Genomic DNA, 71878 nt, shown 5'->3' on the forward strand with positions numbered 1-71878 from the left:
TGTTTTACCAGCATATTTATCAATATATACTTTCCTTGCTTCCTACAGGGTTGCATTTGGTTTTGACAAAGGAACCATTGTGGTTAAAATAAATGGCTCTCATACTTGGGATTCTGTTAACCTCCAAGCATAGAAGGAAAGGTTGAAGGAATAAAGACATCGAATGCTGAGCGATTTGTACTGTGTTCTCTGAAGTAGTTAGACTAAAAGAATAATTAATTTCACTTAAAATTTGCTGCTCCTGCTATTACTGTTGTATGATTTGCAAATAAAACTTATATTTGTGTGTTTTGTAGTATATCCCAGGAGGGAACATGTTGTAAGGATTAATCGAAATGGAATTTTATATGTGTTCTTCAGTAAAATACATATATAAACTGCAAATTACCAGTAATAAAACCCTATATGTTCTTCCCAGAAAGTGGTTGGTGACTGCTGTTTACTGGTGCTGAATAAATTTGGTGAAAATAATAGAAATCTTGCCATACAAGCAAAAAGACGGAAAGCTAGACAGGACTAGGAAATTCTCACCTCAAATCCAAAGGGTCTCAACCAGAAGTTTTAAAGACTAAGATTAGAACTCTCAAATGTATTAAAAGCAAGATCTGCATGAAGAACATACAAGAAGGCTCTCTCTTGTCCACAACATATGTCAAGAGAGGAAGCGTATGCTAAAGAGAACCAGAAAATGCCATTAATGAAAGCAGACCCAGTGTATTAAATGTCAATCTGAATCTATGCATGAATTGGATTCATGGTCTAGCTGAGGCCTATAAATCTATTACTCAAGGATCTACAAAATTTAATTTCACCTTTTTTCTTTTCATGGCTAAGACTGAGGCCTATAAATTCAAGGATTGTTTTACCTTCTACATGCACCTCAAAATTTCAAGAAGGAAATAAGGGATATAAAAAGCAATACGGTAGGAAAGGGTTCCAGGAGACTTGTGCAAGCAGTACTCATCGTCATGACTCATGATGATGATCGTGTTTTCGGTGAGTCAAGTGCAGGCTCAGTCGATAACGTGCCTGCTCAAATGCATGCTCTTCTGTCATTGTGTTAAAGCCAGCACAATTTGTACAGGCTTGTGTTTGAAAGCTTGTAAGAAGACGCTCCCAGACCCTCTCTACTACTGCAATCTTGGTTGCACAACTTCCATCTGCACCAACCTCAGCCCTGGTACGTTTCATGCATATCAAATATGAGCACCTCAATATCCAGAATCACAAATGGGACCTGAATTTCCATATCCATCTTTTTTATTTTTGGGTGGAGATTATGTTGTTATTAATCCTGTTGATAAAATTAACGCTGATGTGCAAGCATGAATAGTTTTTTTTTTTTTTTTTTTTCCTACTTGTGTTCAAAGTAGATTCTTACTTAAATTGCGTGATGTGTAACATGCAGAAAAGCTAGAAGGTTGTGCGGATTCATGCTCAGAAAACTGCAGAGAAGTTTATGCTGCCAACTAGTATTTGTAAAAGCATAATGAATAAAAGACTCTCAACTGGTATTTGTAATAGCAGACAATATATTGTTGAATAAGAAAATATTGAGAGGTTTCTAATTTAAATAAGTCTATGATTGAGGTGGTTGTCGGGGATGTCATTGTGGTAAGAAATCTATAATTTTCGTGTCATAAATTTCTTACCTTCATCATCTGAACGTGATATGATCAACTATCTACTTGCCCTCAATTTGAACCCTCTATCAACAATTGAACAAAATCCAAACCCATAAATCATAATTTTGAAGAACGCTAAGCCCAAAAAAAACCCCAAAAGAATTCTTGGCAGACCCCTATAGATGGCAAGATTGGACCAAATTGACCATCCATGTGAGGTGCACATGTTCAATAACTAACGGAAGTGAGAGAGATTTGACAGAAATTAATGGTTGTCCTTGAATTGCTTGGAATTGGAAACTACAGAGACAAAAGTGATTAAATTGAAACAACATGGACAAAAATAGTAAAAGTGGCAAAATATAGAGACCAAAAGTGACTTATTGCCTTACTAATAAGTAAATTATTGACGTATACATTGACGCATTATTTGATGAGAAGAGAGGGTTGACGGAAGAGGAAGAAAGATGGAAGATATGGAGAAGAGAGGTTGACGGCTAGTGATGGTGCACATAGAAGGAATTAGGACTCAATGAGATTTAGGTTATTTGAATTCACGGAATTATTTGAATTCACAGAATTCACTTGTATTTTGAAACTACACGATTATTGGTTCTTGAATTCATTTAGCTTATTCTTTACAGTGGCCATATGTTTTTTAAGTGTCCGATTGAAAACTGTAATCGTGGGTTTGTCATGGTAGCTTTCATTTCTGAATTCGATCTTCTTTTTGTATTCTGCCGAGCAGTGGTGGAGCCAGGATTTCACATTAGAGGGGGCCCTTCAAAAAAAAAATTCAAATAATTCGAATAGGAGCCCTCAAGCGCTATCTGAGTTAATAAGTTAATAATATCGTTTCATACTGATTAATCATTTATCCATTTATTACAATCAAAATTGTCCTGAATTTCATATTTTAACACGGTTGAATATTAATCTCATCATCTACACTATTAAAGACTCAAAATTTAATAATTTATACTTCAACATAGAGAAGAAATATAAAAAATGTTCATAAATCCCAATATTAAGATGCCCTACTTAGACATGTAAAATGGGGGAAAGGGGAATTCACAAAGCTTAAGTTAATCAAAAGAGAAAGAGAAGGTGAAAAAACATGAATTTTTACCGTTTTTACTTCAGGAAGCCAACATATAGTAACACATATAAGTAAAAATATGAGAAAATAAAAATATGAGAAAGGGCCTGGGCCCACACTGGTCCTTAGGTGGCTTCGCCACTGCTGCCGAGTATAGTTTCCTTTTTAAAAAATTAAAAAAATCGGGTAGAACCGCGCGGCTATACTATTTTTAAAAAAATTAGATTTTTTTTTTTAAAAAAGGGGGCAAATCCGAGTATAGCCGCCCAGCTATACGATTTCTTTAAAAAAAAAAGAAAAAAGAGCGGCGTAGAGCCGCGCGGCTATACTATTTTTAAACGAAAAACCAGGCAGAGAAAAATTAAAATCATAGTCGTACGAGATCAGGGAGGATTGGTGATGGGAAATTGAGACCATCAGATTGATCATGCTACAAGTTCTTCCTTCTCCTTGCAAAGTTCTAGGTGCTGTTTCATAATATAGAGTTCTCTTTCAAGTCCCCGAATTTGGGCATTGAGACTTCTGATAATGCCAAGACAACCACGCACAGGATCATTTTTCCTTGCATTCCCTTCCCTTCCGTGAGAATGCTTTCAGCAGCTGCCTGTCTTTGATCAGGTGCAGCCATGGCCATGATCTTTTGGATGTTGCTCACACCAAAGATCTTATGAGCATTTTGGAACTCACTGTACCTGCTGGCTGGAAAGTATGGGGCCATTTCACAGGTCTCATCACATTTTCTCCTCTGCTGCTTTCAGGAATCACAGTCTACGGGTATATCTTCTCTCTTACTCTGGGGCTTGTGGGTTTTGGAGAGGCAAGAAGTTACTATTGAAGAGGTGCCCGGTAATAAATCGGAAAACACAAAGTATAGCCGCGCGGCTGTACTATTTCTCCAAAACAAATCGGAAAAACAGAGTATGGCCGCGCGGCTATACTATTTCTCTATACAAATGGGGAAGACAGCCGCGCGGCAAAGACTAGTATCGCCGCGCGGCTGTACTATTTGTTTAAAGAAATCGGGAAAACCGGGTATAGCCGCACGGCCGTACTATTTCTTTAAATAAATCGGAAAAACAGAGTATGGCCGTGCGGCTATACTATTTCTTTAAACAAATTGGGAAAACCGCGTATAGCAAATTCGGAAAAACAGAGTATGAATGACCGGCTATACTATTTGTTATTTTGGGCAGAGGCTAATGCGAAGGAAGCTGATATATCTTATAGTGGAGTTGGAGCTGCTTCTTCAGGTAATACCGTAAATATGTGTATAGATGTATGTAGCAGTATATGTTTGTATTTCATTACCCCCACTCTCTCTCTCTCTCTCTCTCTCTCTCTCTCTGGGGCTTGTGGGTTTTGGAGAGGCAAGAAGTCTATTGAAGAGGTGACACGTAATAAATTGGAAAAACAAAGTATAGCCGCGCAGCGACACTGTTTCTTCAAACAAATTGGGAAAACCGAGTATAGCCGGACGGCTGTACTATTTCTGTAAACATTTAAAAAATTTAGTATAGCCACGCGGCTATACTATTTCTTTTAAACAAATTAAAAACCAAGTATAGCCGCACTGCTATACGATTTATGAAAAAAAATAAAATAAAAGAGACGAGTAAAGCCGACCGGCTATACGAATTTTTAAAAAAAAATTAGAAACAACCGCGTATAGCTGCGCGGCTATACTATTTCTTTGAAACAAATTAGAAAAACCAAGTATGAAAGACCAGCTATACTATTTCTTGAAAAAATTTATAAAAAAAGAGTATAGCTGGTTGGCGATACTATGTATTAAAAAAGATAAAATAAAATATCCGAGTAAAGCCGCGAGGTGTCATGTGTATGTATATGTGAGTATTATTCTTAGATCATTGAATACCGAGCAATATAAATAGTAATTGGAACAATCTTTAAAGTATAGAAATTTTAAAAGTATTGCCGCGCTTTAAAAGTATAAAATTAGTTTATTTACTTTGAACTTCTTTAATTTAATATATGTAATTAAGTAATATCTTAGTCTTTTTTAATTACTTTAATTAGTAATTATATTTTAATTATTGTTTTTTGTGTGTGAATATTTAAATAATTTACTAATTTCATAAATTACTTAATAAATAGTAATTAATTATTTTATACGAAATTAGTTTGGGTGAATCTAAGTCTCGAACCAAAAACCCTAGCTTCCGAACTTCTTCCAAGATATTAACAAGTGGTAGTGTAGCCAGGCGGCTATACTCTATAAATAGAATATTTCGAACGTACCGCTGCACGGCTATACTCTTTAAATAGAATATTTTAAATGTATAGCCAGGCGGCTATACCCTTTGAATAACATAATCTGGATTTCTCTCTTTAATTACTTTAATTAGTTGTTATGTTTTAATTATTATTTACATAGTGAATAATTAGTATTTAATTATTTTATTAAAGAAAAAAATTTTAAAAAAATTAATTACTATTTATCAAGTAATATAATTTATGAAGTTAATTAAAATATTTAATACTAATTATTCACTAAAGAAATAATAATTAATGAAAATAATTAAATAAGGCTAAGATATTATTTAATTACTAAAAACAAAACTTAAAATAAAAATTTATTGCCTTAAAGATACTAAGTTTAAATTTATTTTTTTTAAAACCTCCAAAAACGAAATTCGTTCGGCAAAAATCTTTCCCGGTGACGGATTAGACCTCTCCCGATGATTATTCATCGGGAGAGGTCTACATGCAAATATTTGTCGGCATAGACCTTTGCTGACAAAATTTCATTGGAATAGGTTTTCTTTTAAAAATCATCGGGAGAGGTCTACATGCAAATATTTGTCGACATAGACCTTTGCTGACAAAATTTCATTGGAATAGGTTTTCTTTTTTTTTAATATTTTAAAAGTATAGCCGAACGGCTATACTCTATAACTAGAAATTTTAAACGTCACAAGTAGAATATTTTAATAGTATAGCCGCACGGCTATACGTTATAAATAGAAATTTTCGAAGTTTCGCCGCGCGGCTTTACTCTATAAATAGCAAAAAGCATCGCTCTTCAACTCTCCATTAATGAACCCACACATCTCTCTCTAACTTTACAACTACTATTGATTTATATATTGTTGGACCATTGATTTATGACTCTGATATCAATCTTCGTCTGAGTTTGTGGTCTCGTGTTTTGCAAGTGCATATTGATTTCTCTTCCATCCAGTTTGGTTGTATTTGGCATGATATGGAAATCAATGCACCCTGGTGTGCTTCATATCTTGTTGATATCTTTTTTGGGGTTCTAATCACTTGGTATTCCGGTGCCCTCCAATGCTTATGTATCCTTCCTAGTGCTTTACTGATGACCTGGGTCTTATAAGTTTCCTGCTGTTTCTGAGATTCATCCCTTGTAATTTTGCAATAATTTCTCTCTTTTAATGCCGTGTCGGTGAATTTTACTTTTAGTCCTGACTTAAGGCTTGAATTTTATGTTCCTCCATTGATTTTATTTTGGCTGATGTCATGTGAGAGTATGCAATAGTTTACTAGGTTCTGTTCTGTGTTGGTTCTCTGAAAGTCAGTCTTAGCTTTTGATCTGCGGGGTGAGTTGGAATCTGGTTTCATGCTTATTTGGTTTGAAATCTTACTCTTTTGTGAAAGTGATGTAGAGATTTGGTAGTGTCAAAACATAGAGAATATTGAGAGAAGAAAGTGGAAAGAGTAGAGAGAATGAGAGTTGTTGAATATTTTCTGATTTTCACTTATGTTCATTACTTACAATCAACACATATATATACAAGTTCCTAAGACATTAGTCAAGCCCCCCAAGTTAGGCAACCAACCAAGTTAGGCAACCAACCAAGTTAGGCAACCAAACTAATTAGGCAACCAAACTAGTCAAGCCCCCCAAATATTGTAGGTGCCAAACATAGTAGGTGCCAAACATTAATTGACTATTACTAGCCACATTAATTGACTACTAGACAACATAATTAACATAGACAAATTCAACATATGACAACTTCTAACATTCCCCCTCAAGTTGGTGCATAGATATCACCGATGCCCAACTTGATCAGTGAGTTGTGGAATACTCTGCTAGAAACTGCTTTTGTCAAAATATCTGCCAGCTGGTCTTCGGACTTGACAAACGGAAGCTGAATTTCTTTATTTTCAACTTTCTCTTTAATGAAGTGTCGATCCACTTCAACATGTTTGGTGCGATCATGTTGAACTGGATTGTGTGCAATGGATATTGCAGCCTTGTTATCACACTGTAGATGCATTCCTAATGTAGGTGCATATCCAATCTCTGTAAGCAATTTTCTCAACCAAAGAAGTTCGCAAATTCCTTTGGTCATTCCTCTGAATTCCGCTTCTGCACTAGACAAAGCAACAACATTCTGTTTCTTGCTCCTCCAAGTAACCAAGTTACCTCCCACAAATGTGAAATACCCTGATGTTGATCGTCTATCAGTGACATTCCCTGCCCAATCTGCATCTGTATAGCCACTGATATTCAGATGACCATTCTTAGAGAACATAAGTCCTTTTCCTGGTGCGGACTTCAAATATTTAAGAATCCGAAGAACCGCATCCATATGATCTTCACTTGGACAATGCATAAACTGACTAGCAACACTTACAGCATACGCGATGTCGGGTCGGGTATGGGATAGGTAGATCAGTCGTCCCACCAATCTTTGATATCTTTCTTTGTTAGTGGGTACTTGATTGGGATATTCCCCAAGGCGGTGATTCTGAACAATTGGAGTGTCCACAGGTTTGCAATCTAACATTCCAGTTTCTGCCAATAAATCTAGAACATACTTCCTTTGTGAGAGGAATATGCCTTGCTTTGATCGAGCAACTTCAATGCCCAAGAAGTACTTGAGTCCACCAAGATTTTTCATTTCAAACTCCTTTGCCAAACATTTTTGTAGTTGAGAAATTTCCTGCTTATCATTCCCAGTAATAATCATATCATCAACATAAATGATGAGAGCAGTTACCTTTCCTCCCTTGTGTTTTAAGAACAGAGTATGGTCAGAATTACTCTGCTTAAAACCATAAGTCTTCATTGCCACGGTAAAACGCCCAAACCATGCTCGGGGAGACTGTTTCAATCCATATAATGCCTTTCGCAATCTGCACACCACATTAGCAGGAGTAGATGTAACGTATCCTGGTGGGATATCCATGTAGACTTCTTCTGTGAGTGCTCCATGGAGAAAGGCATTCTTCACATCAAATTGGTGGAGAGGCCAATCGAGATTTGCTGCAATGGACAATAGCACACGAACGGTGTTAAGTTTTGCAACTGGGGCAAATGTTTCTTCATAGTCAATACCATATGTCTGCGTGTATCCCTTTGCCACAAGTCGTGCTTTGTATCGTTCAATTGACCCATCAGCATTGTATTTCAAAGTGTAAACCCATCTGCATCCGACAGTCCGTTTTCCTTGAGGTAAATTCTCCAGTGTCCATGTGTGATTTTTCTCCAGAGCATGCATCTCCTCCCTCATTGCTTGAACCCATTTTGGATCCTTCAATGCCTCACTCACTTTGGTTGGAATATGAATTGCGGATAACTGGTGTACAAAGCCTTGGAGGGGTGCAGATAATTTTTCCGCAGAAACATAGTTTGCAATTGGATACTTTGATACCTTGCCATTATCCGGTGAATACCGAATTGGCGGTTTTCCACGATTCTGTCTATCAGGTAATTTATAACTAACAGTTTCATCAACTAAAACAGTAGATGTAGTAGAATCACGTACCTCAGGAGTATTCTCAGGAGATTGATCAGCTGGTACTGAGATGTGAGGGGGGTCTTCATCATTATCGTCGGCGAAGTAGGAAAAAATATTGTGCTCTCTGCTGTGGAGCGACCGGTCGCTGGGCTCCTGGCGACCGGTCGTTTTTGTACAGATTCGAATTTCAGCTTCAGCGCTTGGAAGCGACCGGTCGCTGGGCTCCTGGCGACCGGTCGTTTCTGGACAGATTCGAAACTCAGTTTCAGCGCTTGGAAGCGACCGGTCGCTGGGCTCCTGGCGACCGGTCGTTTTTGTACAGGTTCGAATTTCACCTTCAGAACTTCTATGCGACCGGTCGCTAGGCTCCTGGCGACCGGTCGCTTTTGGGCAGGTTACATTTTCTTCTGGACTTTTGGGATCCGTTTTGCTCCAATCTTCAAGTTCTTGAATTTCCAGGGCCTCCTTGCCCAGTGGTTCTCTTTGTATGTCTCTGTGAGGCGGAGAGTTGGACATCGGATCATGAAAAAACATTTCCGATTCCATAAAAGTGACATCCAAAGTGACATATGTACGACGACTGGAGGGGTGATAGCATCGGTATCCCTTCTGATGGGCAGCATAGCCTACAAACACACATCTGAGAGCACATGGATCAAGTTTGCCACGTTGATTCTTATGGAGGTGGACGAATGCTACACAACCAAAAACTCGGGGCGGAAGCATCTGAACGGAGGGCAAGGGCCCATGTTGGGCAAGTGCTTGTAATGGAGTCCGGAAGTCTAAAACTTTGGAAGGCATTCGATTGATGAGGTACACTGCGGTGACTATAGCATCATCCCAATGGTGGCGAGGAACATGAGCGCCAATCAAAAGAGCTCGTGCTGTTTCAAGGAGGTGTCGGTTTTTTCGTTCCGCAACACCATTCTGTTGGGGAGTTTGAGGACAAGTGGTCTCATGGATGATGCCATGTATTTGGAAGTAAGTCTGAAAATCATGGTTGATATATTCACCCCCATTGTCAGAACGAAGGACTTGAATCTTGGTAGAGAATTGAGTTTCAATTTGCTTGTGAAATGACTGGAATATAGGGAACACATCAGTTTTATTTTTCATCATGAAGAGCCAAGTCATGCGGGTACAATCATCTACAAAGGTGATAAACCACCGGAAGCCAGAAGTTGTAGAGATAGGTGAAGGACCCCAAACATCAGAATGTATCAAAGCAAATGGAGCAACACTTTTATTTGTACTTGATGGATAAGAGACTCTGTGACTCTTGGCTAAGATACAAGTATCACATTGGAAATCAGTGGTACAGGAATTCGAAAACAAATCTGGAAATAGATGTCTCATATAGCCAAAAGACGGATGCCCCAAACGCCGGTGCCATAACCAAAGTTGTCGATCCTTCCAAGTCGATGAGTGCTTCACACTATGTGCCCTTCCCATACTGAAATCATCCACATAGTACAACCCCCCTCTCTTAGTACCACGACCAATGATCTCCTTGGTGAGAATATCCTGAAATAAACAAAAATCGGGATACATGAGTACACAACAATTTAGTTGCTCAGTAGCTTGGCCAACAGATATCAATTTATTAGACAACGATGGGACAAGCAAAGTATTTTGAAGAGTAAGGGATGGAGAGAGGCCAATGGTTCCAGCACCAATCACAGGAGAGGTAACACCATTTGCGTTGGCAATACTTGTTCGTTGTGGTGTGGTTGTGCTTAGAAAATCGGTTGGATCAAACGTCATATGATCTGTGGCTCCTGAATCAATAATCCAACCTGTGGAGTCACTTGTATATGATGTATGAAATACATATCCACAGTTACCTGAGTTACTGAAAGATGAAGAGTCCTTTTCTGATGTTGAGGTAGACTCTTCATGAGGAATTAACGTTACCAGAGGATCCGAGGTGACAAGGGCAGCACGACCCGTTCCTCCAGCAGCAAGTTTACGAGCCTTGAGACCATCCCACCAATCTGGATAACCATTTAGTTTAAAACAAGTTTCTCGAGTGTGCTTTGGATTCCCGCAGTGAGTGCAACCACTCCCATCTGTGGGAGCCTTGGGTCGAGAAGGTGGAGTAGTCTTATTGGCAGCTGTCTGTAGCTGGAGATGAGCAGTTGGAATTGGGCGAGAGGGTCGGTATGTTCCTTTTGTTACCAATCCTACTCCGGTTGGTGTTGGAGCTCCTAACATCACAGTTTGTCGGATATCTTCTCGTCGAACATGAGCATAAGCTTGCTCTACTGTAGGAAATGGACTCATTTGGAGCACATCACTTCGGGCTTTGTCTAGTCGATCATCCAAACCATCCAAGAAAATATAAACTCGATCTTCTTGGATGATATCATAGTATTTTTTGATATCCAACTCGCACTTCATCTCATTTGGACGGCGAAAATCGATTTCTCGCCATAAGCCTTGGAGATCATTGTAGTAAGCTTCAATCGAACCTCCCCCTTGTCGCATACGGGAGATTCGTCTTTTAAGATCATACACCTGGGAGGTGTCAGAGCCATCAAAGTAAGTTGTGGCTATTGCGTCCCAAACTCCTTTGGCCGTCGAGAATCTAATGAAGTTGCCAATTAACCTTGGCTCCATGGAGTTGATTAGCCACCCTTTCACGATTGCATTTTCTGTTCGCCATCGGTTGAATGTCGAGTCCGTCTGAGAAGGTGCTGGGAGTTCACCAGTGAGATATCCCAGCTTATCCTTGCCAGCAACATACATCTCAATAACTTGAGACCATAAGGCATAGTTGGAGCCATCCAACTTAATGCCAATTTGTGCAGGAGAGGTTTCGTAGGTAATAGTCGGGGTCGGGGTCGGGGTCGTATTCGATGTTGATGCTTGTATCTTCATCAACTCAGCCATTTGAGCAGCAAATTCGGTGAAAGTAGTAGGATCGGTGGTGCTACTTTCAACATGGGAAAAATCATCTTCTCCCATGATGGAAACAACAATTCAAGACTAGAGTCAGCAAGATCGCTGCTCTGATACCATGTCAAAACATAGAGAATATTGAGAGAAGAAAGTGGAAAGAGTAGAGAGAATGAGAGTTGTTGAATATTTTCTGATTTTCACTTATGTTCATTACTTACAATCAACACATATATATACAAGTTCCTAAGACATTAGTCAAGCCCCCCAAGTTAGGCAACCAACCAAGTTAGGCAACCAACCAAGTTAGGCAACCAAACTAATTAGGCAACCAAACTAGTCAAGCCCCCCAAATATTGTAGGTGCCAAACATAGTAGGTGCCAAACATTAATTGACTATTACTAGCCACATTAATTGACTACTAGACAACATAATTAACATAGACAAATTCAACATATGACAACTTCTAACAGGTAGTACATGGTTTTATTGCTTCTAGTTATTGATACAATTTTAAACGAGGCTTTGTTGTCATTTGCAGGTTCTTGGCAGTATTTAATCTATTAAGATGATTCAAAATGAATTGTTGCTAAAGTTAAGAAGTACTTTCTATTTGCATAATATTTTTGTAAAAGCTCAAGCAGAAGAACCATTTTATGCAATATTTATAGACATAACTGGATAAAGTTAGGTACTAGTATTAAAAAATTTGTAAAGTGATCATCGGAGAAATGGATATCTTTTTCAAACAACAGAAAGTCCTAAATTACGATGTAGGACGAATATCATTATCTAAATTACCCAGGGGAGTGAAATTTTTGTAAGTGTTCATTATATCTTAACATTACCTCAATAATCCTTGTGATGGCACTGGAGTTGGCACAATTTTGTGTATAGTTATACACAACTTCTCTTGCATTTAATCATGCATATGCAAAGGCATATTGGGCTCAACATGCATTTCCTCGCACATCGTAAACCACAAGGAATAAGATGACCATTTGGAACCACAAGATTTGTATTGGAAGGATCAGAGACATCATCAATTTGACCAAGAGTGTTGCCATTTGGAACCGCATTGGTACAAGAGGGATTAATATCAGCTCGAGCTATTGCAAGCACAAGCATGCTCATCAAAACCACAGCCCTGAACACTAGCATCCATTGCTCCTCACTTTTCTTTGTTTTTTTTTTAATTCAACTCTGTTTGATTCTCGAAGTTTGTTGGTGCTGGAAGTGGAAGCTAAAGCCACAATTTATAGGGAGACTACTGTTAATTATTGTGGTTTGCCTTATTGTTTAGTTGTTGTTGGTGATTCATTGTTGTGTTGCAGTGGCGGAGTGGGCAAATGAAGCTCCTCAAGGTCTTGGAAAGGGAAAAATGAAAAGATTCGTTAATATGCTCAAGATTCCTTCCTATAAATTGGCAGAAGAATGTAGTTTCAGGAAATCAATGATGACAAGAGAGCAATTTGGCTTGAAAAATTGTGTCCTTTGTATGACAACATGCATCACAGGGATCAACTTGAAGCTCTCCACCTCTCCATCTGTTCAATAAGGGGAAAATTGCAGATGGTTTAGGATGAAATGAAAGGTAAAAAATGACTTGAAGCTCTCCAGTTTTCTAGTGGTTGGAAGGTTCATCATGCGTTCAGAAGGACTATCAGGAACAACCCTATACCAGTCCTAAAGGTTATTAGTGCGCAGGATAATACAAAAAATTTTAAAAATATATATTTTTTAAACCACGATTAACCATAGATATATAAGGGAACAAAAATCATCAAACAGATCAAACAAAATGTCAATGAAACTTGAATTTTTTCGGACAGGCTTAACCCTGTTTTGACTTAATGCAGATTGCAGACTAGGGTTGGTTGGTTCTCACAAATGTCTACTGTGCTTGTTTCCCTATTTCTACAATTTTTTTCTTTTCCTACATATATATAAGAATAAAAAATAAAAATAAACCCTATAGATATGCTTAATGTCCTACACTGAGGGCAACAGAACCTACATACTTTACCAACCTTGGAAGCAAATATCCCCTCTTGTTGAAACCATTCCTTCCAATCCATACTCTGCATTAAGAAATATCAGCCTAGGCGGCCTGGGCGGGTCTGGGCGGGTCTGGGCGGGGCTAGGCGGGTCTGGACGGCGCTAGGCGGGTGTGGGTGCCAGGGTGGGTCTGGTTCTTTTCTTTTGCTCTTTAAGCCTACTGCCTAGAGATTTTTCAGACTTATGCACTGCAGGGCTGGTCTAGGCGGCGATGGGAGGGCCTGGGCTGCGCTAGGCGGGTCTGGGCGGCGCTAGGCGGCTCTAGGCGGCTCTAGGCGGCTCTAGGAGGCGCTAGGCGGCTCTAGGCGGCGCTAGGCGGGTTTGGGTGGCGGGGTGGGTCTGGTTCTTTAGGGTTTAGGGTTTGGGTGCCAGGGTGGTTCTGATTCATATGGGGAGATGATCCTGACCTGGAACTGACAGAACCGGTAATATGTTGGTTCTCTCCTATAAAGCAGCAACATGTACTATTTCCCAACCTCGTCGTCTCCCTCGTCTGGTTCTTCTTTGTTGATTGTTCGCTGTCTGTCTGTCTTGTCTTCGGAATATTAATTCAGGAAAGACAAGCTTTGCGCAACAAATGCAAATGTCATTGCCTTGCGTAAAACAACCCGATGTCATCACCTGCAAAGGTATGTATGTTATTTCTACAATGCATGCTTGCTGCAATCTTCACATTCACGGTATGAATATGGAATTTGCTTCTAATTATAGTTATTAACATGTATTATTTTTCGATGGAAAAGATCAAAGAATATGAAGCACACACAGACTTTATCAGGAGTGTTGCTGTCCATCCCACTCTACCATATCTGTTGTCATGTTCTGATGACAAGGTTATAAAGCTTTGGGATTGGGAGAAGGATTGGTCATGTACTCAGATCTTCGAGGGGCATTCGCACTATGTGATGCAAGTGGCATTTAATCTGAAAGACCCCAATACTTTTGCTAGTTCGCTTGATGGCACCATTAAGGTACTGAAGGCACTGTTAATTTGTTGCAAATTACTTAACTGCAATATTTCTGGTGTCATGACCTTTGTGACACTTAAATTTTTACAATGTCCTGTTTCATTGTAGATATGGAACATTAGTTCTCCTACCACAGGGTTTACCTTAGATGGCCACTCAAAAGGAGTTAATTGCATCGATTACTTCAGTCACAGGGATAAACCATATCTATTGAGTGGCTCTGATGACTTTACTGCTAAGGTTTGGGACCAAATGCTGGTTATCAGCTTTCTGTTTAGCTCTATATGTACAGCGTACGATTATGATGCGTATGTGTGTCATACTAATTTGAATTTTATTTGTAAATCTTTTTGGCAACAAGTATGGGACATTGAAACCAAAAGTTGTGTGCAAACTCTAGAAGGTCATGAGCACAATGTAACAGCTGTATGTGTTCATGCTGAGCTTCCCATAATAATTACAGTTTCTGAGGATGGGAACGTTCACTTATGGAATGCAACCACTTTTAGGTAACTTCTGATCCAAACTACTTACATTACAAATTAAATTGACTCAGTTTTCTGTTTAATTCCTGCTATTGCATTGCTTTTATCGAAACTCATGTTGTAAATGATTCTTGTTGTATCACAGGCTAGAGGACAAATTGAACTATGCTCTTGGAAGAGTATGGGCCATTGGACACTTGAAAGGATCAAACAAGTAAGTTTCTTTTTTGTTCTTTCTTGTGGGTTAAGATGTGTACCAGAGAGGATGATTTGTTCGAGTAACCGTTTGATATACAAGCATGTAAGATGTGTACCAGAGAGGATGATTTTTCGAGTAACCGTTTGATATACAAGCATGTAAATGTGGCAAAGGACTTTCAATTTGTTGCCCTTACCTTGTTAGGATTTGTTTTATTGCATTGTTTGACCAGCATATTTATCAAATATACTTTCCTTGCCTCCTACAGGGTTGAGGGTTGCATTTGGTTTTGACAAATGAATGGCTCTCATACTTGGGATTCTGTTGACCTCCAAGCTTTGAAGGAAAGGTTGAAGGAATAAAGACTGATGCCTATAAATTCAAGAATTATTTTACCTTCTACATGCACCTCAAAATTTCAAGAAAGAAATAAGGGATATATAGAGCAATATGGAAGGAAAAAGGGTTCCAGGAGACTTGTGCAAGCAGTACTCATCGTCATGACTCATGATGATGATCGTGTTTTCGGTGAGTCAAGTGCAGGCTCAGTCGATAACGTGCCTGCTCAAATGCATGCTCTTCTGTCATTGTGTTAAAGCCAGCACAATTTGTACAGGCTTGTGTTTGAAAGATTGTAAGAAGACGCTCCCAGACCCTCTCTACTACTGTAATCTTGGTTGCACAACTTCCATCTGCACCAACCTCAGCCCTGGTATGTTACATGCATATCAAATATGATCACCTCAATATCCAAAATCACAAATGGGACCTGAATTTCCATATCCATCTTTTTTATTTTTGGGTGGAGATTATGTTGTTATTAATCCTGTTGATAAAATTAACGCTGATGTGCAAACATGAATCGTTTTTTTTTTTTTTTTCCTACTTGTGTTCAAAGTAGATTCTTACTTAAATTGCTTGATGTGAAACATGCAGAAAAGCTAGATGGTTGTGCGGATTCAGGCTCAGAAAACTGCAGAGAAGTTTATGCTGCCAACTAGTATTTGTATAAGCATAATGAATAAAAGACTCTCAACTGGTATTTGTAATAGCAGACAATATATTGTTGAATAAGAAAATATTGAGAGGCTTCTAATTTAAATAAATCTATGATTGAGGTGGTTGTCGGGCCTGTCATTGAGGTAAGAAATCTATCATTTTCGTGTCATAAATTTCTTACATTCATCATCTGAACGTGATATGAACTATCTGCTTGCCCTCAATTTGAACCCTCTATGAACAATTGAACAAAATCCAAACCCATATATCATAATTTTTGAAGAACGCTAAGCCCAAAACAAACCCCAAAAGAATTCTTGGCAGACCCCTATAGATGGCAAGATTGGACCAAATTGACCCTCCATGTGAGGTGCACAGAACATCCCTGCTAATTTCATTTGTTATGCTTAAAGTAGACCACTAAATATCAGGCCAGGAAGGACCCCTTGCTCTTCCAGTTGCCTCAGATTACATCCTAAAATCCCGCCAGTTCTTGGGTCAAGTAGTTTCACCAATTACATTGACATTAAAGTGCACCAGAGCCGTCTAATTTAGGAACATGTCATGTAAATCCATCTCTTTCGGGGTCGAGGAATGCCCATGTTATTTCATCAAGGTCTGGAGGCTCTAGATACCAAAAGCAAACTATTCAAGCAAGCTCCCACTGAGCACTGACAACCTAAATACTGATAGAATAGAAACTAAAATGCCTTAAAGCAAGATGAAAGCTCGTTACAAACCAGTCCACCAGCAACTAGATGATCAAGCATCCCTGGATGTATAAATATAAGTGGGTTTCTGTTGACTTCTCTTCGCTGTCCATAGAAACTTCTTCCCATCCTTCTCAACATAGCCATTTATGTGCACTCCATAAGCCTATTCCAACACATAAAAAATGTTAAAAATGAAAAGTTGCAAGAAAATCAAATGAACAACAATAAAAGAGTTAGCTGGCTTCCTTCCTACGTGACCATTGAAAAAGCGACCAGACTCAATGCTACCGCTGAAATTTCAAACCCTACAAAAAAATCTTATATTCCTCTCTAGCCAACACTATAGCGCACACAGTGTCACCTCCAAAACCTCATTATCCGGCCCCTTCACAGACCTCCATCTCCATGTCGATCTAATAACAAACTACGTACAGTACAGGCATTGCTAGATACATATATAGAACCAATTAATCCATTCATCATACAGATTAATATAGTCAAAATGACTTGCTAGAGATGCATCAAAAATTGATTATAATTCACTGTTTAATCCCCTAGACCAAGGTTAAAAAAAGTTGGCGCAAATCGCAGAAACAAACTGTAGCTCATTCCTTATAGCTGGACTATGTTCTTCCCCTAAGCTTTTGATTACATCTCCCACAGATCTTGTCCTGTGCTCAGCGATGAATCCAACCGCCATTAGAGTTTGAATTTTCTGGTGGGAAAGTAAACACGTCCTTGAATTCACGGATTATTTGAATTCACGGAATTTGAGCTTACCCTTTGTGAACGGTCCTCAATTACAAAGGGAAGGAACTCAGAGTGCGATTCCTGCAAGCAGTTTCAATAAAATGTGGAGTGGAGTGGACTGTGGAGAGATAAACGAACAATTGGTCTGTTTCTGTTTGGCAGCTGAGAAAATGTATTGTATAACTTGTTTGTGCAAATAATCTCGCGGGAGAATATTCGCCTATGGATCCTTCAACCTTCAATCTTCCTTCTCTCTCCTTCTCGATTCCTGTAAAAAAGATTGGAGTAAATAAACCACACTCGGGGGGTGTTGGCCAAAGGCCCTCCGATGCCTAAGTTAGTTCGAGTGTTTATAGGAAAACAATAGTTAAGCAAAGGGTACGGAGTTGTATGTATGGTGTGAACCGGGCGGCCGGAGCTCCGGGTATTTTTCTCGGGTATCAGGAGTAGGTTTAGATGTGTGGTTTTTGAAGTACCTTGAATGATGAATGAAGTCATCTATTTATAGGAGCCTCGGGGCTAGGGTTTCGTAGAGATTACGTCGGACTTGATTACATCCTTTTATTATGATAATATCTGAATTAATGATATTATCTCATTAATTATGAGATAATATCCTGTAATTCAGATATTATCCTCTTATTATGATAATATCCCAATTAATGATATTATCTTATTAAATAAAGATAATTATCTTATAATTAAGATATTATCCCTATTAATTAATTAACCAAATAAATTGGTTTAATTAATTTAAGGGATAATCTTCTTTTCCACGTGGCGTGCTGTGATTGGAGACGAAAATATTTGCTCCCACATAACTTACCAAGGAAAGCGTGATTGCAGATTTTGATCTTTTCCGAGTAGCCCTTGAGATCTGAATCGGTTTGGATATCGTAACGACGTTGTCCCAAATGAAGACATTATCGGAGGTTGAGACTGATGTAGTACGAAAAGTGACAACTTTGTGAAAAGCTTTCTAGTTGGAACGAACTGGGAACGACGTCGTAAGCGCCTTGGGGAAAGCGCGAAAAGCTTTGGCGGTAAAATGGAAGGTCAGAGAGTCGACGAGTCTGTGAGAGCTGAGGAATGCCGCTGCTACAGCCCATGAGAGCGGGTTCGAAAATACTTTGACTTTAAAGAAAACTTGAGTTTAGCATTGATGCCACAACTCCAAATATACTTTGACATTTGTATTAAAATATATATATATATATATATATATAATTAGTTCAGTTGAGTGCAAATCGCTAATATGACGTAAAAACCATGAATCGAATTGATCAAGCCGAGTTTGGTTTGGTGTTTGAGCCAAGGTTGACATTTTTTTCTTCTTCAGTTTTTCTCGTTTCAGTCCACCAGTACAACTGTTTTTTGTCCACCCTTACGTAGGGTATGTATATGTGCATCTCTTGGTTTCATACTGTGTCACGACTCAATTCGAAAACAAGGAATATTCACGAATCATGGTGTGAGTCATACCATAGTCATAAGAATAAAATCCTACAACCATGATATGATGAGAAATAGAGCCACAAAATAATACAAATTTACTTAACATCACAAAATCAGAGTCGCAGTAGCTTGTAGTTAACTAAGATCTTTAACAAATGGTTGATTACTTACAAATATTAATTACACAAATCAACAATAAAAGCCCAGCAGCTTAGTTGAACCTGCTTCCTCAAACTTCTTCTTTAATCCTGCACAATCTATTAGGGTATGAGCATTCTAATGCTCAGTAGAGTACCGTCAAACCCTTCAAGGTCAGCTATCACAATTAATCAAAGTGTCATGCATCAAACAACACAAGATATATAAATTATACAATCATACCAGATAAATAAATTTGCATATGCGGTGATGCCATGAACTCACTCCCTTCTAATCCCACTAATTCATATCTTAGGGCAACAAGTCTGCATGTCCCATACCATGCGTTTTACCATTGTGGCTCCGAATACCCTAAAATATGAACTAACGCCCATCCGTCCCTTAACCCATTTTTTTTTGTTTACGAACTTCTCAACTTTCACTTATCATTAGAGGCCCTGCTCCCATCACCTCAATATATTCAAGCTCTGCTCCCGTCACCTGAATATACTACACATTTTATTTACTTCGATATATCTAAGGCCTTCTCCCACCCCTTAGATATACCTCAAACGACACACACACACACACCCCAAACACTACTGTCTTTATGATGCATATGTAATGCAACGCAAACATCATTTATCTCTGCAGAATAATAATATAGATAATAACAATAATATTCCAGGCTTAATCACATGCATAATAATATTCACTCAACTTCAAATAATATCCACGGAGAAACATCAACAATAATGTTCACATAATATCAAATAGTATTCACCGAGCAACGCAATAATAATATTCATATTTATAGTACTATATATAAGCACCAAGATTAAAAGTGACATAGCCCAATCATTGGGAAATCAGGAAACCCTACCTCATGTCCAGCTAGCTTAACCTTGTGCGGTTTCGTCCTCGAAAGTACGCAGAGTAGAACACCTAGTTAAGATAATTTTCTTATTAAAATTCATTGGAAATAAGGAAACAAATTTGAGTGTCCTACTAGCGCATGTAGACCTAAAACCCCATAAAACACTTGACAAGTTGTTTGACCTGATTGTTACTCCCTTAACCTCACATCCAAGCAAGCATAGAACCAAGCGTTAAGGAAAAACTAATCTATTTCCCTCCTATAATAGTTATACTCTTTGGGATGTTTAAAATCAGGTGGTTCGGCTCTAGACTCATAAAGAAAATTTAAAACATCAATTTAAAACTAAAATTTCAGTTTTGCTAAACATTTGGGTTGGAACACGTTAATTTTGAAAATTCACTAAATATTGAGTTCAAATCAAAATAATGTAAAACTTTCAAGATCACAACTAGATATAGAAACATTAAATATGTCAAAATTTGATAAAAATTAGGGTTAAGGAAGCATGTCAAAATAGAAACCAAAACAGCCTAGGCTACATAACGTTCTTTTTCTTTTTTTCAGGTTTGTACACTTTATTTTGAAAAATCACCAAAATTACAATTTACAACCAAACTGGATAAAAATTTCCAGATCTGAAGAAAATACGAGAAAGTAAAACATACTAAAATTTCATGAAAATCCAAGTTTAGGAAGTTTTCAAACACTTATTCAAAACAGGGTATGCAACAGAATCAAAACAATTCCAGCAGGATAGTCTCTACTTTGAAATTTCAAAAAATCATTTTAAATTCAAATGGCACAAAACCAACTTTGAAATAACCCTTGAGATATTCATTTTGATGTAACAAAATCCCATAATGAAATTGAAACAAAAATCACATTGAAATAATCTAGAACTTCACAAAAACACACTTTGAAAGATATATATATATCCTTAAGAACCAACACTTGGTTTATAACTAGTACTCAAAGAGACAATAAAAAGATGAGCTTCATGCCTTCAAAGAATCATTTACTTGAGATGCTAGTGGCTAATTTGAGCACTTGAATGATAAGGAACAAGCCATTTGAGAGAAAGTACACATCTATAACAAGAGATTCAACAAAATCAATTGAACAAGTTTTGTTCATACCAATTTTCAGAGAGTTATAATGGTTGCGTTTGGATGATCTTTGGATATGTTATAAAGAGGATAATTTGGAGTAACTATCATGAAGAAACCTAGTGTTTTGAGCTTTTGAAATGAGTGTTTTGGACTGAAAACGAGGGAAGGAACTAGGGTTGAAGACTATAAACAAGTTCCACTCTAAACGTTCCCAAGGTGGCTATAGAAGTCCGATCAATCTGAAATTTTGATATCTTATAATAGACAGCATTTCAAACAACTTTGATGAAGGAACCAAAGTCATTTGAGTACAGGAAATCACAGAAACAAACTGAAACCGAGCATACTGCTGTGAAATCAGGAAATGGTAAACTTATTGTGATCATAGCAACGTTTCAGAGCCTATACTAGTCGGATTGAGCTGAAATTTGAGTATGTTATAGGAATCACGTAAATGAACAACTTTTATGAAGAAAGTTTTCTCATTTGAGCTTCCGAAATTTGAGTTCTTGGCTGCTCCAAGGAAGTGACGAATTTTGGATTTTGAAGAGGAACAAAAGAAGAATAAGGATGAAACTAAGGTGAATGAGGAAGAAATGGATGATACAATGAATGATGAGGATAAGAGTAAATTCATGATTGAAGAGCCTTAATTAGACTAGGTGAGTCATCCATTTAGAAGAGGGTGATAATACAATGAATGGGAAGAAGAGAATAAGAAAGAATCTTAGGCTAGACTAGGTGACTCATCTACCATAGGTTTACAACTCATCCCAAAATCAGATTTTTGAAGAGAATGTAAGTGGGAAGGGGGGGAAGAATGAAGGAGGGAAGAAATGCTTGGCTTACACGTTGCTTCCTTCCCTTTTTTTTTTTTTTTTTCCCTACAAGGGTATTTTGGTAATCTTTCACACATAGAGGTATTTTTTGGTCATTTTGTCCAACTTCAAATTAAACACACTTAATTTAATATTCTAAATCCAAAATCACTTGATAAAATACCCCTAATCATTCTCCACCATTATATTATTTTTCACTAAAATATGAAAATCCACCTTGAATTTTTCGGGGTGTTACACATACGCCTCCTAGGGTTAAGGAGAAAGAGGTGTTTTGGGATACCATAGCCAGAGTATTGGCAGTTGATGGGCATTTTTTTTTTGCGCCAAAGTTAAAAAAGAGGAGGAGAATTTTCTCACACACACTATCAATATGCCACAAAGGTTCAAATCTGAGACCACTAATTTGCAATTCAATATTCATTTTTACTGAACTAGACTTGGTGATGGGCGCTCGTAGTTGGGATGGGTGATTTCAATGAAGTCTGGTGGCCAAAAGTCCAGCAACTAAGAGCGGTTCCAACCATCAGCTCGTGCCAGGGCGGCCTAAGCCCCAAAAGGCGCTTCCAGTGGGCCAAAGCTGCCCGGGCAGCTTGTGGGTCCTATGAAACCGGGCTGGCCCGAAGGCAGAACGAGCCCATGCTCCAGTCCGAGGTCGAGCTGACGCCAGCCTGACGTCAGTGCACGAGTTTAAATTTTTTTTACCGTTGGCCCGTGCATTTCACACGGCAACGGTAAAAAAAATTTAAATTCCGTGCGTTGACGCCAGGCTGGCATCAGCCCTTCTTTTCCGCCAACTACTGGAAGCCACGTGGAGGCCTCTGGGCTCTCCGATCCAGTTTTCTCCTCCAATACAATGGCTGCCCTATTTTTTGCATTAAAAATATGAAGAAAAAAAAAATCAAAACATTATTTAAAAATTACCAAAAAATTCTATAATTTTTTTTTCTATAAATATCTACCAATATTCTTCACTTTCAACACCAAATCCTCATACATTTTCTTCTCCTTCTACTATTATTCACTTTCTACACAACATTTTATTCACTTTCAAATTTCATTTTTTTTCATCATCTTATGGCATATTCCATCAAAGCCGAAAAGGCGTGAATAACCATGGAAGATGTTTTGTTGTGTGAGTGTTGGTCCAAGTTGGTCATTGTCCGGTCACAGGCCATGAGATGAACTCTCATATGTGGAGAAAAATTCATGCCGAATTTTGTGAAAGATTGGGTTCGACTCGCAGGTGGAAATTTTTGAATAAAAAGTTGGGGAAATAGAGAGATGCGTTGGCAAAAGCAAGGGACAACCATTGAAGCGGGGAAAATCTTGGCAATGAGTTAAATTATTTGTAATTTCCATTTTATTAATTTTAATGTCCTAATTTTTTTTTTAATGTTTCTTGCATTTCCAATATTTTTTGAATGTTTCTTGCATGTCCATTTTTAAAAAAAAAAAAGATTATGCAAGCACAAATGTGGTTCAGTGCCATTGGGCAAGGCAGAAAATCTTTCAACCATGACCAATGTTGGGAGGTGGTGAAAAATTGTTCGAGATTCAGAATTATTCCCACGGGTCCGACCGTTGTGTTGAACGAGACGCCACTCCATGATTCAACGACATCATATTCGCCTTTGGATTCCCTGATGAGTTAAGACTCACCAATCCAAAATGAGCCGAGGCCTATTGGGAGAAAAGTGGCGAAGGCCAAGAGAGGGAGTACATCCACCAATGATACTGCAAAATTTTTGGAGCAAATTGCAAGGAATGACACCATGAGAATTGAGTTAGACATGAAAAAAGATGCGGATGAGAAGGCACTGAATGAAGAATATGCAAGAGAAATGGAGTATATACGCAAACAAGACATTGAGAAGAAGGATCGGGAAACCATGGCCATGGATACAAGCCATATGTCCCCTGAAACAAAACAATTTTGGAGGCTAGAACGAAGGGATGTTATGAGAAGAAATTTTTTTCGTGACAATGGACCTAGCAACACCGATTGGTTAAATGATCAAAACCATTAATTTCTTTTGCTTGCCTTTTATTTAATTGTATTGCTTCTTCTTTTTTTATTAAAGTAGTTGTAATTCTTGTCTTTTATTTAATTAGTAATTAGTTGTATTGCTTTTCTTTGAGTGAATAAAGAAATCATTCAATAAAATACATTTTTATTCAACACATTGCATACATCAAACAAAACATAATTATAAAAATAAAATAAAAACCACACCACAACCAAAGCATAATTAAAAATAAACCACAATCAAAGCATAATTAAAAATAAAACATCAACACAAAGCAAAATTAAAAACAAAGCATCTTCACTTCACTTCACTTCATTCTCCATCATTGCCTCTAACCGCCCATAAATGCTCCATCAAGTCAACTTGATGTTGTTCATGAATATAAGACGATTGCATTTCCGTATATCGATCAATCATACGGTTCATGAAATGACCGTCCCTAACCAACGGTTCATGCTCCAATGGTTGTCCATTAGCTCATATGGACCTTTCATAAATTCTTGTCAAAGCCGTGTTCATGGGATCCAGTTCAAACACATCTAGAGCATCATAATCATACTCATCCTCCACAATCATATTATGGAGGATGATGCCCGTCATCATAATGCTCCTCAGCACCTCCTCATCAAACATACGCGCAACGCCCCTAATAATTGCCTACCAAGCTTGGAGGATACCAAAACACCTTTCAACATCTTTCCTGAAACCCTCTTGATAGGCAGAAAATAATTTTTCCTTCTCGGATTGGGGATGCGGAATTGATTTGACAAATGTAGTCCATCTCGGGTAGATGCCGTTTGCTAGATAATACCCATTCCAGTAGACGGTTTTGTTGATTTCATAGGTGATATTCATGGCTTCACCTCTCAAGACATCGTTGAATACCGGGGATTGACCCAGCACGTTCAGGTTGTTTTGAGATCCGGCAACTCCGAAGAAGGCATGCTAAACCCATGTATCGAATCCAGCAATGGCTTCGAGAATGATACGTTTTTGCCCTTTCCTATTTCCATAATCTCCTTGCCAGACAATTGGGCAATTCTTCTATTGCCAGTGCATACAGTTGATGCTTCCAATCATGCTTGGAAAACCTCGAGCTTCTGCCTTTTGTAGAAGCCTTTGAAGGTCTCTAGGCGTAGGTTTGCGGAGGTAGTCCCTGGTGTAGAGAGTTTCGATTGCATCACAGAATCTGACCAAGCTCTCTATAGTAGTGGACTTCCCCATCCTAGCAATCTCATCCACCTGATCAGCAGATGCACCATACACCAGCATTCGTATAACAGCTGTAAGCTTTTGCTCCGGAAGAAGCCCCAAAGCCCCAAAACCCCAACAACATCACACTTCTAAACGAAGTATGCATCGTAATTGCAAATATCATGCATGACTTTATTGAACAAATTGGGTTGCATTCTATATCCCTTGAAAATCAACATTAGAGTGCACATAATTTGGGATAAAGTAATCTTCCAACAAATTCTTATCTCGAGAATGGCTATGTCTGTCCACGTTCGGGCCACGACCGACTTGTAAACCACGACGGCGGCCTTGGCTTGATAGATCGAGCATACCCACTGCCATGGCAACTTGTTCATCATCTTCTTGCTGCACCTTTTTTTCTTCAGCTCGTCTACGTATTCTTTCTTTAATTTCTCACTCTTGCCTCTCCAAGCATCTCCTCATGTCTGACATTGAGAGTGGAGTATGAAATCTAAAATCTGATAAATGAAAGGATAGAGAAGATCTGGTGCGAGAGGTATGAGCTGAGCCTCTGGTTTTATAGAGTGATTTAGAAGATAGAGATGACACGTTGCGCTATTTTAGAGGGTCAAAATCTTATTTGAAATATGATATTTGTATTTTATAATAAATATCGACACGTGGTACAGGAGAATCTTAACCTAAAATCTCATCTGAAATTTGAGCTTTGTATCTATATATATAAAGCAAAAGGCAGAGAATGGTAAAACATTCAAAATACCAAAAAATGCCCTTGGTTAATGCAAACATTAAGAATTGAAATTATTAATTAAATGAGGATATTATGGTAAATTCACACTTTTCATATTAAAAAAATTAAAATGAAAAGAAAATTAAGATAATGGATTCTATTTTTACAGAACACAACTACTAATTATCTTTTTTAATTCTGAAATAAATTTAAAATTTTCTTATCAAAAAATATTATCAGAAAAATTAATTCGAATTATGCGATATGAATTTTATAATAAATATTGACACGTGGGAATCGAAAATCTTCTCCAAATTAATTGTTTTAGTTAAAAAATAAAAAAAAACTAAAAGTGAATAATATTTGCCCGTTGCCATGACAATGGATGAAAACACACCTTGCATTTTGCAAGGGCTGCCACTATTCACGTGAATAATAATAACCATTGCCTTGCCCTTCGCCATGATAAATGCGCGGAAGTGCTCTAATGGGCTGTATGCGTAATGAATTTTAATCATTTTCCTATTTTCTAAACGGGATCTCAACTCAACCCAGACGGTGAGCCCATATGTGCTACCATGGAATCCACGTCAACGCCACAGATCACATCACATTGTTCACATTTCACACCAAAAGAGCTACCAATCGACAAATCTCCACCGTTCATCAATCCACGTCCCAAGATCACAGAAACTGTACGATCTGACACCAAGAACCGGCTTTGCCCCACCAGTGGCACTATCGTAAAATTACTCACTTAACCGCAAAGCTTTGCTTGATCTCGTCGTATTTACAGAAAGAGAGCTCTCTCCGTATGCAAAAGACCAAAATCTCTCTCCCTCCCCTCCCACTCTTCTTCTTCTTCTTCTTCTCTCTCTGTGCTCGGATCACCTGGATCGCTAGGGTTTCTCTGACTGTGATCTCGGCCGGAGCTCTGCGAAAATGGTGAGTCTCTGATCTCTTCCGGCTTCCCTGAACGTTGTCACATTAGGCTGCATCTTAGATCTGATTCAAATCCGTTTTCATTTGGTGCCAATCCCTCATTGTTTGACTAAATGCATCAATTTCAGTGAGGGTGTTGCAATGTCTTAGGCTTTGTTTGGTTGCTTGGAATTCGATGTTTTCTTAATTTCCATCTTATTTTTATTTCCTTTCTTCGCAACCAAACTGAGCATAACGTGAATTTCGTCGAGATCTTCTGTTCAATATGATCAAATTTCGATTCTCAGTTATTTACTTTCTCTATCCAAAAAGAAATCCTAGTAAATAAATTAATTTAAGATTTGGTGTTTCAATTTGACACTGATTGGTTTTCTTTGCTTTTTCAATGTATTAACAGCCTCTCAGACTGGAAATCAAGGTGCGTTTTATTGAATTCCTTTAATCTATCTTCTCTATGTGGATCAGATCTCGATCTTAATAGTTATATCCTGAATTGTGTGATGAGTAGTCTAATTCTACTCTTCTGGTTCAGAGAAAACTTGCTCAAAGATCAGAGAGAGTAAAATCTGTGGATCTACATCCAACAGAGCCATGGTAAATGCATTACCTTCATTTCACTAGTCTTGCTTATTAGTATTCTGTTAAAATTGTTCATAAAAATGTAATTTGAGCAATGCCATGCGTCCCAGCTCCTCTTTCTGATGTCTGTCATATTTCTTTTTTCTTTGTAAACCTTTTAATTTGGGAATGCGCTTCCTACTCAAATTAGGATAGCATCCTAGAGAATTTGGTGAAATGATAAGCTATGCAATTGATGGTTGGTTATTGAGGTAGCAGTGTCAGACAAAGGATATGGCTACATTTTGCAGGAGGCTGCACCCATTGGATGGGGTGACCTGGCTGCAATAGGGATTCTTATTCTTTTTTTTTTTGGTTTTTTTCAAATTTCAAGCTTTGTCTTATTAGGTAATTGTATAAAAGGACTAATTATAGTAAAAAATTCCATTGGAAGTGGGGGAAGCACTTTGGTTCTCTTGCCACTTAGTTAGGATAGGATCCAAGTTGTTTTGGTGCAACTGTATTTTTTGTGGTTTACCACATATTATTAGTAACAATGAGATTGTATCTCTGAAAATGATGGAGAAAACTTGATGGATTACTAATTTGTTGAATGACACTTTTACTGCAGGATTTTGGCGAGTTTATATTCAGGAACTGTGTGTATTTGGAACTACCAGACACAGGTATGATCTATATAATACTACAAGTAGCATTTCCACAACCAAGTAGAACTGAAATCATTTCTGAAAATGGAGGGAAATATATGGTGCCTTTTGATAAAAGCCATCTTTGCTGTTTGGATATCAAGTAATTGAATGATGATCATGATGACTCTTTTTATATTGTTATAACTATGATCCATTGCTAACTACATGCAAAATTTGATCTTAACATTTGCTGGTATGTGCAACTATCTGAAGAGGCATTGTTGCACTATGACAATTGAACTCCGTGGACTGTATGGCTAGCTTCATTTGTTAAGACATGATAAAAACAAGTCTTTTGGTCCAAAGTGAAAGAGCTAGAAGTGAAGTGATGGAACTTGTACAACCAGAAGATAATGTATGAGGTTTTATGATAAATTTAAGCCACTGTACTGAAGCCTTGATCACTTTAGATACGAAGAGGACCTCACTTGTACCAAATTTATTAACTGATTAGATGAACCAAACCGTAACTAAAGGCGAGGAAGCAATTAGTGATTTACTGATTGACTGTCCAAAGACAGGATTTGTGTACAATGGAATTCTTTTTTTCCCTTTCTGATCAGATGTACTCTTAGACGTTGAGCATAGATGGCTACTGTCAATTTATGCTTATGTTGATCATTTGACAAATCTTCTCTCTAAAGCTATACATAACTTATATTTTAATTTTATTCGAAAAATTCTTTTTGACACCCAGTAGGGTGGATGCTCAACTTATAGAATGCTTTGATTGGCATAAATAATACAAATATACAAAATAATAACATTTTCTAATATAGCTTTTTAACCCTGAGTGATGATAAGACTGGGTTTGTCATTGTTCTTCTCTTTGGCTGGGTGTCTTTTGGTCTGCTGAATCCTTACAGCTAACTCTGTGATGCATCTCATAACAAGTATGGTTTTGTACAGTATATTTTGTACCATCATGCTATCAAAGAAAAACAAATATTTGGTGTTCCTTCCTCTAAGAGTTGTCTTAAACTTATAGCTAGCTTTGAAATTTTAGGTTCTTTAAATGGTTAGAGTAAGCATATGCTAACTTGAATCTTCTGGTTACTGTTTCAGACCATGGCTAAGTCTTTTGAGGTCACAGAGTTACCAGGTATTTTATGAGATGCTACTTTACCTATTTGCATTTCTTTTATGCGTGATATACATTTCTTTCTGGCATTTTCCCCAATAGGATAATTATCATGCTTTAATGTCTAAGTCATTGGTCTGCAGTTAGGTCAGCCAAATTTATCTCACGCAAGCAATGGGTTGTTGCTGGAGCTGATGACATGTTCATTCGTGTATACAATTACAATACAATGGATAAAGTTAAAGTATTTGAGGCACATACAGACTACATTAGGTGTGTTGCTGTCCATCCAACACTCCCATATGTGCTATCATCATCTGATGATATGCTTATCAAGCTCTGGGATTGGGACAAGGGTTGGGTTTGCACGCAGATATTTGAAGGACATTCCCATTATGTCATGCAAGTGACATTTAATCCAAAAGATACCAACACATTCGCAAGTGCATCTCTTGATCGCACCATAAAGGTATACATGGCATGTTCTGGGAGATTTCTTGCATACAACACTTTTTGTGTAATGGTGCTAACTATGCTACTGGTTTTTTGTTTTTCCCCAGATTTGGAATCTAGGTTCCCCAGACCCAAATTTTACATTGGATGCCCATCAGAAAGGAGTAAATTGTGTTGATTACTTTACGGGTGGTGATAAGCCTTATCTAATTACTGGTTCTGATGATCACACTGCTAAGGTCTCCCTTAAGTTATCCTTTTTCTTCAATTTTTTTTTGATTATATATCTGTGGTGATTTCGAAAAATTCACGCATAATCCTGTGCAAGCAGGTGTGGGACTATCAAACCAAAAGTTGTGTCCAGACACTTGACGGCCATACACACAATGTTTCTGCTGTATGTTTTCATCCTGAACTTCCTATAATAATAACAGGGTCTGAGGATGGAACAGTTCGAATATGGCATTCAACTACTTACAGGTAATTACTGTGCTGTTTTCCGCATCTTCGTCCTAGGATGTTAAATCTTTTGGGTAGTCGTTCATTTTTTTGGTTCCTTACAATTTTGTTTTTGAAATTTATTTTACTTTTAAATGTTATATTTTAGAATTATTTTCTCTATTTTCAAATCATCGAATATTGAGGCCTTGGATAATTGTGTGGGCATCTACAGGCTTGAGAACACATTGAATTATGGGCTTGAAAGAGTTTGGGCTATTGGATACATGAAGAGTTCAAGGCGGTGAGTTTTATAGTTCTCTTTGCACCTTAAACATTCTTTGCATTTCTCTATTCAGTGCAATTTACCGATAGATATTAGAACTGTGTCAAGCTGTTCTAAATTCATAAATACGTAACCTTCTTCTTGAACTCTGTCAATTTACTGTGAAGTTTACAGAAAAAAAGAAAACAATTCATATATATATATAGATTTGCTTGCATTCATGAAAAAAGTGCATCTTTTGTCTCCTTACAATTAAGTCATAGGTTGTTAATTTCCTTGAGAATCAGACATCATGACAAGTTTGTGGGAAAATGGACTCCGTTAAGTTGTGGAGTATGTTTCAAAGCTGCATTTGTGATGTCCTATAAAAAAATCTGTACCTAAGATGTTTTTCTTCTTCTCATCAACATCTGCAGGGTTGTAATTGGTTATGATGAAGGAACCATTATGGTAAAACTTGGGCGTGAAGTACCTGTTGCAAGTATGGACAATAGTGGAAAGATCATTTGGGCTAAGCATAATGAAATTCAAACGGTGAACATTAAGAGCGTGGGAGCTGATTTTGAGGTATGAGCTCATTCAGATTGACTCGGTTCCTTTGCCCAACTCCCCTTCCTCTTTGTTTGTTTACATCACTCGTTTTATGTTCGCTTTGCTACATAGGTTACTGATGGAGAGAGATTGCCTTTGGCTGTTAAGGAGTTGGGTACATGTGATCTTTACCCTCAGGTATGGCTCTTTGATTATTCTTTTTAATTATCCTCCAATTTGCTTCAGATAAAGTGATTTCTTATTCTTGTTATAAGAGAAGTAAAGGTTTCTAGTAGTCAACGAGAAAGATTTGTGTTTAGCTGTGGATGGACACTTTGTAATTAAATTATTTGAGGAGTCCAAAGAATTTTATAGAGAAATGGGTCCTGTATCCACTAATATTTGCCTCTGGGATTATTCATTTGCAGATTAAAAAAGCATTGAGGTGTAAAATATGTCTATAGGATGTAGACTTCTCTTTAATAAATTGTGTGGGTCTGCTATACATACATTGGCTGATTTCTTCCTGATCAATTTTTATTTACAGAGCTTAAAGCATAATCCCAATGGGAGGTTTGTTGTTGTTTGTGGAGATGGAGAGTACATTATATATACTGCTTTGGCCTGGAGAAATCGGTCATTTGGTTCTGCTTTGGAATTTGCTTGGTCATCTGATGGAGAATATGCTGTTAGAGAGAGCACATCTAAGATTAAGATTTTCACCAAAAACTTCCAGGTTTGTTTATTGACCCCTACAGTATTGTAGTCTTCATGGTAAAAGTCCAATACAGAACAAAAGTAGTTTCCTGCTGGATATCAAAATGTTCTGCTCGAATATATTAATGCTAGCTGTCAATTCTGTGCCACTTCCAATTTCTTTGTACTGTTAACGTTACATTAATTTCAGCATCTTAGATATAGTTCTTCCGGGGTTTTAGATCCATTACTAGATTCTAGATGTTAAAAACTTCCTGTTAGAGGACATGAGTTTATTTTAATGGAAGTGTCATATTTCAGGAGAAGAGGAGTATTCGACCTACATTTTCGGCTGAACATATTTATGGGGGAACTTTATTGGCGATGTGCTCAAATGATTTCATATGCTTTTATGATTGGGCTGAATGCAGGTTGATTCGGCGAATTGATGTAAATGTGAAAGTGAGTCCCTACCTCCATCAAATAGCCTTATAATTGCTATTTTCATTTTTCTTTAATTCAACTTTCCTTTGAAAATGTCAGAATCTCTATTGGGCTGATAGTGGTGATTTAGTGGCTATTGCCAGTGACACATCGTTCTATATTCTGAAGTACAATGTAAGCATCTTCACTAGTTGGATTCTTCTTTCCCCCATTGTTTCTTAAGCTCTCATCAGTCATCTTTATGTGATTGCATATGATAATGGTGCAGCGGGACATAGTCTCTTCTTATTTAGATAGTGGAAGACCTGTAGATGAACAAGGTGTTGAAGATGCATTTGAGCTTCTCCATGAAATGAATGAACGTGTCAGGACTGGTTTATGGGTTGGGGATTGTTTCATTTATAACAACTCCGCCTGGAGGCTTAATTACTGTGTTGGTGGCGAGGTATTGTGTACTGTTCATTGTGGGTCTGCAAATGTCATTTATATCCTTGTGGAGTCGCAAAGATTTAATATTTGCATCAAGGTGAATAAATTTTGACTCTTATTTTAGGTAACCACAATGTTCCATTTAGACCGACCAATGTACTTGTTGGGTTATCTTGCCAATCAAAGTCGGGTGTATCTGATAGACAAAGAGTTCAAGTAAGTGTACTTTTGGCTTGTGTTATTGGAAGTCATGATGGTTATCTTCATCATTTAGCAACTTATATGTGTCTTTGTTTTAATTTTACATTTGCAGTGTAATAGGGTACACACTACTTCTGGGTTTGATAGAATATAAGACTCTTGTGATGCGTGGAGACCTTGAAAGGGCGAATGAAGTTTTACCTTCAATTCCTAAAGAGCATCATAACAGGTACCTATTAGTTTCTGAATTTGGCATAATGAGATCAAATTGCCCTTTATTTCTGGTGTAATATAGTATATCTGGCTATTTCCACCCCGGTGTCCTATTTCCCCACCCTCCTTATCTTCCCACCCGCCATGTAAATTTGAAAAAACACAATCCTATCTTTCTACCCACCATTATTCCTAAAATACCCCTTAATTATTAATTTAAGCAAATTCTCTATATATTTTTTAGTGGAAACGATGTATTTATTTCAATAAAACTGAAACCGATTACAGCATATCCTCCTCAACCAACAAGTTCTCGATGAAAGCAGGAGGGTCCCTATCCCATGAGAACATGTCAATTGATGAAATAGCGAAATATGCAAGACTATTTGCCACTGTATTGGCATCTCTAGAAAAAAAAAAAAAAAAAAACTGAAGAATTATATATTTGCTGAAACAAAAAATCGACAGTCTTCGATTGATACTCCTATTGATGAGTTGTCTGCAATGTTAGATCATTATTAAAATACACTTTAACCCCAGATATCATCCTCGCCCATCTCCACCACCAACACCAAACTCCTCCTTACCCCTTCAAAAAGCGAACATCTTATCACTACAAAAATGAAAATCAACGAACCCAGCCTAAAGAGACAGAGACAGAGAGACAAAGAGATAGAGAGGAAAGGAGGATTTGTCGGTGGCACGGAGGGAGAGGGTTGCCGCTGGCGGGTGCCGGGTGGGATGGCTGACAAGTCGGGTTGGGGGGGGGAGGATGTGGATGAGCTTTGGTGGCTCTTGGGTTTTTGGTTTTGTTTTTAAGAATTAATTTTAGTTTTGTTTTAGTTATTAAAAGTTAACATTGTATGTATAGGTTAAGTTAATGGACATGTGTCAAAAAATTAGATAGTCCTTAGAAGTCATTTTATGAATGGGTAAATTAATCTTTAAAATTTTGAAAATAAGGTGGGTGGGAAAATAGGATAAGTGGGTAGAAATAGCAGCACTCGAATAAAATGGTATTCAGTCCATTGGAAAATATCTGGTTTAATACAATTTACTATTGAAGTTTTACAAAACGGGTCACCTAGAAGCATATGGAAATAATTTCTTTATTAAATTCTTTATAGTCGTATCATTTAGTTTCTAAATTGTCACTTGGTGCTTCTGATACCACAAATTTGCCATCCACCTGCTGCTAATGAATTTAATAGTAATAGGCTTTGCAGATCTTTGGAAAAGTTCTTTATAGACAAATTTACCATATCTGTACTGTTTATTTCCCTATGCTGATTATATTGGACTTCAATATACTTCTGTTGAATTTTTATTTATTTAGTTTCGAATTTCAATGCAAAAGTCTCATTTCAAATTGGAGATCTTAACATATTATAGGAGTTTTAGGTCTAATGGTCCCTGAACTTTGACCCGACTCGCATTTTGGTCCCTCAATTTCCAAAATCGTTCCCGTGGTCCTTCAACCTCACTTTCGTTAGGACAAATGGTCCTGCCGTCAATTTTGTTATCTTTTATGTTACATGCAGGGGAAAAATGGTATTTTTGTATTATTTTTAATTTCTGCACCCATTTTCTTCCTCTTCTCTTTCCAGCATCCATCCCTCTCCTCCATTCTTGTTTTTCAGTTCGTAAAGATTATGCAACTCCGTTACTCTCTCTCTCTTCAGTCACTCCTTCATCACCTATTGATTTCTCCCCTTTTTTTTCCCTAATATATTTAAATTGAAGATGAAAAAGAGATAATGGAGAGAGATTCCTCAGATCTTTAGGAGAGAGAGTGACGCCGGAAAGTTTTCTCCTCCAAACCGCACTCCTCGACAGAACCTGAAACCAACAGTGTCTCTCTCAGCCACACTATTTCAAAATTTTCCAAAATTCCCCAATACATAATAAAATTTGAAGAAAAACAAACGAAACAGATTCCTCAGATCTGATGTGGGATGCTGACTGTGGAACCCCTGTGACAGGGAAGTTTTTCTCCTAGGAGTGAAGCAATTTCCGATTTTGACCCTCAACAGCACACCATGTGCCATGCACATGCTCAAATTTAACAGAAAAAGTTAACAAAACTGACGGCAGGACCATTTGTCCTAACGAAACTAAAGTTGAAGGACCACGGGAACAATTTTGGAAATTGAGGGACCAAAATGCTAGTCGGGTCAAAGTTCACGGACCATTGAACCTTAAAACCCCATATTATATGACATTTCTCTTTTAAGTTGAATATTGTATTCCATTCTGTTTTTCATTGGTCATAAATTGAAAAGTAATGTTTGATAAGTGAATGATTGCTTATTTCCTAATGGATAATTTTCTGTACTTGTAGCGTGGCTCGTTTCTTGGAATCACGGGGTATGATAGAGGAAGCACTTGAAGTGGCCACAGATCCTGATTACAGATTTGAGCTAGCCATACAGCTTGGTAGATTAGAAATTGCAAAGGTAAGTCCAAGGAGACAACTAGCTTGGGAGGTTCTGTTTACTTGAGGATTTATATATTTTGTAGTCTTATAATAAATGATGTGGTTATTTCCCAAGTGTTCATTCACGTTGTTTCTTGCAGGAAATTGCCACAGAGGTGCAAAGTGAGTCTAAATGGAAGCAGTTAGGTGAATTAGCAATGTCTACTGGAAAGGTATGTTGGTTATTTATTCTCACTCACTTGATACACATATTGAATCCTTACCCACAACCACATTTATCGTCCTGTTGATATTTCCCCTGGTATCTTTCACCATTGAATTGATTTCATCTCTTCGTCTATATTACATTGTTGCAGTTAGACATGGCTGAGGAATGTTTAAAGCATGCCATGGACCTGAGTGGTTTATTACTGCTCTATTCTTCTCTTGGGGATGCTGAAGGAATAGCAAAACTCGCAACCCTTGCTAAAGAACAAGGGAAGAACAATGTTGCATTCCTTTGTTTGTTCATGTTGGGTCGATTGGAAGAGTGCCTTGAGTTACTGGTTGAAAGGTAATTCCCTATTTGTTTCATTGAAGTATGACTACATGAATCATGCTTTTTAAAATTAATGATTAATGGAGCATCCTCTTTGCAGCAACCGGATACCTGAAGCTGCTTTGATGGCTCGATCTTATCTTCCAGGCAAGGTCTCAGAGATAGTAGCTATTTGGAGAAAAGACCTGAGCAAGGTGACATTTTAGGACATTTCTGTGCATGTCTTATTTTAGACACTCCGATCTCATGCCTGAATTTCTTATTTGGCTTCATTGATGTAAGAAATTTAGAAATGACAACTTTGTATAGAAAACTCATAGCATTGTTTTGTTAGGTACAATAATTATAATGGGCTGGTTGTCCATGTGGCAGTCTCATATTATCTGTTAGAGATATCACATATCATAGTCACAGTGGCATACCACTGAGGTTTTATTTATTTATTTATTTAGAATTTTGAACATTTCTATTGAAAATATATAGGCAACAATCTCTTTTATGTGTATATTCTTTGTAGGAAATTTCAGGTGGCAATTCTACTTTTCAAAGTTAAAGAAAAGTTCTCTTGACTCATTTCAAAACTCCCATCTCTAGAAACTTTCACCAGAATCGGTTTTATTGTTTCCACTTTTCGAAATTCATTTCCACTAATATCCATGTTGATTAACTTCCTCCATAGTGGATTTGTTGCATCTTTTGGCTTTGACTGATTTGTTATTCCTCGTTGTTCTGTATGTGTCTTTCACAGTATTCAGTTTTTCTACTGTGATTTCTTTACGATCCTTTCTGTTTTTGATATGGTGTGCCATGTTAAATAATGGAGTCACACGAATAGGCAATAACTTCATATAGTTATGCTGTTATACTCAAGTATAATACATTGCATTGCTGCCCACCTCGGCTTGTGAAAGTCTTATCACAAACCTTTGAGAAAACTAACACTTCTTTGAAAATAGACTTTTGCTACTCTTCTTAGAAGATACAACACACACGGAGAGGAAAACATGCATGCACAGATGCATAATGCAATTATTTACATGTGCAAAAGCATTGGGTGCATACATGCATGCACTTATTTATCCTTTCCTAATAATGCAGGAGCTTTTATTGTGATTCAATGTTTACCTGCAGGTTAATCCAAAAGCTGCTGAGTCTTTGGCTGATCCTGAAGAGTATCCTAATTTGTTTGACGATTGGCAAGTTGCTCTTTCTGTTGAATCTAGAGCTGCAGAGACAAGGTACCTCTGCACATTGTGTGTGTGTGCGTGTGTGTTGAATGTGTTCTTGCAAGCTGTAAACTACTATCATTTGACTTGGCACAAGTTTCTCGAGATCTTCCTATCAAATGTTCTCTTTTGGCTTAACAACTTTTCCCTCAGGATGTTAGTTGCTCTTAGTCATGGTGTATTATATTGACTTTGTATGGCTTTGTATTAACTGTTCTCTTTTGATTGTTTTTTAGGGGTGTTTATCCTCCTGCAGAGGAGTATGTAAACCATGTTGATAAAGCACACATCACCCTTGTGGAGGCTTTCCGGAACCTGCAAGTGGATGAGGAGGAACCTCTTGAAAATGGGGAAGCAAATCATGAGGTATACAATGGATGCCACTTTATTTTATTTAGAAGTTTTCTTTCCCATAAACAATTTGTTTTGGCTGGTTGATTTTTGCATGATAAGATATGCAGATATCCTGCCTGTCTTCTAATGGATATTGTTTCTCTTTTATGCGGTCAACACGTTAGACTACTTTTTGTTAACCTCGTTTAATGTTTGTTCTGTATGATTGATACAAAGTCAGGTCTTCTAATTCTAGATGTATTTGTGAAGCTGATGTTTTTATTGACGTAAAGTGAAACCATATTTATTGTAACACTCACTTTGCTTTTATTTTATGAATTGGGTTTTAAACACTTGTGCTTCATTTGCCCTTTTGATCTGTTCCATCTATAGGTTTCTGAACAGAACGGTGAACAGAACGGGGAACAAACTGCCGAGGAACAGACTGCTGAGGAACAGTATGCAGAAGAAGGGAGCCAGGAGGAGGCTGTTGTGGTGGATGCTGATTCTACGGATGGTGCTGTACTCATTAATGGTAACGAGGCTGACGAAGAGTGGGGTACGAATAATGAAGGAACCTCGTCAGCCTAAAAAGCTATTGGTTGGGCCAGTGTGAAAATCCAATTTTGTCTCTGGTGATTAATTGATTCTAATGTGCCATCTCTGACTCCCATTCTGACAACTTTCTGATTTCACTACTTATAACACTTTCTCTACTAACTTATATTGGAGATTTTAAATAATTTTAATCAACATTGTTTATACAATATCTACTGCTAATGCTGACGAATGGGTGTTCCATCTAATGGGAAATGCCTCAGCATTATATCAGTGAGCTGTGTTTATTTTTCTAGTTATGGTTATTGTTGCAATTAGTTATTCCCTGTGGAATAACCACAACCAAGTTTTGAACATTTGATTGCAAATGGTGCCATTAAAGTTTTTTTTTTTGTTCTTAAGTAAGAAAAACTTAGCGAAAAAGAAGTGTCTGTCCTTTGTGTTTGGGGAAATACAAAGAGAAAGACTAGGAAAAGAATCTAACATCTGAGTTGTATAGAGACCAAAAACTCCCCAATAAGCAGTAGGCACAACTGTGATCTACTACTTAAACCAAGAGACAAATTGGATTTTGTGAGCCTTTTTTCTTTGTCATAAGCTTTTGTGTAGCTTAGTTGTTTTCTATTGCTGTTTTGGCTTTCTGCTTGTTTGATTGCAGTATTGGCTTTCTTTGAAACTTTCTTTTCTCATCCTTTCTGATAATTAACTTGTATATGCTGAAACTTGGTGTTTTTGCTTTTTGCAATCTGGTTGAACCATGTGAGGATTTTTGGTCTCTCTATTAGCTGTTGTATGTTCTGAGGAGTTTAATAGTGGGAACAAAGGCATTTTTTTCTTTGCTTGTGTTTGCTTAGTTCAGTAGTCAGATTGTTTTTGTGAATCCTAATCCTTTCATCTTTTACTGCTTGCAGTGCTTACACCACGTCACTAGGTCCGACGAAGATTGCTGGTCCAGCTGTATGGATCCTTTACAGAGGTGAGAAAAGATTCATTACTGGGACATGCAATCAGATGGTGTATAATCGTAGTTTTCAATTCTCTGCTAGATGAACTCGCTCTATGAATAGGCTAGGTCGGGCATATTACACAGAGACTGAATCTCACATTTTTGCACTTTAGAAGCCAGACGCCCTGCTCTTTTCTGTTCCAAAGTGAACATAGAAGTGCTATTTTGTAGTGGGGGGGATTGATTCATTACTGTCATTAATCAAGAAAAAAGTGTCTGAAAGATTGTTTTAAATTGTAAATGGCAAATACGTGTTACAAAAATTGACACTAAAATAACTTCAGATCTGGTACTACAAATAATTCATCTAAAATTATGGTCTTATGTCCTGTGTGCCCTACCCGTTTTTATTTCTGATGGGTAAGCATAAAACAGGTCCATTTGGTATATAAATATTATCATCTGTCATGATATAATTGCTTTTAGCAAACAGTTCCTTAAGGCTGACCAAATTCCAAGCAACTCTGTATTCATATGACAAAGCTGTTATGTTCAGCAATAATTGTACTGGTGCTAGTCAATACCCAGTCATTTTGATGGTCTCTTTTTCTGTTTCCCATTGGCTTTTTCGTTTTTTTTTTTTACCGCTGACAGGTCTCCTGCAAGAGGCTGACAAAGAGGTGATGTAACGGATCGGTTGTCTCTGATACCCGGTGGTGTGGCTTGTAAACCAAGTTATAGTTTGTCATGGGGCACAACATATAGTTTGGTAGCTTTAGTTAGTTTGCTCTATCAATTGCAGCTTTTAACATATTCTTTGAGGCCATCTTCCCATCATACAATTTTCTTGTGCCATTGTGAATGTAGAAAGAATTGAGCTAGGGATAAGGTCCACCCCCTTTTCCATTCATCAAATTTTAGATATTTGGTTCCCCTCGACGTTTTTTGTGTGTTTTGGGAATTCTTTTATGTGACTGATTGTAAACGTGTATTATTCATAAAGAGTATATACATTTTTAGCATTACACCAACTTTGGCGCAACGTTGGTTAGCTTACCTAATTTTTTGTTGCCATATTAATCCCATGAGGAAGAAGGAAAAAAAGAAAAAGAAAGGACATAAAGATATTTGATTTTTTTTTCCTTAATCGTGTTTAAATTTCATGCGCGTGGAGCCCTTTAATTTGAAAGGTGCAACTAAACTTTTTACCAGCATTTTAAGCATCTAATCTTTATAGCTCACTTTCTTTGAAAATTGTCGGCGATTGTAGCATCTTGTTCCCCAAAGGTTCCCTTTAAAAATAAATATATCAAAGATCTTCCCAAAAAAAAAAAAAAAAATTTATATGCATGAATGATTCTAAATTAGGGAAATTTGATATAACAATTTGGTTCTTCATCTCGGACGATTATTAATAGAAATTTAAAATAACTTTTTCATCTCCCTCATAATAGACTGATCATTGCGATGTAGCTACCAAATTAAGATTACTCCTAAGATTTTTAAAAATAACTTAGGTCCGACCTATATGTGTGAGGAAAAAGAAATTTGGCGTTTGAAAGTTTTCGTATAGGGTCATGCTAGAGACGTCACATTATTAGACCACTTCTCGTATAGGGTCATGCTAGAGACTTCACATTATTAGACCACTTCGTAAACAGAATTTGATAGTTTGAAGATTTTGGGAATTTTCGATTTAAGGAAGAAAAAAAAAGAAAAAAAAAAGAAAGAAAAAGGTTAGGAGAACAAATTGTAGAGCTTCATTGACTTTCCGGGCCAGAATTTTCCGGAAGCCCAATTTAAATGGGTTTTCCGACCCTAAACGCCACGTGTCACAAAATGACCTAAATTACATGTAAATCCTATAAATCCGTATGTGAGAAATGGAATCGTCGTTTTAATATCTGTACGCACACCATTAAAACCCCTTCATAGCTCAATCAAAAAGGGGAAGAAACCCTTAAACTCTTCCATATCCAAATCTTTCCCAATCAATCTCTCAATTACATTCTACATAAGCAACCCAAAACCCAAAAGATCACAATTTCAAAAAACCAGCCATTAATTTCTGGATCTCTCTCTAGGTTCTGCTTCTGCTGCCGCGTCTGCGCTTCTTTGCTTGTCGGTAAGTCCAAGCCCATTCTCCATTTCTCGTCTCTTTATTTTTTTTGAAACTCAGTCACTGAATAATATCTTGGGCTTCTGGTATAGTTTCATATTTTCATGATATTTGGCTAACTTTTATTTTTTTTGGTGGGTAATGCAACTTGTTTATCTTTTTCTGGGTTATGTTTTTTCAGGTTGCTTGTGTTTTTCTTGATTTGGTTGAATAGTTTTTTCTTTGAATCATGATGACCCAGTTCATTAGATTTTTCGGATTTTGCTGGGAAAGTAGGGTTTTAGCTGTTAACCCTCCTTTGGTGTCTGAGGAAATTAGTGAAAGATTAAAAATCTGATGGAAAATAAAGGAGAAGTTTCAATCGTTGTTCACGGTATTCTGAAACACACTCAGCTGGTGCTATTGAACTTAGGGTTTTCAACAAACTCTTTTTTTTTAATATATATATATTTAAAAAATTTAGAACGACCCCAATAATTATTCATTTAAGCACTGTAGATTCTTGTTATTAGTTCTACTCTTGACTTGTCCTAGCAGTTAAGTCCAGTACTGTATATTCTTTTATTAGCATTCTCTCACTCCTATTATATATTAATTTATTGATTTATTCATGGTATTGGTTTTACAAAGTTTATGCTCTTTAGGTCTCCATAGTCATTTTTGGCTTAATGGTTCTTTTTCTTTCTATTTTGAGAGGTGGGTGAGGGGGTTTGTCTGTTCAATTGCCTTGATTTCTGTTATATAAAAAATTAGAGTCAAACATATTCGTATCTGACTTATGTTTTCTGGTGTACTTATAAACTTTCAATTTGCTTTTTCTGTTCTGTGTCTATGCATGTGATGAACAATAGTGGAGAAGAAAAATGCATTGTTTTGTACTTACGTAATTGTAATATTTTTAGTTAAATTTATGGAAAAACTTATCACATTTTGTACAGTCCATTCTGGGTGGAAATCAAGGTGCTGATGTTTTGTGAGACAAATTTGGTCGACTTTTTAGGTGATATGGAATGTAACTTTACTTACCTTCGTCGCACGTAAGTTGGTGTCCTTTTTTTTCCCTGTATTTTCTGGTCTGTTGTATGTTTTGAAGATCTCTTCTGACTGACAGAGATAGTAGTGGACTTTTTCATTAATAGTTCATATTTAAGATTCTTTATTATGCGAAGGGTTCTTTGATTAGACCTGGTGTATTGCAATTCGTGGTTTTGTTAATCAGTGCTGTTTGTCCCTCACATGGATTTGCCTATTAAGTTTTCTTTGCATTTGGTAATAATAATAATCTATGAGTTTAACACCCTTGTTTGTCTGATTATCTTGGCTCTGCAAAAAAGTATAATTTCTGAATGATTTGCAGATATTGGCTTTCCAAACAGTTGAGGGACTGATTCTTTAATTTAACTCTCTCGGTTCATTTGTCAATGGCGGATTCGGAAAATGCCGTTCCACCTTCTAAGAAGCGAGCTGCTGGAAGAGAACTCTCCCGAGATAACCCAGGCCTTGATGACGAAGAAGATGCTCTTGAACAAGAGAGCGGAACTTTCAAGAGGGCCAGTGAGGAGGTGCTGGCAACCCGAAGAATTGTTAAGGTTCGCCGCCAGCAGCCAGCATCTGCTCCTACTTCCAATCCTTTTGCTGGTATACGTTTGGTACCTCCAACAGAAGCAAGCGCAGTCCCTGCTGAAGTTACAGCTGCTGCACAACCTGCCAGCGAGATAAGGGTTTCAGATGAGGAGAATAAGCCGTCAGAAAGCATGGTTGAGCAGGTTGGTGCTGAATCAGCTGCTGATAAGGAGAATGTTGTGAAGGAGAACACTGAAGTTTCAAGTGAAGCAACGGAACCTGAGGTTGTGCATGAACCAGCTGTGGGAGAAAATAAGACAAATGAGGGTGAGACAAAAAATGAGGAGAAGACTGAAAATGAAGATAACAAAAACGAAAATGTAGATCCAAGTCCGGAAGGTACTTCTTTAAACTCGTTTCAACAGCTTTCGAGTAGTCAAAATGCCTTCACAAATCTTTCTGGAACTGGGTTTTCCACTTCCACCTTTTCTTTTGGGCTTATTTCAAAGGATGGTTCCACATTGGGTACTGGCTCTGGTTCACTCTTTGGATCAAATAACGATCAGCCTTCTGGTCTTGGTCTCTCGAATAATGGAAATTCTTCAAAATTTGGCACATCAGGTGCTCCAATTGTACCTAAGAGTGATGGTGGTGGTTTCCCGCCAATGCAAGAGGTTGCGGTTGAGACTGGAGAAGAAAATGAGAAAGCGGTTTTCAATGCTGATGCTGCGTTATTTGAATTTATTGATGGAGGCTGGAAAGAACGTGGTAAGGGAGATCTGAAGGTTAATGTATCTGAATCTGGGACTGAAAAGGCGAGACTTGTTATGAGACTCAAGGGAATACGAAAGGTGATTCTGAATGCAAGTCTGTACCCAGACATGAAGCTGACAAATATGGAGAAGAAAGGTGTAACATTTGCCTGCATGAACAGTATCGATGAAAAGAAGGATGGGCTTTCCACCTTTGCTTTGAAATTCAAGGATGGTTCTATAGTTGAGGAATTTCGCACCGCTGTTACAGCACATAAAGATAAAGGTAAGGCATCTACGGCTATGAAGACTCCTGAAAATTCTCCCAAGGCTTCTGATGATTGAAATGGTGGCTCATGCCGATGCTTAGCAAGTTCTATTTCCTGTCGTAAGTTTGTTCCAGTTGCTGTCCTTTACCCTTTTGAGAAGAAAACAAAGTCGTTTCAGAGTCCGGCAGTCCCTAAGCCCTTTTGTAGCAGAGTTATAGAGTCCTGTCCATTTTGTTGTAGTTTAATTTCAGCGTAGTCTTTGAAAACTCATTCTGGATCAAATCTTAGGTTCAGTCAAACTGCGTTAAGCTGTCTGGGATGTTGAATGCTTGACACAGTTTTATAGTTGGTCCCGTGATATGCGATATGTGTTAAACTGCTGGGTCAGTCAGATATTAAAAAATTTCATGGTTAGATTAATCATTAATATGAACTACGCCTCTCTAGGAAGCTAGCCCAGTTAATTTTGTTTATCTAATTTTTTATTTTTCTGGGTCAGGGCCAGCATAGCTCACTTTTTCCTCCTTACAGGCAAATGAAAGAGGTTGTTTTCTTGAATATGGCCAAAATATTAGCTGAAAAGCACCCTATTTTGTTGAATTTTCTTTTTGGTCTGAAGACTATTTTCATAGGTCATATGTTTAATTTTCTTTTAACAACGAGGAATTATGAATTTTTATTAGAGACGTCTTCTAAGACCTTGGAGAAAAATGTTACTATCTAACTAAGATGAGTTGGTTCTAATTTCTTTTTGGGTGGATGGATTTTAACATTTGAAAATGGCATGTGTGCGTGTGTTTTTTATGTTTTTCGAGAAATGGAATTTATTCATAGAATCAAAGAATGACATGAAACAGTGGCATTGTTAAAATCTTCCTGAGGACAAACCCTAGGTTAGGAATGAGTATCACACATGTTATGGACTAACAAGAGAGCTTGAAACAATCACGCATGACCAATGCTAGAGCAAGATAAAATAAAACAACAAACTAACACCTAGACCTCTGACGAGAACACTACAACACAATCCAACTGTTAAAAGAGTCCTGCTATGAAATCATAATTCTTTGCACAATCACAAGACATTGAGAGCATCCAACAAAGAACACAATATGCCAAGAAGAAAGAAAACATACACTAAGCACACTGTCTCGGGCAACCTCCAATAGAAATTGGCGATGATAGAAGAGAAATTTGCAAGGAACAACATCAAGAATAGACTAACCCCACAAACAGGCCAAGAAAGAAAATAAAATAAAAAAGCCCCCAAGCACATCGTCTCATCTCAACACTAACAAAGAAACCTCCTATGAAAACATAGTCCTTGAGATAGGCGGAGAATCAAAGATCAACTAAGGGGAGAACAAAGAAAACACCACGCAACAATAAAAAAGCTGGCCTAGCCACTTAATATGAACACGAGGATCAGACACAAAAGCATTCGCCGGATGCCATGGCCACGAATGCTCCAAGAACACATTAAGGAAGGCGCCTAGGAGACTCAACTAGGCCAGTCTCCATAGGTTTGTCAGGAGGGACACCAACATCACCTAGATTCGTAGTCCTCATCGCAGAGTAACCAACCAAACCCGTAAAGATGGGTAAAAAGATGGTACCTAACAACCCTAGTTGTCAAAAACTTGGCCCAACACCATGAAAAGGAGAATCAAAGCTATAGACTCTAGGTGAAGAGACACCAACGCCAAATCTTTGGACAACGGTCGTCTTCTCCTGAAGGTAAGCCACCTCCACCGTGACCGCCGACCCCAATGAAGCAGCTTGCACCATAGCCTCCGCTGACTTGGAGATTTTATGCATAATAACAGGAGCAGACCTGTTGAAACCACCATACCAAGGCAACCACCAGACTTATCAAGTTGATTTGTGGTGTAAGATCCCACATCGACCAACGGAGAGGGGGTGATGTGCCTTATATGTACATGCCTACCTCCATCTAGCACAAGGCCTTTTGGGAGCTCACTGGCTTCAGAGTCATGGGAACTCCGAAGTTAAGCGAGTTGGGGCTAGAGCAATCCCATGATGGAAGACCCACTGGGAAGTTGCTCGTGAGTTCCCAAAAAACAAAACCGTGAGGGCAGAGAAGGGGCCCAAAGTAGACAATATCGTGCTACGGCGAAGCCGATCCCAAGATGTGACATGTGGTGTTTAAGCATAGCAACAAATAAAAAACTTGGAAAAAAAACAAGAGAAACAAGAGAACTATTGATGACGTTTTTATGTACTTAATATGTGATTATTTTTGTCAAATTGGTTGCATTTAATGTTTTTGTTTGTTTCTTTTACAATTCATTTGTCTTCTTTTGGTGTGGGATTTTTCCTTTTTTTCCAATATATTCAATTTCATTCCATCAATTCTTACGAATTCTCTTTAATTTAATTTTCATTTATAGATTAATGTAACCATTCTTTTAAATTCAAAATTACTATGTGCCTATCTATTTAGTCATGTGTTAGATATGTAGACGTTTTTTTTTGGAATATATCACCATAATTTTCCGATGGACAATTACCTAATCAATATTTTTAGGCAAAAAGATTAATTTCTATGTGGCATATTTTCATTGTTTGTTTAGCTATAATATTATTGTGGGTTATTCGCAACAATGGTCCCTCAACTATACCTGTAGTTGCATTTGGACTGAACTCAATTATTAGTTGCAGAGGTCACTCAACTTTGTGTTTCGTTGCACTAGTAGTCCTTCCGTCAAGTCTGGCTAACGTGGTGTCAATTTCATGGGCAAATTTGTCTTTCCAAGTCTACAATGTCCAACCTCCCAAATTTTTCTCTCCCTCAATCGTCTCATCATTTTTTGAACTGTGCAACGGCGTCGTTTAGCTCCAGAAGCAGCAACTACCACATGAAGCTGAAGCAGCTGGCTATAATCACTTCCGGCATGGTACACCCACTCCCTGGAGAGGGCCTGGCCTTCCTCATAGCACCGAATCTCACCCTCCCTCAAGGCAGTGACGGTCAATACCTCGGTTTAACCAACGCCGCCTCCGATGGGAACCCCAGCAACCATTTGGGCCTCAACATCAACTCGATCCGATCCAACAAGACTGTTTCACTCTAGGATCTAGATATCCAGATCGCCCCAAACACTACCAAATTTTACATGGTCTGACGGTGGAGAATTTGTCAATGCATCAACCGGCAGTGCAACCCAGCTCAATTGCTTGTTGAGATGGAATCTGACGGTGGAGAATTTGTCAAGTGTTGGGAGTGAAGATAGCAAAAGTCAGGGGCTGAAGATAGGACTTGGAGTGGGTGTACCCATGTTGGTGCTGCTCTTGTTGGGCTTGGGAGGGCTGGTATATTACGTGCACAAGAGGTGGAGGGCCGCCGCATCCGAGCCGAATATCTTAGGGGCACTCAAGAGCCTTCCGGGCACTCCAAGGGAGTTTGAGTTCAAGGAGCTGAAGAAGGCTAACTGAAAAGTCAGATTTGCCCCTCACGAATCTATGAGATTCTCACAGATGCTTGCCACGTCATCATTTTAAATGGAAAAAACTAACAGACTTGACGGAAGGACTACTGGTGCAACGAAACACAGAGTTGAATGACCTCTGCAACTAATAATTGAGTTCAGTGACCCAAATGCAATTACGGGTATAGTTGAGGGACCATTGCTGCGAATAACCCTATTATTGTTATTGTACATATGTATTATATGTATAGGAAAATAATAGGGACACCAAATTTATGTACCAAATTTGAGTCCCAAAAAATGACGTGGCATGTGCCACATCATCATATGTTAATTAAAATTTACACATGTACTTAATAGTAATTAACATTTTATTTTAACACAAATTAGGAAAAATACTTTTTTAACTTAAAAGTCCACCGCACAATACCATGGCTTTACCACCAACAACCCTCCCCCAGTTGTGCTGCCTGCCGCACAACCTCATTGCCCCTCGCTACTAGCAGAAAAACTTACTTGTAACGGATATAGCACTATTTTGCTATTTCTAACCAATAACACAATGACATATGGAAAAATTATCTCACTTGTCATTGCGTTATTGGCCTCATATTGCAAAAACTGTTATTCCCATTACATGAAAAATTTTCTCCACTACAAGACCACCACTGTGGCTGGCTCTCCAACCCAGCCGCACTGCCCTCACCACTAGACTATAAGATATCCTATTACTCATATAATGCATCACCAAAACTAGTTCCTTTTTTTTTTTTGGGCGAACAGTTGGTTAGTATCAAAGCTAGGAGCCCAAAACCAAGAGTTGGGATGGAATAATCCCGAAATGAGAGAATTCCTTTCTACTATTCATATTGGTATTAAATATATAAAACTCTTTGTTATTCACATGATATTGGATGCAGTGACAGCGAGGTGCGTCTGGGTTGGAGAGCCACATAGGTGGTTTTATGGTTGGGGGCGGTGAGGTTCTGTGTCGGAGGGAGGATTGGTGGTGGTAAAACATGGATGTTGTGCAGTGGTGACTTTCAGGTGAACCTAATTTTTCTAATTTGTGTTAAAATAAATTATTAATAACTGTTAAATACATGTTTCAATTTTAATTAACATATGATGATGTGGCACATGCCACATCATTTGGGACTCAAATTTGGTGTATAAATTTGATGCCATAGTATGTAAATATTTTATAACACTAGGACAATTATTAACCTACATTCAAATTTGGGTTTTTCATAAAAGTTAATAAATAGGTGAGTTTATGTCTACAATATAAGAGGGGATATGCCATCTCAATAATAGTAAACCAAGCTTAGTTCTTTGCTGACGCGTAAGACTTGGAGCAAGAATCCACGCAAGCATTTACTTTGTATTCATCTGGAAAAATAATAAATAAATAAATAAAAGATGAGTCAAATGAGTAAAGTCCCACAATTTGTATCATATTATGCACCACATCTCTAATACGAATGTGACCGAATCGAGCTATAAATTTGGATATCACCGTTATTAAAATAGATTATTATAAATAAACCCAATCCTAAACATGTATTTATAAAAAAACCCACGCACTATTTAAACATAGAAACACACCCAAAATCAACCCCAAAATAAACAATTGTATATTTTTTGGGTGTGTTTATAAATGGGTTTTGAGTGTGTGTAATGATGGGTTTTGGGTGTGTTTATAAAGTGTTTTGGGTGTTGGGTTTTTTTATAATTTCAGCCCCCATTTTGGGTGTTTTAGTGAAACTCCCTTATTAAAATTGTAGGATCAAAATGTGGTGCAAAGAAAGTGTGATCCAAGGTTAATGAACAGAGACAGAGAGAGAGAGAGAGAGAGAGAGAGAGATTAATTACGTACTAATATTATCTTCTGTGCTAATATTGGAACACAAAGATGTAGCAGAACTAAGCTTGCAGTAGTGTTCAGGTTTTGCTTGGATGTCAGTAGGAATTACGAAGCAGGATTTCAGACATTTTGCAAAGCAACCAATCCTGTGTTGCTTGGGACTGGCCTATGAGCAACCCCAACAAGAAACAAACGACCACAGCAGACCTAAGCATTTAGCTCTCCATTTCTCTTATATCAAGCACTTAGTTATTAATCTATAATTGACTCAGTTCTGAATGGTAAATCTCCCATGTTCCTAGAAGGGTTTATATAGTGTTAGTGGGCACATAAAATAGAAAATATGGCATGAATAAGTACATAGAAAATACCATTTATGAAACTCGGTATATGCCACACACATTAGAATATGCTTAAATTTCAATTTAATATTGATGATAAGATTGTATTCCATAATGACTGTCTTTCAATACATCTTCCTTATATAATTGTTGTAATTAAGAACGAATTCTAGAAATATGAGTGATATTAGACATTTACAAGAAATAAGCCTAAGAGACTATCATGCCCCGGACTCGTGTATAGTGAAAAGCCTGTCTCTGGTGGGTGATAATCAAAGTATTTCATTCCCATGTTTGAAAACGTTGGGAAATAATGATCAAGAAATGTAATTTTATCTCATTCTCATGTTTGGTTTGTGCAATATTAGGAATGAAAAACTATTCAGTTTTTTTATTTATTATTATAAAGGAAAAAATACGAAGAGTTTTTTTAATGTTAAAATTTGTTATTTGAAAAATAGAATAGGGATAAGTTAGTTATAAATATTTGCATTAATAAATGCTTTCCCCATACATGGGAAGTCCATACCTATGAGTCCATATAATTGCTGGCCAGTGAGCAATCCCAGCACCAAACAAGTCACCATTGCAAACCTAACGATTTTGGTCTCCATTTCTCTTATCAAAGACCTAACTAGCTACCACTGAATGCTGAATGGCAAACCTCCCTTGCTCCTAGATGATCTTATGTAGGGTGAAGGGTGCATGCACCACATTTTTACCTAATATAAAAGAAATCTGGAGCCATGTACCACATTGTTGCCTAATCATCTAATAGGTGATATTAACTTTCAAAGGAGATTCTAGACTTGCAATCAATCCCTTTTCTTATTAGGCTGAAACCGAAAGCAAAAGACCTCTTGGTGTGGGGGCACCAGATCTCCACTTTAAATACTAGGAACTCTTAAACGGACTAGCAAATGTAGGGCTTCCCAGGGGTCTAGGAAGGGAAGCTACGAAGTCTTGGAGGTGGTATCCATGTTCATGAATATCTTATCGAATTTGCAGGTTTTCGTTCAAGAGCCGGTAACTGAGAGTGGCAGCCTATTAGTCATTTCTTAAATATGACATATGGATTTCCTACAAATGATTGCTAATGGATTGGGTTTAAAATTGAAATTAAATTGGGTTCAATTCGTTTCGATAATTAAAGAAAGTAATTGTTACTGTATATATCTCCTTATCCTTGGAGTACGGATGTTTAGGCATCAAATTTATTGTGGTATGACTAGGATTCAAATTACTGGATAGCTGCATCATTATTGTGGTGTGTGATTAGAATTCATTCTGATGACCAATAATAAGAACTTGCATGACATCTTAAGTATTTTAATACGGGCCAGGGATCCGAACTATGTAGGTAATTGATCGAGGTTTTTGAAGATATAAACGGCTGGTCTGCAAATCAATGCTCTTTCTACTGGTTTAGACCCCATTGACATGATCCAGCTTTTCTTAAGTTATTTATCAAATCTTTTATTCAATTACAATAATGTTCTCTTCTTTGTTGAGGCGTAATCGTGTTGGTGCAAGTCCCGGATAGAGAGAGAATAGAGATGTAATTAATTAATTAATTAGATGATCTTTGGGAGCTAAGGTTGGTGGCACACAAAGAGGAAGCACAACCAAGCTTTCCAGAAGCAGCTATGCTGATCTAGGCTAATTTGCATGCTCCCAAACGTGGAGTGCCGAAACTACATTTGAGAGGACTGCCACATACTTTAATGTAACCGAACAAAAAATTATCATACTCTGAACGCAAAATACCTTAACTCTATTGGAACATTTTAATTAAAAAAATATGTGATGTTTAATAACAAAATTCTCATAACAATTATAACAAACAAAGAGTTATTTACACCAACACTTTTTGTGGTTTTCGGTGTTTTTACAAAACCCTCTAAGATTTCAAAAATTATATGAAAATCCTCTGAGATTTCATATTTTCACAAAACCCTTTTCGTTGATTGTTTGTCTAAAAATTGATGATTTCATTAAAACATACTTATGCAAATGACAAAATTAACCTTAATGAATATGTGCTATCTAATCTCAAAAACTAACTTTGTCATTTGGAGAAGTTTTTTATATATAAAATCATCAATCTTTGGATGAAAAATTCTTGGAAATGAGTTTTATGAAAACAATTTAAAATTTCAGGAGGTGTTCGTTTAATTTTTGAAACCTCATGGGGTTTTGTGAAAACAACAAAAATTTCAGGAGGTGTTAGCGTAAATAACTTACAAACAAATACATAATACATGAACTTTTAACAAAGTCAAATTCATATATAAGTCAAGACCTATAAATCTTAGCTCAAGCAACATGAAATGAGTGATGGAAGATATCTTAAATTCAAAACTCCATCTAATAACTGAAAATTTTATAGCTTCTCAATGTAGTGAAATTTTTTGAGTAATGCACCAATTATAGGTTTTATCATCAAAATGTAATTTTCATTTGGTTGAGGGGCCCTTACCCCTCAAGTAATGCTACACTTATTATCACATTTTTATCCCACATTTCTATACCATAATGTGATATATTCATATCATATGCGACATCAATTAAATCATTGAAGTGTATTTTAATAAATAAAAAATTAGAAAACCAAAAACTGTAATAAAGAAAAAGAAAAAGAAAGGTACCACCCCACACAACCACAAGCCGCCACAGAAAAGCATCCACCACTAGCAGCCCCCACTATTCTCCTCATCATCATCCTCTCTCTCTCTCCATTATTTTAAATTAATAAAAACAAATCCAACTTCAAAATTCTAAAAGAGATGACATCTATTGGTCCCTACTTGACCTTCTCCGAAATGCCAGAGAGTGCAGAGAGTGAGTGGGTGGGAGAGGGAGGGTGGGGAGAGGGAGAGAGAGTCGGTGGTGTGAGAAGGGGGTGAGTACGTGGGTTTGCCATCAGGTAGGGTGTGTGGGTGTGGTGGGTTCTGATGGGTGGCTGTGGTTCTAATTTCCACTTTCTTTTTTGTCAAATTTTCTTAATTCTGTCGGTATGTACACATCAGCTGTCACATCATGTATTATAAAATTGTGGTATAAAAATGTGGTAAGATTAGTATTATTTTTACCCCTCTTCATATCAATAAAATTTTAATGTTAATTTATGGTTTTAAAACTTTTCACTTTCCGCTTAGACTGATAAAATGAAAGTCGAAATAATGAGAAATGAAATTTGTCACTATAATTAGTCTCGAGATTTTAAGGGTTTTATGCAAAAATAAAAAATAAAAATTGAATCTTATATGCTCACAATTCTACACTCACACAATTTTATTTTATTTATTTATTTTTTGGTCTGAACCACGAGGTGGTCCTGGATGGGCCCCAACTACGGGTGGCACCTTTAAGCCTTAACCACAACCTAGACTAATCCCCGCTCACACCGGGTCGGCCCGTAAGCAAGGGCGGACGTACAGCTAGGTTGGAGTGGGCTCCAGCCTAGGGGAAATTTTTTAAATTTTAAATATGGAAAGGGAAATTTTTTAAATATGAAATATAGTTAAGTTTATTCCTACTCCAATAAATATTAGCCCACTACACCAAATAAATATAATAAACTAATAATAGCCCAATTTAAGTAAAGTAAATAATAGCTTTATTTAAAATAAGCCCACTCCTGAAGCATATAGGAAATAATAAACAACAATCCAAACCTATATAAATTTGATTAGAAGTAGAACTCACGCTAAGGCTCTACCAACTTGACCTATTCTAATCGTATTGATATTGGGCTACACCCACAGAGAGCAAACATAAAAAAAATTCTTCTAGCCACCCAAAACGCCATATTTTAATCTTGAGAGCCTAGAGGAAATAGTTCTCCTCCTCTAAAAAATTGTACCAACCTATCTTCAGTGAGTTCTTCAATCTCGGTAAGTTTTTCTCTTTTTTTTTAAATTTTATTTTATATATTCAATTTCCAATTTTAATTGTTGTTGTTAAGTTTTTATGATTTAGGGTTTGGGTGAAATTTTTTGGAGATTGTTGATATATGTTTTATTTTTGTAACTTGAATGATTAATTAGCATATATGAATTTTGGTGTTTGATATTTCTTGTTAGGATATCATGTCACATGATGATAATAGACCGGCAAAGAGAGGAAAAACTATTTATTCATTCTTCAAAAAAAGTGGTAACGATAATAAGGATACACCTTCTGCATCTACTGTTGATACTTCAATTCCTGAGGAACTTTCTGAACTAGAATCTCACGTAGTTCAACCTAAAGAGTTTGATATTGCTTCTTCAGAACGGGATCCTAGGAAACGCATTCCAATTTGTGAGCACCCAATCAATCAACGTGATGAGATTCGAAGGGCTTATATCAAGTTGGGGCCTTATCAACCGAAACTTTTTGAGTATCCGAGGACTTTGTTCAGCCAACAAAGACGTCGTTTTCAACATTCTTGGTTTTCACAATTTCCATGGTTAGAGTATTCTCCTTCAACAGATAAAGCATATTGTTTACCATGCTTTGTCTTTGAAAAAAATCCAGCAAGTGGGTCTGCACTAATTACTGATGGGTTCAATAATTGGAAAAGAGTTAATGATGGAAAGAATTGTGCATTTTTGGTTCATGTTGGAGGTCCATCTTCACCACATAACAATTGTGTCAGAGGTGCTCAAGACTTAATGAAATCATCTGAGCATATTGAGAAAGTTATTCATAAACAACCAAAAGATCAAATTTTGAAGAACCGATTACAACTCAAGGCAACAATTGAGAGTGTTCGGTGGCTTACATTTCAAGCATGTGCTTTTAGAGGTCATGATGAATCCATAGACTCAATGAATCGTGGAAATTTCATTGAATTGATAAAATATATAGCACAATGGAATGATAAAGTTGCTGAAGTAGTTGTTTTAGAGAATGCCCCGAGAAATGCTAAATATACCGCACTATCAATTCAAAAGCAAGTTTTACATATTCTTGCTGACAAAGTGAGAAACAAAATTTGTGATGAAGTTGGGGAATCAACTTATTATATTCTTGTTGATGAAGCAAAAGATGCATCTAATAGAGAGCAAATGGCCATTGTTTTAAGATTTGTTGATAAGGATGGTTTTGTACGAGAACGTTTTTTTGAGATTGTGAGGGTTGAAGATACTAGTTCGTTGACACTTAAAAAAGAGATATCTCGGGTTCTTATGAATTTTGGTCTCCAAATTGATAAAATGCGAGGTCAAGGATATGATGGTGCTAGCAACATGCGAGGTGCATGGAATGGACTACAAGCATTATTTCTTAGAGATTGCCCATATGCATATTATGTGCATTGTTTTGCTCACAGGCTACAATTAGCATTAGTTGCAGCATCAAAAGATGTGGCTCCTATTTGGATATTCTTTTCAACACTGAATTCCATTATCAATCTTATTACTGCTTCTCCCAAGCGCCATGGTGAGTTACAATCTACCCAAGAAATTGATATTGCACATATGATTGACACTGGTGAACGTGAGACAAGTAGAGGGCTTAATCAAATTGGAACCTTGCATCGGCTTGGTGCTACTCATTGGGGCTCTCATTATGATTCTTGTTCGGATTTATTAAATATGTTTAATGCATCTTGTACAGTTGTTGAGACCTTGATTAAGGATGGAGCCTCTAATTCTATACGTGGGGAAGCAACTGGTACGTTCAAAGCGATGACATCTTACGAGTTCATATTTATCTTGAATTTGCTAGAAAAAATTATGGGACTTACTGATAGCCTTTGTCGAGCATTGCAAAATAAATCTCAAGATATTCTTACTGCCATGAATTTAGTTCGTAGTACAAAAGATGCTCTTCAGAAATTAAGATTGGAGGGTTGGGATACTTTCTTTGAGGAAGTGGAATCATTTTGCAAAAAGCATGACATCGATATGCCGGATATGAATGCTCCTTATAAAGCTGGCACACGTCGTTCTTGTCAACAACGTGATGATATTACAATTGAACATCATTACCGGGTTGATTTATTCAATGATACAATAGATTATCAATGGGAAGAGTTAAATAGTAGATTTAGCGAAGGAACAATGGAACTTCTTATTCTCAGCTCTGCTTTGGACCCTAGCAATGGTTTTAAATCATTTAAGATTGATGATATTTGCAAGCTTGCAGAGAAATTTTATCCTCAAGATTTCACTGTTAAAGAATTACGTTTATTGAGGTGCCAGCTCGAACTTTTTGAGTTTGAAGTACACCAACATGATCTTGATATCTTTCAAAATATGTCTACTCTTTCAGAACTATGTCAAGTATTAATTAAAACAGACAGATCAAAGGCATATTATTTGATTGATAGGTTGATTCGTTTAGTGTTAACTCTTCCGGTTTCTACGGCGACTACAGAACGAGCATTTTCAGCTATGAAACATGTTAAGATTGTACTTCGCAACAAAATGGAGGATGAGTATCTCACAGATTCCCTCATCGTCTACATTGAGAAAGAGCTTTCTGTGGATATTGATTTAGATTCAATAATCAAAGATTTTGATACACTCAAAGAGAGAAGGGTTCCACTTCACTAGGTAAGCTCTTTAAATTTTTTAGCAATCAAACAAATTTTTTTGAAGTTGGACAATGTGTTTGATTTGATATTTATTTATATTTTGTACTTTTTGGTGTTATATTTGCTTGTAATGTGATTTTGTTTGATTTATAAAATTTTATTTACATTTTTGTTTCAAGAGAAAAAAGGCTTATAATATATCTCCTCACAAAAAAAAAATATTTAGCCTACCCCTATAAAAATTCATGGGTCCGCCATTGCCCGTAAGGGATAAAGTGCTGGCCAAAGTGGTAACTCCATACGAGAGCAGGGATCGAATCCCTGACCTCTCTTAAGGACATTACATAAATAAAGAACTTCTAATTATTGGAATAACTCAAAATAATCTCTTCATATTTTTAAGCATAAAAAACACATTTAGTTAAGAGTGCTACTATTTCCACCTGCTGTTGCATTCCTAAAAGGACACAAATTAATGTGCAAACAACCAATTAAAAATACCCGCAAGTGCACGAATCTATCGAAGTATAGATTATGTAAGTACGGGGTCGATTCCACGAAGAACTTGTCGGCTTCCTATAAGTTCTAGTTCGAGTACAAAGAGAACACTTAATTAACACACCACAAATGCACAAATAAAAGAGGGAAACTAAAAATGAGTAAAGAAATGTAAAAGAAATGAAACAACACAAGAAAACTAAAGAAAAACACAAACAGCACTTTCTATCACCCTTTTATAACCTATTTATCACCTGTGAACAGTACTGTGAACAGTGAAAATGAACAGTGGTTTAGTGACCTATTTCTATTGCATGAAAGTAAATGGACCTTGAAATTAAATGAGAATGGCAGAGATGAATTATCAAATTGTGAAATTAAAATGTAACAAACACTAGGGTTTCGGAATCCACCCTAAACAATTCTACCCAAGTTCATGAATACTCAAGTGATGAACTCTAAACGTGTTGTTGAAGATGTTCGCAATCAAGACCAGTACGAGTGGCTCAAGACGCATTGATTCTCTCTAATGTACGTAAAGTGCAGTACGAGTGCTACAATACTTGTGCCTTCCCTATAATCGAATCTAGGTGTCCTTAGTACTTTGATTTAATTACAAGGAAAACCTATTAAGTTCAAAGAGAATATGAACATCACAAGAATCCTAATAGCATGATGTTTACATTAGGTATTCAAGAAACCAATTCACATGGATGGTTCTTACTCCATCCATTTATTGCTTAGGAAAACATGAAGATACACATAATCCCAACAACCTCAAGAAGCATGCTTTCAAAGGTAATCAATCAAGGAAAACACACATCAAGGATAGATTAATTTGGTGAATTGGAATTCATCAATTGTTGTCAAGAAACCAATTCACATGATGCTCACTTAAACAAGTTCAATCATTTGTTGCTAATTAGAAATTATGTTCTTGGTTATCTTACACAACTTCTCAACTTTAGCTACATGCATACAACCTAAGGTGATTAAGCAAAGGAAGCAAACACATATCATAAGATTCAATTAGTGAATGGGGTTCATCAACAACATCTAGAAATTCATACACTCAAAGCATCAAAACAATAAGGTATTCATGTTTAGGGCTTCAACCTAAGCCCTAGCTATGGAGTTTAGTTCCTCATACTTATTTCAAATACAAACTCAAAACAAAACTAGAAAGAAGTTACAGATTTTGTGAACATGGGAGCTCAAGGTCTTCAATGGTGGAAATCTCTTCCACTTCTTGCTTTGTTGCCCTTGTCTTCCTCCTTGAGCTCCCTAGCTCCAAGCTTCATCTCCAGCTCTAAAATCTCTGCAACTTGTGGAATGATTCTGATTGCAATGGCTGATGCTCTTTGCACTCCTCTCTCCTCCTTTCCAGCTTTTCCAAAATATCTTTTAATATAAAACAATTACTTTTGTTAAAGCCTTAAGCCTTGTCTCCTTGCCATGATGGGCTCTTTTGTTATTGTCTTCACCAAGATGCTCTTTGTTTCAGATAATATCTCTCATTTACAAAGGTAATTCCTTGTTACCAAGAGTTATGGTAACAAGAAGAATCAAGATGACACAAAGGAGGTAAAAGCTGGACTACTTCGGATTTCCAGAGCTGTGGTAACATGCTGGATTGGTTGGATAGGCAATACTTGTCCAATGGAGCTCAAATTTGGATATGTTGTAGTTAACATCCATTGGAACAAGTTTCATGAAGATCTTCACCTCATCCGAGCACCAGAGCATGTTGATCCCAGGCCAAGAAGTTGACCTACGAAAATGAACAAAAACAGAATTTATAACCAATAATGCATTTTTAGCTCATTTTCATTCTAACCAAGGTAAAATCTAAGAAAACACAAAAAGGAAGTAAAAAGCTATAAAATGTCAAGAACTAACTCAAAATAATAGGTGAATAACATGAAAAATCATGTGTAAAAATGAACCGAACACCTGCGTGTCCTATTTTTCCACCCACCATGTAATTTGAAAAAAAATACAATCCTATCTTTTTACCCACCATTATTCTTAAAGTGGGTGGGGAAATAGGACATGTAGGTGGAAATAACAGCACTCTTAATAAAAGAAGTATATTAAGTAAGATAATCATTGGATTATATTAATTGATGGGTATAACTTTCAATAATTTTAAGATTTGCAAAAAGAAAAATAAAAGGAAAATTTTGCATGTTAGAAATGACTGGACCCGTCCTGAATTCCTCGGAATCCGGGACGAATCCTGTAGATTATCCGACATCATACTGATATCGGGCCCACTTACTAGAAAGGAACGAGACTTACTACCGAAATTTCGGCAGAGTCTCCCCTAAAAAATGGATATTCCCAAAATTTTCAACATGTTCAAACACATTAAAAAATCTCATCCGGCAACATGCACAAGATAATAACAGACAATTTACATAATAGGCCTCTGGCCTTACAATCAACCCTAACATGGGCGATAAAAGAGCATATCTAACATAATTCAATTTACAACGAAACGAAGTTTGACATAAATGAAAATAGATGAAAGTTTGCCTACACAAGCTCGGGCTCGGAGTTCACAACTCGATATGGCCGCTCGATTCAAGACTATCTACTGCCTAGGGGGCGTAAAACAGAAAACATGTGAGTGGACAAAAACAAAGTTGGTTATCTTTGAAAACAACATATAATAACCCCACCGTTTAGAAAACGATGCTGAAACTGACATGCATTCAAAATCAAAGTACATATATATATATATATATAGTCAAGCCAAAACCCAGATGAAATCCATATCTCATGCTAATATACAAGTACCCTTCTCATTCAAAAACCTTTCCCATTTTCCCCAAACTACTCCCTCGAATCGTGTGCCCATTGGCAAGGCAAGCGAAGAAGTATCCTCACCAACAAATAATATATATACATATAAGTATGACCACTACCAAACTTGTATCGGGGAAACAATCCAACCAGGGGATTGTTTGACTATTCCACATGAAAGAATCCTCAATTGACTATGTGGCTAGGGAACGAGCTGTCCAACCGGGGAACTGGCCCTACCAGCACGTACATCAGAATCCTCAATACTCATACGCATGTGACAAATCCTACACGCACAGACTAACCCCGCTAAAAGTCTATGAAACACCCCGTCAAGGGTCCCGGATTACAACATATCCAAGTATCCCAAACTTTTCCAAGTATCCAATCCATAACTTCCAAATATGGGGAGGTACATAGGATAGTGTTAATAGCACTCAAAACTGACTTAAACCACAACCCAATCCACATTTCACAAACTCTTTCTAACAACCCCATATACCTAACACATATCCAAGAATAAATATTCATTCTCAAAAATAGCACATGTCCATTCCAAAATAATCACAATCCACAATTATTCGAATATACTTCATTTACTTTCATAAAAATATTATATTCGACAATTAAATATATTCTAACTCAATAATCCAAGAAATCATTATGCATATTTTTCTCATCCTTGAAATTTTATAGTTTAAAAACAAAGTCCACTTATAGATAGTCAAACACTGCTTGACCCTGCAAGGGTCCCGCTGGGTACAAATAGCTGGAGTACCTATTTAAGAACTTGAGAACTAGATTAAAATAAAATACTTTGAACGAGACTTTAAAATAAAACCCTAGTTTTCCGGGATTCAAGTGTGTGTATGATGGACGAGACGTTCATAAGGTACAACTACATGTTCTGAATGGTGGAATAGCAACCGAGTGGTCAAACGTCCCAAATTTGGTCAACCAGGCATGCAGGGCCCATGACCTCCGATTTCTAATCCGAAAGTTTTTATGGGTTCAACAAGGTTTATTATACATGTCCTGCAAGTTTGGTCCGAATCGAAAGGTCTAATCGATCGCGATTGCACGATCGGACAGTTATTGTTTTACGCAAACTTTAAGTCATTGAATTAGAGCATCCGGGACTTCGATTCATGATCCGTGAATTCCTACATGATCCTAGAGGTATCTAAATCAACATAATTGAAATTGGAGTCGATCCAACAGTCTGAACATATCAAACAGGGATAACGTCCAATATGCGTAATCCAATCGACAGTCAAACGATAACCAAATTCAAATCAGAGCATACCGTCGTGCTCGGGATGGCATGTGGATCATTTTAGGACCCAATGGGCGGCCAAAAAGTGGCCCACGCGCCGCCACACACGCGGGCAGCGCATGGGTGGCCAAAGTAAATTCCAGTGATCGGAAAATTCTCGAAACACCCAACAATACCTATACCTACGTGACCAGGACAACAAGTGGAACAACTTTTGTTCTTGGACCATGGCTAACAAGTGACCGGAACTTGCCAGAATCACGAGCCGAAAACCGGCCAAACTTTAAGCGATAAATCGAGTTCCAAAACTTAAAAATCGATCCTAATCAACCCTACCATAAGCTAGAACACGTTGAGATGATGAAAAAACATACCTAGATCGACGAAAATGATGGTTGGAATCGCCGGAAACTTTGGGTCAAAACCGTTCGGTTTTCTCATTTTTCCGGCGACGGTGGTTGTCTGTTGGGGTGGCAGAGGGGTGGGATGGAGAGAGGAGGTGGAGGTGGTTCTTTTGGTACTAGCATTGTGGCCTGAGGTGGACGGTGGTGGCCACAAGGGCCAAAAATCCGATCGGTTGAATTGTTGGGAAGGGGGCCTATTGCGCGAATGAGGGGGCTTGGAGAGAGAGAGAGAGAGAGAGAGAGAGAGAGAGAGAGAAGAAAATCAGAATTTTTTTTATAAAAAAAAACTGGAGTTCAAAATATTTACAATTATGCCACTGGGTTTCCGTAGCTCGTAACTTCTTCGTTACAACTCCTATTTGAGCCCACTACGTGTCTACGAACTCATATCACCGCGATCTACATCATAGTATCATTCAATTTCCTAAAATCTTTCTAGATTAAAAAGTGACCAAAATAACCCTATCTCCGAGAGCAAAATTGTAATTTCATAATTAAATAAATTAAATCATTTAAATAGGCAATAAAAATAGGGTCAGGGTGTCACAAGAAACCAAAAGCTCAATATCATATTCATAAATTTGTAAGAGAAACCCAAACGCTAGCACGCCATTAAAGAGAAGGGGTTTTACCATATAAGGATAAATAGGAGGGCATGCATCAAGATAAAATGGTCAAGCTCTTTAAGAATTAGACAAACCGGTCAAATCATTGTCCGACAGTGAGATGAAATAAACTTAAGTCACTCACGGAAAGTGACATTGAACAACTCTCGAGTCACTGTCCGACAGTGACATAATGAGTCGAGGTCAGACTTCATGTTTCCCTACTCCGATTTTGAAGTTCATATCCTCGCTCTTTGAGGTCTTTCGGGAAACAAATGATTGTTCTGATTGGAAAAACATGTAAAATTGTTTAAGCAGTTCAAGGAATGTTGGCTTGCATGGGGATTGACTGATCTGATGACTTTCTGTCTTAATAAAAAAATAAAAGTAAAAAGTAAAGATTGATCTTATGATTGTCATAACTTAAGGGCAAATTTATTTCAGATTCTCATCCTTACAACCAATAATATAGGACTCTAGAACATGCATATTTTCTATTGCATTGCCAGCCACACAATTCTTTTTGGCTGAAATCACTACATGAAAGCAATCAAATTCCAACCACATGTTGCATAATTCTATTCACGTCACGTGATCACTCTTAGTTCTTTGTTGAAGCCTGAGCATTGGTGCATGTTCCCGAGCAAGAATCCACATAATTCTTCACCTTTTCTTCATCTGAGAGAAATAATAATAATAATAAGAGAAGACAAAGCGTCAGTCCAATACATATGTGACAAAACAAAAACACAAACGAGTAAAATTTTAGACGTATAATATCATCTACGAACGTGGTGTTATTAGTTCACTTATGTTTTAAAATATGTATATTTATTGATATTATGCCATAAAATAATATAAACTTGTTACAACCGTAGATTTTAATTGGGCAAATTGACAACACTGCAGGGTGATGTTACGGTCACAAAATAGAGAGAGAAATGAAATTACTTGGATAATCTTTGGTGCTGATATTAGTGCACAAAGAGGTGGCACAACCAAGCTTGCAGAAATGGAGAGAATTTGTTTGGTGGCCGTCCAAAGGTTCAGGGGATAGGATGCACTTTTTCAAGCAGCGAATCCCACATTTGAGAAGATTGTGTTCTTTGACAATGCAGATGCCAAAGCAAGCACCATAGCACTGTTGGAATAGTTGAGCTGTGGACTGCCCCATGACCAATATATCCCAGCACTAAACAAACCAGAACTTGTTTGGCTTCCATTCTCTCTCTTCTATCAAACACCTAGCTAAGCTCTTAATTTGCTGAATGACAAGCTTTGTATTGTCTTAAAAGGGTTTATGTAGGCTAGGTGGATATATATATATATATATATTCATAGCTAGATTGATCAATACCATATATATGTGACTTCAAATACGAGCCACGAGAGTGAAGGAATTGAATTTCGACTTGATTTCTATATATTAATAAAAATTGAATTTCGATTTTTTCCTTTCCTTTTGGAGGGTTCAATCCCATGTTAGAATTTTTGGACTAGTGAAAAATTTAGCAGTGTCCCCTAAACTATTGCCGTGTTCCAGTTTTCCCATTATATTTTCTATATTTGACTTTTAGATTTTCAATTTGGCTTTGAGCTCTATGAACTTTCCATCTAAGAGGGTAATTTTAATCAATAATCCATATAACATGAATTGCCGTAGTGTTCGTCACATCAGTTGATATTAAAAGATTGGTAAATAAGTTGGTACCATGAATTAGCTGTGTCCCCTAAACTATTCCCATTTTAATATAGCCATATATGAAATGCATGTGAGTGAGCCATTTCTAAGGGTAATTTTGTTATTTAATTATATATTTTATTTTCCCAACCCATCACTTCCTGTATGAGGTTCCTTTCAAGCAGCAAAGTGATAAAAATACTCTGAAAAAGAAAAGGAAAATGCTAAGCTTATCACATTTTTCATATCACATTGTATACCACCTCTCTAATAGAGGTGGGCCCCATTGTATTGGTGGGCTCCACCTCTATTAGAGATGTGGTACACAATGTGGTATAAAAAACGTGATAAGCCTAGCATTACCTAAAAGAAAAGCATTATGTGTGCGGTACATGCCTACATGATCGATATATACAATAGTATTGTAGTACCACATGACACCTAGACCATTGATTGCCAGCTGGTGGTTCGGACAAATGATGTGACGACACCTAGACAAAGCTACTAAATGGAAACGAGGAACTAACTAACGTTCGTTTTTCAGACCAAAAAAAAACACTTTCGTTTGATATTGCCGTTAAAGTCACCCATCAAACCCTCGTGGAAAATTGTACGGCCAAAACTGCACCTTCTCACCGCCCAAAGCTTTGCAAGTTTTTTTTGTTTCTTTCTCTTTTGGGTTGTTAATATTACAATAAATCCCACCAAAAATCTGTTAAGAGTTTGTATAGTAAGGGAGTGGTTTCCTTTTATGGTTTATAAGCGCCAACATCTTTTAAACATTATATAGAATATGGCCTAATTGAAGCAAAGTTGGGCATCATCTTGGTTCGGGGTCCAAATTATAAGGAAAACTCTACATAAAATGAACTTCAGAAACACACCCAAAGCCCATTTACAACATAACAAAGAGGCTTTTAACTCCTAAATAATAATATTGTCATCGATTTCTTAAAACAAGCCTAACCCCAAAACCTCATAAAAAAACTCAAAAGGCATCAAAGTAATTTAATAATTAAAATTAAATTCAATAGGGCCAACTGTCATTTTTTAGATTTTTTTTGGTTTTTTTTATAAAAATTAAATAGTGTAGAATTTATCTATATCATTAGTGCTAAAAATAAATATATGACTAAATATCTCAAATTAAATATCATTATGAGGATTTAAGAATGTAATAAAAGCCCAAGGACGGGGATTAATCAAATATTCAATCTGAGCACTATTTGTGCTTAACTATTTATCAACACAATATGATTATAAAATTACTAATGCTTTTGGAAGCTCTGCATCTTCACATGCTATCATTTTGTAATATTCCACACTGTCACTATTTTGGGGTTGTTTTGTTTTTCTCAGAATGCAGGTGAATTCAGTATTTTGGGGCCAAAAGAAAACAATAGTTCAAAGGTCTATATCATGATTTTGGCCACCAAAGCCCCACACTCACGAGAAAGCAAACACCACCACAGTCACACTTCGTTTGGACTGCTTCTAGAAGGGTTATTAACAGCGCTTTCTGATAACTGGAAGCATTTCTGATGGCGTTTGATAGAAAAGTTTAGAAGTGCTTCTGAGCCATAGAAGCGCTTTCTGGAGAAGCACCTGCCATGTGCTTCTTCAAGAAGCACTCCCAAGTGCTTTTTCAGGAAGCACTTATATTTTTTATGAAAATTTCAACAACTATATAATAAAAATGCTTTTGTTAGAAGCGCTTATCAGCAGAAGTGCTTCCTAAAAAAGCACTCCCAAACAAGCCCTAATGATTTGGGTGATTACACCTTGCATTATAAATCATAAACCCACATGGTATTATTAGTATATAATTAGTTCAAATGCCAACCCGTGAACATTATAGATAACACTTTTCAAATAGAAGAGAGCCAGTCCAAGGCAAATCATATCATACAAACTAATGTTTATATATTGGTCTGGTTTTTAATACTAAATTAGCCTCCCATAATATGATTAGTTTATCAAGAATAAACATTTACTTATAGAAGTAATCATAAATTAATCAAACCCTAATTCTTCTTAGGCGGTGAGGTATTCTTGGTTTTACATCTCCCTGAGCAAGAATCCACGCAGCCGCTCACTTTCTCTACCTCTACACTCGAAAAAGAACCCAAATTAAAACAAATAAACATGAAGAACAAATAAATTAAATCCATAGACAAGGGAAGTGGAATTTTCATTTTAACCTGCAATCAGTTGTATATAATTATGTGTCTATCTCTCTTCATTAATAAACATACGATTGCATATACAACCGGTGATAAGGAAGAATGATTTCGTACCTGGGTTTTGTTTAGTGCTGAAATTGGAACACAAGGTAGAAGCACATCCAAGCTTGCAGAAGTTATAGTGATTCTGGTTTTGGATATTAATCTGACCTAAAGGAGAGGTTGGAATGATGCAATCTTTCAAGCATTCAAGGGTGCATGAGCCAACCGTGTTGGTAGGAATGATGACACAGAGGATGAAGCAGCTCCCATAGCAGCTTTCGAAAGAAGCAGTGGACTGACCCACAAGCATCATCCCCAGCACCAAATAAGCGAACGCCAGTGACCTCAATTTCTTCTTGTCCATCGATATTATTCTCTCTGCCGACCGAACCAAGAAATGACAAATGAAACTTATAGCTAAATGGCAGAGCACGTCTCTACCCCTATTTATAATGGCTTGGTTTATAGGTGGACAGTCTGGATAGAACCGGTAGAGACAGCAGCCAGGTAACTATGTTGGCAAAATTACTACCGACAACTTCATATAAAGCTTAGTAGATATGAGTTTTATCACAAAACGTATTATTAGAGATAGTAATGGAACCACTCACTTTATATATTGTATTTTATCTTGTCAAATTTCCAAAGTCATAATTTTACATCTTAAACAAACAGAAAAAAATAATATTAATCATAGTAAGGGAGTAATTTTGACTTCAAACTGAAAAATATAATTTGACAAGCTAAAAATTGCTTGCGATAAAGAAAGCAGCATATCATGAATTATTAAACTTGTTTCAATATCAAAAGAATATCAAACATATGTAAATTATTATTGTTTGATTTTCCAAATGCAATATTAAAATAATTCGTGTAAAATTTAAATTTATTATGGATTTTGACCTAAATAAATAAATAAATGCTGCAAAAAAAGAAAAAAAAAGAATTCAATTATTTAAAACAATAATAAAAAGACAACAAATAAAAGGCGTCGGACTCGTGTGTTCTATTTAGCGAGCAAGTTTTAGCGAACCACTTTTCTGACTCACTATATTAGACAAGGGAGTGAGGCATTTTCTTCACTGTTGGACTATATAGTCTCATTTAAGTTAGTTTCGTTTGTTACCAAATATAGATTTTGAGTGTTTTTAACCCAGTTAAGTTCAATCAGGCGTATTAAACATGGCCATATAGAGCATATATGAATTTTGAGGCCCATGCCCAGGGCCGGCCTAACTCACTGACTCCCTTTTAATCCATCTTATCTTCAGGACTTGTGCAAACTTTCCATTCCTTCCATGTGCATCGCACGGTCGCACCACTTACAAATAATACAGGAGAGCGTCTTGGATAATTTCTTCTTTCTATTTAAATTAAAGACTTAAACTATGAAGCGTGCCAACCCGTGAACATTTAGATAAGAGCTAGTTTTGGAAGCAGAGCCAATCCAAAATAATATCTCATTCATAATTCATTATTTTAGTTTCAAATTAGCCTTACATAATATGATTAGCTAAACCCTAATTCTTATTAGGTGGTACGAAGGTATTCGTGGCGCACCTGTCTGAGCAAGAATCTACACAGCTGCCCACTTTCTCAATATCTGCACGCGAAAGATAACTCATGTTATTTGGCCAAAAAAAAAACCTCATGTTAAAAGAAGCAAAACAAATTAGGTCAAATTACAATTTTGACCCATTCAATTTATTTTGTTTTTAATTAAGGTCAAATTGGTAACTACGTTTTATGGGGCATTAGAATTCTCATTCCAACTTATATGAAAGAAAGGGGGCATTAGAATTCTCGTTCTTTAATAAGATAGGTTTTTTTTTTTTTCACTAAGCTCATATATTAGATTAGATTTTGATTTTCGTTAATAGGTATACGATTATAATTATACACGTAGATACATGCAACGTGCAAACGAATGCATATACGTGAATGTATAATCTACTTAATTAAAGAAGGGCCAAAATCAAAATCTAATCTAACTTCAGGGGTTGATAACAAAATCATTTTATTCGATTATGACCTAAATGGACGATGATTTGGGCTTGAAAATTATTTGTACCTGGGTTTTCTTGATCCAAGAAACTGGCACACAAGGAAGAAGCACATCCAAGCTTGCAAAAGTAGTGACTGTTTTTGGGGACACTATGTAAAGAAGGACTGCCGAACGCACATTCAGCTACGCATATAACGCCACATGCGGCAACCCCCAAAAGGCCTTTGCTTTTCTTACATTTATCCACGCAATCGCCGTAGCATCCTGGATTGTCAATAGCACTGCTCTGCGCCACCAGAAACCCTAACACCAAGTAACCCAACACTAAACACATAACTCTATTCTCCATTTTCTAGAAAAGTTTTCTGAAGCCTCTCTCTCTCTCTAGCTTTGCACAATAAAATCTATCAGAAAAATTATTCAAAACCTAGATAGCATGAGGATGCACTTCTTTACCCCTATTTATACAATTTGAGTTTTATATATAGATATATAGATATATAGATATATATTGCGAGGTCTTGCTAATATAGAGTACAATTTCACATGCGTTGTTAGAGTTCAACTCTCGTCTTACCTCTCTCTAGACTTTAAGCCTTCTCTCCCGAAAAAGGAAGAAGAAGAAGAAGAAGAAGAAGTAGAGGGGTTCAGTTAAACACGAACATAAGAGGATGGTGTTGGTGTGCATGTATGGGATCATAAGTGCATCAGTGAATGGTGTACATGTGTATTGTTATATTGGCTTATCAGTCAATGCGTGCGCTTGATTTGATAAGTTAATAATACGTGTGATTTTAGTGAGAAAAAATAAAATATCAAATAAATTAGGACTAAGAAAAGAGTACTTCTCAGGATTGTCATGCCATATGCATGTAAATATGATAACACGGTGAGTTTAGCAAATTTTGTTTATTTTACTAATGATAGAAGAGTTATTTGAAACTGATTTTTTTTTTAATTATTGAAAAGAGAAAAATCACTAAATTAAAAATTAATTAGTGTAAGTCTAAACAATTATTCAAAAAATTTGTCTCAATTGTGACACATACCGGTGCATGGTTTGTGTTTGTGTAAAATTAATGTGTCTCATCCGGTTATCGTAAGAAAAGAGCGAAAAAAGATTGAGAAAATTTTGTCTTGATTTTTTCTATTAGTGTGAATGAGTAGCACAAGTGTTGTTACAAATGTAATTATATATACTTAATGATAAAAACAAATGTACTTATATATACACTGAGATTTAATTTCTGCCTTTTTTTTTTTTTTTTTTGAGAATTAGCAATAGATACATTGCATTGGGGAGAGGGGCACTTATCCTGGGATTCGAACAGGTGACCAAGGGGGGGAAGGGGGAGAGACCTCACCACTGAGGTAAACCCCTCTGCCCTAAGATAGCAGACTGAGTCATAACAAGACTGCTTAACAGTCTAACCAATCTTTGGTGACATCCAATCTTGACCAGTGTTGTCTACACATTTTCTGTTTTTTTTTATAAAAAAAATTAATTTGGGAGGAAGATTGCTTTTCCATCAATTAACATATGCCCTAGTCGCAAGTTTTATTTTTATTTTTTAAATACGGAAACTGAAATTACAAAATGAAACCCCTAGCACAAAAACATTCAATACCTTATTGGATTTAAGACAAACTATCCCATACATTTCATCTGTGCATAAAGTACGATTGCATATTCTTAGTTCATCTGTTTTTTTTTTTTTTTTTAACAAGGTCATGCCTAATTTTATCACTTTTACGGGAATTAATGTTATTAATGCAAATTATTTTCCGAACTATAACGTGTTCAAATGGAGAATTTTTTTGGTTTGGTTGTCAAACCGCCACATGATATTATTAATTTATTTATATTATTGTATATGTATTTATTTATTAATACTAGACCTTTGATCTTTGAAATATCAATCATTTCTACCTATAGTTTTTTTCTACAATTCACTCCATCAAGATGTTAGTTCAGTCGCTCAACAACAAATTGCACGAGTAACACATAAGATTGTTCTTTTTTATTTCCAACTTAGCCTTGCATCATATAAGCAGACTTCATACATTTGTGAAAGTATATATATATATATATATATATATATATATATATATATATATAAATAATTAAGAAACCAAATCCTTCTTAGTTATGTGGTAAGGTACTACTTATGCTGCATTTATCTGAGCAAGAATCCACACAGCTGCCCACTTTCCCCATCTCTGCGTGCAAAAGAGAACTCAAGTTAAAAGAAGTTAAATCCATAAAAGTAATAAAAATACTAAATTTAATAAATAATTTTTTTTTTAATTTTAAAAAAAGAGTAGCTAGCTACCTGGGTTTTCTGTATTGATCAAACGGCCACACATGGAAGAAGCACATCCAAGCTTACAAAAGTAGTGATGGTCTTTGGGTACACTAATTAAAGAAGGGCTGCTGGCCAAGCATTGTGCTATGCACGTGCCGGTGCACGTGATGGAGCCAAGCACGCTACCTTTGACACACTTAGGGAGGCATCCGGCGTAGCAGTCAGGATTTTCGACAGCAGTGGATCGCCCTATCAACGTGACCAACAACACCAAGGAAGCCATGGCTGCTCGCATATTCACTCCCTTCTTCTCCATTTTTTTAGTTTAAGCCTAGATCTCTATGCTCAACTCAAGCTAGTAATTAGAAGAAGAAGATGTCACAAATAATATAATTCAAACCTAAATAGCAGCTCTCTATGCTCTGGCTAGCTATAAGAACTCCTATTTATAGAGATTGGTTTTTTTATTTTTTTTATTTAGTTTTAGTTGAATAATGCGTAAGCCTTCGTATATGTATGTAAGCCCACATGCACTGTTATACATCTAGTGGTAATAGTACACAAGTGATCTGTGTACATGTAACATGTGGATTGTCAAAGATTAACCGTGGCCCAGACATAAGTGAATGATGTGTATGGGATGGTAAGTCAATGGGTGTGCCCCTCCCCCAATCAGATAGGCAATACTGAGTAAGCTTTAATTTAGTATACATAAATACGTGTGTTTCTGTAAAATAGTGATCAAGATAAACTACAAGGACGTACGAGGAGAGGAGAAAGACTGAAAGCCCGTTTAATTCGCATATTTAAAGCTTGAGAACGAAAGATTTGAGCATCCAACTCAAAATTAATTGACAATAAATACGGAGCCTATAAAAGTTTGAAACTCTTACTCATGAAGGAGGAACCTCAAACCCTTGGGCGCCCCCTGGGTATGCAACTTTCCTGTCTTTGGAATGCACTAGTTGCACTATTTAATGACTACATCATCCTAATTACAACTTAAAAACAACTCTTTTTATCTTAAAATCTTGCCATTTCTTTATGATGGGTGGTGGGTCTAGCCATCCAAAGAAAAACATTTGGACAAATTCAAAATTCTGTTTCTCAATTACAATAAAAGGGGTTTCTTTCTAATGCATGTTATTCTTCTTCTTCTTTTTTCTATCGATTTGTTATTGTTGTTTCAACGATTTGTTTGTCATACCAGATGATGACGTGGTATGCCATAGGGCCACACAGTTTTTCTGGCACGATGAGGTGGTATGACAAGGGCCTAAACATTATTATTCTTTTCCACAATATTGGGCAAGACAAAAAAATTCCAAACACACTTTAACAATCCATATGAGAGTAACATTTATCTTCCATATATTTTTATTTTAAAATTAGCTTACATATATCTTGGCAGAAACTTCACTCATTTGTGAAAGTATATATAACATCATAATTAATTAACCAAACCCCCCCTAATCCTTCTTATAATTAGGTGGTAAGGTATTCATCATGGTGCATTTCTCTGAGCAAGAATCGGCACAGCCACCCACTTTCGCAATCTCTGCACGCAAAAGAGAACTCAGCTTAATTGAAGAAAGGTTAAATAAATCTGTGCAAAAGAGACTAGTGGAGGGCTTGAAGCTCTAGAAGTACCATATACCTGGGTTTTCTCTAGTGATGAAACTGGCACACAAGGAAGATGCACAACCAAGCTTGCAGAAGTAGTGATTGTCTTTTGGGACACTGCGTAATGAAGGACTTCCCGTCATGCAGTTTGCGGCGCAAAAACCGCTGCATATAGCCATCGCCCACGGGCCACCGTAGAGACAAGTGAGGCATTGGGCGTAACACAGTGGATTCTCGACAGCTCTAGTACTGTTGGACTGCCCCAACACCAAGAAAGCGATGATCGCTAAAGACATCACTCCCTTCTTATCCATTTTTCGTATCTGGCTCACAACACAAGATATATCACAACCAATCAAACCTAAAATTTCTGTCCCTATTTATAAAGACTCGGTATGTGAAGTATTTCAGGACTATTAGTAGAGACGACTAAGGTAGTTGTTTTATTGATTTCTTATGAACTTGAAAAAAATAGTCCCTTTCATTTTGAGGGACACTCTTGTAGGGTCATTCGTATTGTATTTCGATCATTCGAACCGTCTTTTTTTAAAGTATCCTTTCAAAGTTCATCTCTACAAACAAGACTACGCTGGGCTACAACCTAGGTACGTAGCT

At 37.0% G+C, this 71878-nt stretch overlaps 6 protein-coding genes and 1 pseudogene across 9 annotated transcripts in view; 5 read left to right on the forward strand and 2 right to left on the reverse strand.

Annotated features, from left to right (window-relative positions):
- Positions 1–348, forward strand: part of LOC110769467 (putative coatomer subunit beta'-3) — a 2022-nt gene extending 1674 nt beyond the window's left edge. The window contains exon 7 of the mRNA XM_088251106.1: positions 49–348. Within this exon, the coding sequence (XP_088107232.1) occupies positions 49–133 (85 nt within the window). The 3' untranslated portion in view covers positions 134–348. The remainder of the gene's footprint in view (positions 1–48) is intronic.
- A 12937-nt stretch (positions 349–13285) lies between these two features.
- On the forward strand, positions 13286–16188 carry LOC110769469 (coatomer subunit beta'-1-like). Its single transcript, XM_088249810.1, has 6 exons — positions 13286–14042; positions 14157–14384; positions 14490–14890; positions 15012–15080; positions 15334–15777; positions 16002–16188. The coding sequence occupies exons 1-5, from the start codon at positions 14025–14027 to the stop codon at positions 15356–15358; spliced, it is 741 nt and encodes a 246-aa protein (XP_088105936.1). The 5' UTR covers positions 13286–14024; the 3' UTR covers positions 15359–15777; positions 16002–16188.
- A 763-nt stretch (positions 16189–16951) lies between these two features.
- LOC148295509 (nudix hydrolase 24, chloroplastic-like) lies at positions 16952–25250 on the reverse strand (annotated as a pseudogene).
- A 1462-nt stretch (positions 25251–26712) lies between these two features.
- Positions 26713–39977, forward strand: LOC110769465 (coatomer subunit beta'-2). Of its 3 annotated transcripts, none has more exons than XR_002528580.2 (26): positions 26713–26871; positions 27266–27286; positions 27401–27462; positions 28058–28112; positions 29202–29238; positions 29361–29686; positions 29778–29909; positions 30002–30150; positions 30344–30412; positions 30811–30961; positions 31058–31123; positions 31473–31661; positions 31943–32083; positions 32165–32239; positions 32334–32510; positions 32619–32710; positions 32808–32924; positions 35250–35364; positions 35486–35557; positions 35702–35898; positions 35984–36077; positions 37015–37121; positions 37346–37475; positions 37836–38077; positions 38912–38976; positions 39601–39977. XR_002528580.2 is itself a non-coding variant. In XM_021973447.2 (26 exons), the coding sequence occupies exons 1-25, from the start codon at positions 26869–26871 to the stop codon at positions 38929–38931; spliced, it is 2763 nt and encodes a 920-aa protein (XP_021829139.2). In that variant the 5' UTR covers positions 26713–26868; the 3' UTR covers positions 38932–38976; positions 39601–39977. The 3 variants fall into 3 exon arrangements, 1 of the variants encoding a protein (XP_021829139.2); XR_002528581.2 differs by having other exon boundaries at positions 37836–38043; XM_021973447.2 differs by having other exon boundaries at positions 37836–38001.
- Positions 39978–40834: 857 nt separating this feature from the next.
- Positions 40835–44122, forward strand: LOC110769486 (nuclear pore complex protein NUP50A). 2 transcript variants are annotated; one of them, XM_021973468.2, is made up of 3 exons: positions 40835–41071; positions 42004–42102; positions 42423–44122. In XM_021973468.2, exon 3 carries the CDS (start codon positions 42487–42489, stop codon positions 43723–43725), a length of 1239 nt encoding a protein of 412 aa, XP_021829160.1. In that variant the 5' UTR covers positions 40835–41071; positions 42004–42102; positions 42423–42486; the 3' UTR covers positions 43726–44122. The 2 variants fall into 2 exon arrangements, with proteins under 2 accessions (XP_021829160.1, XP_021829159.1); XM_021973467.2 differs by lacking the exon at positions 42004–42102.
- A 9275-nt stretch (positions 44123–53397) lies between these two features.
- Positions 53398–55851, forward strand: LOC148295510 (uncharacterized). Its single transcript, XM_088250500.1, has 2 exons — positions 53398–54547; positions 54641–55851. The coding sequence occupies exons 1-2, from the start codon at positions 53398–53400 to the stop codon at positions 55849–55851; spliced, it is 2361 nt and encodes a 786-aa protein (XP_088106626.1).
- Positions 55852–71109: 15258 nt separating this feature from the next.
- Positions 71110–71577, reverse strand: LOC110769454 (thionin-like protein 2). Its single transcript, XM_021973435.2, has 2 exons — positions 71298–71577; positions 71110–71198 (listed from the first exon to the last, which is right to left on the reverse strand). Exons 1-2 carry the CDS (start codon positions 71575–71577, stop codon positions 71110–71112), a joined length of 369 nt encoding a protein of 122 aa, XP_021829127.1.
- Between the last annotated feature and the right edge of the window lie 301 nt (positions 71578–71878).

The sequence above is a fragment of the Prunus avium genome, chromosome 3, assembly GCF_965620075.1.
Source record: "Prunus avium chromosome 3, drPruAviu1.hap1.1, whole genome shotgun sequence".
Lineage (NCBI taxonomy): Eukaryota > Viridiplantae > Streptophyta > Magnoliopsida > Rosales > Rosaceae > Prunus > Prunus avium.

Bases quoted from the DNA above. Each gene is read 5' to 3' on its own strand.
- LOC110769469 (XM_088249810.1), top strand. The intron at 14,385-14,489 runs GTACTGAAGGCA...GTTTCATTGTAG, and splicing joins CGCTTGATGGCACCATTAAG to ATATGGAACATTAGTTCTCC. The intron at 14,891-15,011 runs GTAACTTCTGAT...GTTGTATCACAG, and splicing joins TGGAATGCAACCACTTTTAG to GCTAGAGGACAAATTGAACT.
- LOC110769465 (XM_021973447.2), top strand. The intron at 29,910-30,001 runs GTCTCCCTTAAG...CTGTGCAAGCAG, and splicing joins CTGATGATCACACTGCTAAG to GTGTGGGACTATCAAACCAA. The intron at 32,511-32,618 runs GTATTGTGTACT...CTCTTATTTTAG, and splicing joins ATTACTGTGTTGGTGGCGAG to GTAACCACAATGTTCCATTT.
- LOC110769486 (XM_021973468.2), top strand. From the start codon at position 42,487: ATGGCGGATTCGGAAAATGCCGTTCCACCTTCTAAGAAGCGAGCTGCT.
- LOC148295510 (XM_088250500.1), top strand. From the start codon at position 53,398: ATGTCACATGATGATAATAGACCGGCAAAGAGAGGAAAAACTATTTAT. The intron at 54,548-54,640 runs GTGCATGGAATG...AATTAGCATTAG, and splicing joins TGGTGCTAGCAACATGCGAG to TTGCAGCATCAAAAGATGTG.
- LOC110769454 (XM_021973435.2), bottom strand. From the start codon at position 71,577: ATGGATAAGAAGGGAGTGATGTCTTTAGCGATCATCGCTTTCTTGGTG. The intron at 71,199-71,297 runs GTATATGGTACT...TTTTGCGTGCAG, and splicing joins CATCACTAGAGAAAACCCAG to AGATTGCGAAAGTGGGTGGC.